General features: G+C 44.0%; 2 long non-coding RNA genes across 4 annotated transcripts; one reads left to right on the forward strand and one right to left on the reverse strand.

The window, feature by feature from the left end:
- Positions 1-12462: 12462 nt before the first annotated feature.
- Positions 12463-22198, reverse strand: LOC116634343. 3 transcript variants are annotated; one of them, XR_004299944.1, is made up of 3 exons: positions 22050-22198; positions 18992-20906; positions 12463-14989 (listed from the first exon to the last, which is right to left on the reverse strand). It is a non-coding gene; the product is annotated as an uncharacterized LOC116634343 (long non-coding RNA). The 3 variants fall into 3 exon arrangements; XR_004299943.1 differs by lacking the exon at positions 22050-22198 and adding an exon at positions 21580-21611; XR_004299945.1 differs by lacking the exon at positions 22050-22198 and having other exon boundaries at positions 18992-19109; positions 20775-21148.
- Positions 22199-25593: 3395 nt separating this feature from the next.
- Positions 25594-60270, forward strand: LOC116634344. Its single transcript, XR_004299946.1, has 3 exons — positions 25594-25678; positions 38025-38099; positions 60191-60270. It is a non-coding gene; the product is annotated as an uncharacterized LOC116634344 (long non-coding RNA).
- The last annotated feature ends 2512 nt before the right edge of the window (positions 60271-62782 follow it).

Raw genomic sequence — 62782 nt, forward strand, 5'->3', positions numbered from 1 at the left:
TGTTGTGGGCTAGGGTCATGGAAGGGGCGCCCAGCTGGTTCTGTCTGTGCAGCACGCGACTCTGGATTCGGGGTTGTGAGTTCAAGCCCCACGCTGGCTGTAGAAATTACTTAAAAATTTAAAAAAAGGGTCATGGAAGATGTAATAAGACAGAGTGGGGGGTCCCAAATCCAATATGACTGGTGGGTGTCCTAATAAACAGGGGAGGCTGGGACCCAGAGGCCGAGGCCCCGTGAAGACAGAGCAGAGGCTGAGAGACTCTGGACAAGGCAAGGCGGGAGCCTGCCCTGGAGCCTGGGGACAGAGCGTGGCCCCGACTTCAGGCCGTGGAGAGCGCGGTGCTGTGGTTCCAAGCTGCCCTTTGGGCTACTTTGTTTGGGCAGCGCCAGGAAACGAGCACATTCTCCAGCGGGTCGTGAGCCGACTGCCCTGGGTGTAGTTGTGGGTGTCTGTAAGGAAACCACGCAAACTCAGGTCGCCCTTGACAACCCTGCGGCCACGTGCAAACCTTGGGCTCTTCATGCACGTGCAACTCTATCGCCCTGGTCACCGTCCCTGCTGCCCCCGGGGCCAGGCCGCCACCGCCCTTCTCCCGGACAACAGTTCCTGGCCCGGCTCCACGCACCCCTGCGGTCCCCTCTCCCCACGGTGGCCACACTCCGACGGCTCCGGTCACTCCCTGGCCTCCCTGCCGCCTCCTGAGCACCCAGGTATGCCCCAGTTTTGCCCAGACAGCCGCCTGCTCCCTCCCTCCCCCATGCTGCCAGCCTTTTAGGGACAAGGAAAACATTAGAAGAGCAGTGTGGTCCTTGGGCCGGCAGCACGGTGCTCCTGGGAGCTCCCGGGGCTGCAGCGGCTGGGCCCCACCCGGCTGGGGGTCGCAGGGGCGGGCTCACCAAGTGCTCCAGGAAGCCCTCCGGGTGATGCGGAGGCCCACTCCGGTTTGGGAACCCCTGCTCTCCCGCTGGGGTTAAATAAATATAGGCACCTGAAGACTTTGAAGGAGAGGTTTGCACCTTTCCGAAGACTCCTTGATGTGGAGATAATTCTTCAATCGCTCTGCTCTCCACCCACCCAAGTCAAGCCAGGAATTCATTCCCAGGCCCTGGGATCGCCCACCTCCCCAGCACTGCCCTCCACCCCCCATAGGCACCTTGATGGGATTAAAAAATACACCAAAACCCTTTTTGTTGACAATCCTCAGTGTCAAATACCAGGATCCTTCCAGGAGGCTCATTAACATTCTGTTAATATGTGCATAAAATGTTGTCTGCGTCTGAGCCCAAATACACAGACTGGGAAATCAAAGAGAAACACTTCCCACCTTTTGCTGCCTTCCTCCTGAACAGTTATTTGTTTTAAAACAACTTCCTCAGGGAATTTCCTTTCTAAAAGAAACTCCTCTCCATTTTAAAGGAAAATGACCCCTTATTCCCCTCTCCTTAACCCATTTCTGACAGGGAGCCCTTAATGAGAGCGGGAGATTGCAACCCGCGTTTTTCCTGTCCTCTTTTTTAAGGCTGCAGGGCTAGAGGCTCTTTAGAAAACACCCTGAGGACATGTAGTGACTAAGAATGACTCACATTTTGTTTGGAATTTATACTAACGCGCAACTAACGCTTATTTTTTGTGTATGGCAAATAGTCACTGATGCACAATAGACTTACAGTAAATTATAAAAAAGACCTCTCACCAAAAGTTAACAGACATTAATGAAAGGACGTCCTCCCTGAAATAGCTTTATCACCAACGTGGGTTAAAGATGGACTGAGAGTAAAAACAGGAAAAACATCAACTCCTAATGCAAAGGTTTGTAATGTTTAATAATCTTCAGCAAATATTGTTGGTAAGTTTTTGATGCATCCAAGAAGTGAAAATAGGATTCTTTTGACAAAAAAAAAAGAAAGAAAGAAAGAAAGAAATCTGTGTCTGAGATTGATCTCTTGCTGGGTGAGCGGCAGCCAGGACGGGCAGGCAAACTTCTGTCCATCCTTGGCTCTCTGTCTGAACAAGATGCTGCAGAGATAATTCCTTCTGGTAACAATATTTAACAACTTTTAGCCCCTAGAGGAATCGTTCATTTTCTTACTGGTTGGAAGCGACTGGAATGCATATTGTTGCGTGGCCAATATTCACCCCAACGTGGGACGAGCCATGCCCCTCCTTACACTCGTGCAGTCAAGACTTAACTCCAGAGAAGTTCCTGCACTTTCTGCTATAGCCACCCTGAGACTTTAAAGATTGTATTTATTTATTTAAAGAGAGGGGCGGGAGGGCAGAGAGAGGGAGAGAGAGAAACTCTGAAGCAGACTTCCTGCTGAGCGCGGAGCCCCACTTGGGGCTTGATCTCATGACCCTGAGATCATGATGCTGAGCCAAAATCAAGAGTCTGATGCTCAACTGACTGAGCCACCCAGGCGCCCCGACCCCACAGACTTTAAAGTCCTCACTCACTGGACCACAGACAGGAGAGTTGAACTTCTGCATCCTTCCGTTTGGCTTCCTTGGCCTCTCCCCATTCCTGCCTCGGTTTCCTCCTCTGCAGAGGGAAGTTGTGGGGAGGGAGAGGCGGCCGGAGGGGTTGACCCCAGCGTCTCACTGGCTGTCCCTTCCCAAGGTTCTCGGCACACAACCTTCTTGGGGCACGACGCGTGTTGGGTCACATCATCCTCACACACAGAAGCTAAGGACTTCTGTCTGTGGCGGGCAAAGGCTCTGCTTTAAAGCGTGTTTTTGAAACTGGCTTTTGAGGGATTGAGCAGGTTTTAAACACTCATGTTTCCACGAGACAGAAGAGTGAATTTCCAACGTAGACCATGACTCTGCATTTCCTCGCTCACGCATTTGAGGTAGGATTGACATGGCCCTTCCCAGAGTGCGTCTCTCCTGTAGGACGGACCACTCCTACACTAAGAACCTACTCGAGAGGGGCGGGGCGTCATTTGCCAAAAGCAAAAGAATTGTTTCTGCTCTATTTTTTGTGGATAAGCGAAATATATTGCACAGAAATATAAAAAGGTATATTTCATAGCACGGTGAAGGTCCACATATGTCACACTGTATTTATTTATTTATTTATTTTTAATTTTTAAAATTTTATTATGTTAATCACCATACAATACATCATTGGTTTTTGATGTGGTGATCCACGATCTATTGTTTTCGTATAACAGCCAGTGCTCCATGTAGTACGTGCCCTCCTTAATACCCATCACTGGGCTAACCAATCCCCCCTCCCCCCTCCCCTCTAAAACCCTGCTTGTTTCTCAGGGTCCATAGTCTCTCATGGTTCATCTCTCCCTCCGATTTCCCTCCCTTCATTTTTCCCTTCCTTCTCCTAATGTCCTCCATGCTATTCCTTATGTTCCACAAATAAGTGAAACCATATGCTAATTGACTTTCTCTGCTTGACTTATTTCACTTAGCATCATCTCCTCCAGTCCCATCCATGTTGATGTAAAAGTTGCGTATTCATCCTTTCTGATGGCTGAGTAATATCCCATTGTATATATGGACCACATCTTCTTTATCCATTCATCTGTTGAAGGGCATCTCGGCTCTTTCCACAGTTTGGTTATTGCGGACATTGCTGCTATGAACATTGGGGTGCATATGGCCCTCCTTTTCACTACATCTGTGTCTTTGGGGTAAATACCCAGGAGTGCAATTGCTGGGTCATAGGGTAGCTCTATTAAATTTTTGAGGAACCTCCACACTGTTTTCCAAAGTGGCTGTACCAACTTGCATTCTCACCAACAGTGTAAGAGGGTTCCCCTTTCTCCACAACCTCTCCAACATTTGTTCTTTCTTTCCCTGTCCATTTTTGCCATTCTAACTGGTGTAAGATGGTATCTTAATGTGGTTTTGATTTGGATTTCCCTGATGGCTAATGCTGATGAACATTTTTTCATGTGTCTGTTAGCCATTTGTATGTCTTCTTCAGAGAAGTGTCTTTTCATGTCTTCTGCCCATTTTTTGCCTTGATTATTTGTTTTTTGGGTGTTGAGTTTGAGAAGTTCTTTATAGATCTTGGATACCAGCCCTTTATCTGTAGTGTCATTTGCAAATATCTTCTCCCATTCTGTGGCTTGCCTCTTTGTTTTGTTGACTGTTTCCTTTGCTGTGCAGAAGCTTTTCATCTTGATGAAGTCCCAAAAGTTCATTTTTGCTTTTGTTTCACTAGCTTTTGGAGATGTGTCTTGAAAGAAGTTGCTGTGGCTGATGTCAAAGAGGTTACTGCCTATGTTCTCCTCTAGGATTTTGATGAATTCCTGTCTCACATTGAGGTCTTTCATCCATTTTGAGTTTATCTTTGTGAATGGTGTTAGAGAATGGTCGAGTTTCATTCTTCTGCATGTGGCTGTCCAATTTTCCCAGCACCATTTATTGAAGAGACTGTCTTTTTTCCATTGCATATTTGTTGCTGCTTTGTCGAAGATTATTTGACCATAGAGTTGAGGGTCCATATCTGGGCTCTCTATTCTGTTCCATTGGTCTGTATGTCTGTTTCTGTGCCAGTACCATGCTGTCTTGGTGATCACAGCTTTGTAATATAGCTTGAAATCGGGCAACGTGATGCCCCCAGCTTTGTTTTTCTTTTTCAACATTTCCTTGGCGATTCAGGGTCTTTTCTGATTCCATACAAATTTTAGGATTGTTTGTTCCAGCACTTTGAAAAATGTCATTGGAATTTTGAACAGGATAGCATTGAAGGTATAGATTGCTCTGGGTAGCATAGACATTTTAACAATGTTTATTCTTCTGATCCATGAGCATGGAATGTTTTTCCATCTTTTTGTGTCTTCTTCAATTTCTTTCATGAGTGTTCTGTAGTTCCTAGAGTATAGATCCTTTACCTCTTTGGTTAGGTTTATTCCGAGGTATCTTATGGTTTTTGGTGCTATTGTAAATGGAATCGTTTCTCTAATTTCTCTTTCTACAGTTGCATTGTTTTCATCTTGTTAGTGTATAAGAATTCATATCTGTTTTAGTTTTGTTAGTGTATTGATTGTTAGTTAGTGTATTGTTAGTGTATAAGAAAGCAACTGATTTCTGTGCATTGATTTTGTATCCTGCCACATTACTGAATTGTATGAGTTCTAGTAATTTGGGGGTGGAGTCTTTTGGGTTTTCCACATAAAGTATCATGTCATCTGCAAAAAGAGAGAGTTTGACTTCTTTGCCAATTTGGATACCTTTTATATCTTTTTGTTGTCTGATTGCTGTTGCTAGGACTTCTAGTACTATGTTGAACAATAGTGGCGAGAGTGGGCATCCTTGACGTGTTCCTGATCTTAAGGGAAAGGCTCTCAGCTTTTCCCCATTGAGGATGATATTTGCTGTGGGTTTTTCATAGATGGATTTTATGAACTTGAGGAATATTCCCTCTATCCCTATACTCTGAAGAGTTTTAATCAGGAAAGGATGCTGTATTTTGTCAAATGTTTTTTCTGCATCAATTGAGAGGACCATATGGTTCTTCTCCTTCCTCTTATTAATGTGTTCTATCACATTGATTGATTTGCGAATGTTGAGCCACCCTTGCATCCCAGGGATAAATCCCACTTGGTCGTGGTGGATGATCCTTTTAATGTATTGTTGGATCCTATTAGCTAGGATTTTGTTGAGGATTTTGGAATCCATATTCATCAGGAATATCGGTCTGAAATTCTCCTTTTTGATGGGGTCTTGCCTGGTGTGGGGATTAAGGTAATGCTGGCCTCATAGAATGAGTTTGGAAGTTTTCCTTCTGTTTCTATTTTTTGAAACAGCTTCAGTAGAATAGGTATTATTTCTTCTTTGAATGTTTGGTAGAATTCCCCAGGGAATCCATCAGGCCCTGGACTCCTGTTTTTTGGGAGGTTTTTGATCACTGCTTCAATCTCGTTACTGGTTATTGGCCTATTCAGGTTGTCAATTTCTTCCTGTTTCAGTCTTGGCAGTTTATAGGTTTCCAGGAAGGCATCCATTTTATCCAGATTGCTCAGTTTATTGGCATATAGTTGTTGATAATAATTTCTAATAATTGTTTCTATTTCCTTGGTGTTAGTAGTGATCTCTCCCCTTTCATCATAATTTTATTAATTTGGGTCCTTTCTCTTTTCTTTTGGATAAGTCTGGCCAGTGGTTTATTGATCTTATTAATTCTTTCAAAGAACTAACTTCTAGTTTCGTTGATCTGATCTACTGTGTTTCTGGTTTCTAATTCATTGATTTCTGCTCTAATCTTAATGATTTCTCTTCTAATGCGTGGCTTAGGCATCGTTTGTTGCTTTTTCTCTAGTTCTTTAAGGTGTAGAGTTAGTTGGTGAATTCGGGATTTTTCTATTTTTTTGAGTATCACACTGTATTTAATGCTGGAGGAACATAAAGATGTAGGAGAAGGTAACCGATTCACGGGCTTTATAAGAAGTAGGATGAAGGAGGCAGTTTTCCATCAGTTCAGGAAAGGACTTGTATTTTCCAGTTAGAGGAATAACACTGAGAAAGTGGAGTGTTTTACTCAAGACAGTACCCTCTCCTCCTCGTGGGGAGTTTACACGATTTTCAAACAACAGCAAGCTTCGTGTTTGTTTTGTTGCTTACTTAATTGCAGTTATGAATGTATTTTAGGCTCTTAATAAATGTATGTTGATTTGAATTAGTTGGGCTTTAAAAATGGGTTATTACCTCAATAGTGCATTTTATTGATTTCCCATTCAGCATTTCCGTCATGAAGTTCCTGAGCCAGAGACTCAGCAGGCAGTCAGAATTTTAAAGGCTATGTGGTTTGGGGTTTACTGTGCTACATTCGCTCAATTGCTACACTTACATTGGGTTTTACTTTTTTATGGTTTCGATTTTTCCTTCATCTAGAAGCTCCAGACTTTTATATTTAAGAAAATTAACAGATATGAACGTCAAGCGGACTGTTGAACTAGCAGAGTAAACGAGGTGTGATTCAAAGAATTTGCATGCTGTGTGGGAGCTCGGGTGTACCTACCCACCCAGCACCTCCCCAGCCTCCCTCAAGCCTCCAAGGTGCAGATTTTCTTTCCTCGTGTTTCGAGACCAGGCCTCCAAGTGTGTTTTCTGGGCACCGCTGTCTTTGCCATGAAATTCAAAGCCCATTTTGTTTTCTTTCCAAGTGGCCATTAGCATGTATGCACTTATGTTTCTCATCCATAGGATACTGCGGATGGCGTTCATCATGAAGAGCAAGAAGTCTCTGGTTTAGAGGAAAGAGCTACAGAAGCACAGAGGAAAAGTGAGCACAGGCCCTGGCCCATGGATTCCCAAGGGCTGAGGTCAGGGTTCCTCTGAACGAGCTTGATGGTCATGCCATGAAGAACCTAGCATGGCTGGTACTCAGAAGCCCACATAAAGGATACTAACCCCAGCCTGACTCAGTCTACAGAATACTGCATTTTCCAACCTCCACCCCCAGAAAGGAACCTAATTTAGGATTTTAGGATCCCCTGTTTTAAGCCTAAAGAGGATAGTTATAATCTTTCCCATTTCTGAAATTATCAGCTCACCTTTGTTACAGAATTAGAGCTCTGTAAACTTGCTCTCTCAAGAGTTGGTTATTACCAAGATAAAAGTGTTAACTTAGAGAAGTTTAATATAAGAAATGTGAATATTTACTTTTTAAAATTTATTTTATTTTTTTTTCATCATAAGTATATCCTTTAATTCCCATCCCCTATTTCCCCCGTCCCCCCACCCACCTCCCATCTGGTAACCATCAATTTGTTCTCTATAATTGTCTGTTTCTTGGTTCCTTTCTTTTTTTCCTTTGCTCATTTCTTTTGTTTCTTAAATTCCACATATGAGTTAAATCATACGGTATTTGTCTTTCTCTGATTGACTTATTTCACTTAACATTATACTCTCTAGCTCTATCCATGTAGGTGCAAATGATGAGATGTCATTCTTTTTTATGGCTGAGTAATATTCCATTGTATATAGACCACATCTTCTTTATCCATTCATCTATCAATGGACACTTGGGCTGCTTCCATAGTTTGGCTATTGTTGATAATGCTGCTGTAAACATAGGGGTGCATGTATCCCTTCAAATTAATGTTTTTGTATTTTGGGGGTAAATACCCAGTAGTGGAATTACTGGATCATAGGGTAGCTCTATTTTTAACTTTCTGAGGAGCCTCCATATTGTTTTCCACAGTGGCTGCACCAGTTTGCATTCCCACCAAGGGCGCAGGAGGGATCCTTTTTCTCCACATCCTCTCCAACACCTGTTGTTTCTTGGGTTGTTGATTTTAGCCGTTCTGACAGGTGTGAGGTGATATCTCATTGTGGTTTTGATTTATAGTTCCCTGATGATGAGTGACGTTGAGCATCTTTTCATGTGTCTATTGTCCATCTGGATATCTTCTTTGAAGAAATGTCTGTTCATCCCTTCTGTCCATTTTTAATTTTTTTTAAGATTTATTTATTTATTTGAGTGAGAGAGAGAGAGAGTGTGCGCATGAGTAGGGGGAAGGGGCAGAGGGAGAGGGAGAAGCAGATCCCCTGCCGAGCAGGGAGCCTGATGAGGGACTCAATCCCAGGACCCTAGGATCATGACCTGAGCTGAAGGCAGTGCTTAACCAACTGAGTCACCCAGGCGCCCCTCTTATGCCCATTTTTTAATTGGATTATTTGTTTTTTGTACATTGAGTTGTATCAGTTCTTTATATAGTTTGAATATTCACCCTTTACTGGATATGTCACTTGCAAATATCTTCTCCCATTCAGTAGGTTGCCTTTTAGTTGTGTTTCCTTCGTTGTGCAGAGACTTTTTATTTTGTTGTAATCCCATTAGTTTATTTTTGCTTTTATTTCCCTAGCCTCAGGAGACATGTTTAGAAAAATGCTGCTACAGCCAATGTCAGAGACTTTACTGCCTGTGTTCTCTTCTAGGATTTTTATGGTTTCAGGTCTCACATTTAGGTCTTTAATCCATTTTGAGTTTATTTTTGTGTATGGTGTAAGAAAGTGGTCCAGTTTCATTCTTCTGCATGTGGCTGTCCAGTTTTCCCAACACCATTTGTTGAAAAGTCTGTCTTTTTCTCATTGGACATTCTTTCTTACTTTGTTGAAGATTAATTGACCATATATTTGTTGGTTTATTTCTGGGTTTTCCATTCTATTCCATTGATCTATGTGTCTATTCTGATGCTAGTATCAGACTGTTTTAATTACTACCATTCTTTAATATAACTTGAAATCTGTAATTGTGATACCTCCACCTTTTTTTTTTTTTTTTCTTTTCAAGATTGCTTTGGCTATTTGGAGTCTTTTATGGTTCTATACAAATTTTAGGATTGTTTGTTCTAGTCCTGTGAAAAATGCTTTTGGTATTTTGATAAGGATTGCATTAAATCTGTAGATTGCTTTGGGTAGTATAGACATTTTAACAATATTTGTTCTTTCAACCCATGAGCATGGAATGTCTTCCAATTTCTTTACATCATCTTGAATATTTTTCATCAGCGTTTTGTAGTTTTTGGAGTACAGTTCTTTCACCTCTTTGGTTAAGTTTATTCCTAGATATTTTATTGTTTTGGGGGCAATTGTAAATGGTATTATTTTCTTAATTTCACTTTCTGCTGCTTCATTATTAGTATATAGGAAAGCAACAGATTTCTGTACATTGATTTTGTATCCTGTGGCTTTACTGAATTCATTTATCCATTCTAGTAGTTTTTTGGTGGAGTCTTTAGGGTTTTCTATAGATAGTATCATGTCATCTGCAAAGAGTGAGAATTTTACTTCTTCATTACCAGTTTGGATGCCTTTCATTTCTTTTTGTTGTCTGATTGCTAAGACAAGGACTTCCAGTACTGTGTTGAATAGAAGTGGTGAGAGTGGACATCCTTGTCTTGTTCCTGACCTTAGAGGAAAAGCTCTCAGTTTTTCACCATTGAGTTAACGATGTTGGCTGTGGGTTTTTTCATCTCTGTCTTTATTATGTTGAATTATGGTCCCTCTAGGCCTACTTTGCTGAGGGTTTTTTGTCATGAATGGATGTTGTTAAATGTGAATAATTTAGTAGGAACTGAGACATAAGTAAAACCACTAGCATTTAGTAGATTTTGGTAGGTTTGGAAGATATCATTAATTATTTTCAGCAAACATTTTCTCCGGTGGGCATTGTTCTATTAATAATTATACTTCAGGAAATTTAAAAAGATAATCAATAAAAATATATATGTATTAGTAATAGAAAATAATTATAATTAAATAATTATTTCTGGTACCAGAAATCACTTAATAGTTTTCAAAATAATCAAAAATTATATTTCATTTGCTACTTTGCATACATACACTTTGCACAACAAATATTGGTTGTGTGGGCTTTGCTTACAAAGCACCAACAATAACTGATTATTTGATCAAAATGGTGCTTTGTGTCAAGGAATCTAGGGTACAATTTCCTGTGAACTCGAACCCAGTGGAGAAGACTATACCATGAAAAACTGCATTCTACCCACAACAGAGTAATCAGAATCAAACGAGATAATCCACTTCAGCATGCTAGCCTTATTATTTCCATTACTCACAGCACAGTGCTTTTTGCTCGTCATAGTGGCATTAAATCTACCTGTATGATTTTGCACAAATGAGTGCATGAGATGTAGCATATGCATGTATTTGTGTATATGTGTGTGTCTTTTAAAATCATACTACAAAGAAAGTTCTAGATCAACTCTGAGTGCATCACTGAGGCATGTGGTGACATCTCTTCTAAATACGGGTTAACGATCCAGCTCTTTCCACCATTTGGAACTTTGCTGACAACAGCAACTAAGCCAAATGACCTTAAAGAATCAAAATACATGTCACAGAGTGCATGTAGTGCATAAACATAATTACTGACGTATTGATAGAAAACACAGTAGTAGCAAGCACTTACAGAGGATTTACCACAACCAGCCCACCTCTCAGTACTTCGTCCGTATCAACGGCCTTGGCTCTGGAGGAAACCACAGAAGCGAGGCACTGCTGTTTTTAAGCCCAGTCCCCAGAGGAGGAAAACCGAGGGAGGACAGAGTGACTTTGTTAAAGTCATGTAGCTCGTATGTGGCGGAGCTGGAACTGAACCCAGACAGGTGCCTCTAGATTCCAGCTCCTAAACACTACTTCTTTCCACCTTGCAGCCTTTTGCATGGCCGTTGTGTAAAAGCATCCATGTAAGCTCAGGCATGTCCCTTGCAAGCAGGATAGACATTCATCTGGACTTTATGGAGAAGTTTAATTGTCGACATAGTTGGTCAATTATCTGATTCTTTTGTCGTGTTTCTTATAAAATATGGTCATTAGACACATTTTTTACACTCTTATTTCTGTCAAGCTCTAAGCCCACGGCAGGTTGGAATCCAAGAATTAAAATGGTCACGGTGGCCGTCTGAGGGCCAGCGAGCTGCGCTGTTTCCGTGTAGACCCTGGCGCTGTCACCCCAGTACGGGCAGGGGAGTCATTTGTGGTCCCGGACGCCTGGCTGCGCATCAAGAAATATTCCGCTGTGTTTGAATCCAGAAAGGTTCTGAGCAGGGTCGCCTGGGGCTACATCCACGTGCCCTCAGAGGCCTGAGCCCACGAGGCATGGGGGAGCCAAGACTCCGGTGGAAACTGTGATGGGAGCTCCAGTGCCAACCAGGACCCCAGGAGCACCCTAGAGATGCGCCCCAGGCTGAAGGATGGAGTCCCTGATGGACCTTTGGCAGGAAAGAATCTTGGTGTTTAATGTCATTAAAATGCATTCCACCTGAGATCCTTGGAACTTACAGGAACAGCCGTTAGGGGCCAGCAGAGCTGTGAGCCCCGAGGGCAGCACCCTTCCCTCCCACCTGACCCCAAGGGGCGGTCGGAGTTGACAAAGCAGGAAGCAGGGTGAGGCCAGCGCGCTCAGACCAGCTGTAGAGGCTGGACGATGGGCAGCACGTCCATCACCAAAGTGGGAGAGAGGCCACGGCAGCTGACCAGCTGCAGAAAACCAGTCAGCAGAGGCTGGAGAAGACCAGAGCAGCAGGGCTGTAGGGCCGACGCGGGAGATGCTCAGGGCTTGGTACAACGTGGAGTGGGTTCAAGGCCCTGGGTGTGCAGCGCCGCTGGACGGGTTCACGGCCTGGGCTGTCTCCTGTTCCTCGCCCTCTCCCCTCTCTGGTCTGGGTAAGAAGGCTCACCATTCTCTTAGTCAAGTGTGGGTTGGTAAGGTATTATACAATTATAATGATCCCCGTGGAATTGTTGTAGGTAGGACACAGGAATCAATTGCAGGAAGAAATCCAAATTACGGATGTTTATTTATTTATTTTTAAAGATTTATTTATTTATTTGAGAGAGAGAAAGTGTGTGGGGGGAAGGGGCAGAGGGAGAGGGAGAGAGAATCTCAAGCAGACTTTCCACTGAGCACGGAGTCCCATGCGGGGCTCGATCTCATGACCCTGAGATCATGACCTGAGCCGAAATCAAGAGTCAGCCGCTTAACCAACTGAGCCACCAGGCGCCCCAAGTTATGGAAGTTTAATATAGAACAAGCCTGGAAAAACAAACCAGTGGAGAAGAGATGTGCTACAGAATAAATGCCTAGCGCTTAAGCTTTACAGCCTCCCCCAGCTACACGTGGGCGAACAGTGAACGGTACACTGTTTCTTACCAGAGCCATTTGTTCATCTCGGTGATGGAGGAGAAGTTAATTTTTGCCTCTTGGGCAGAAATGATAAAATCAGAGACACAGCAGTTAGGTTTAACCCAGAAACACTGTAAAAGCCTTTATATACAATGAAATAAAACTTCATGTTATAAGACAATGAAATCCAAAAACAATAAATGTGGAAACATGATGAAAGTTTGCATCCAGAATGCATATGGATTGCTATTAATGAATACATAACCAATAATTTGCTAAACAAATACTCAACGGGTACTAACAGTTCCACACAACAGCCCTTATGTTTACAGATTATATTAAGCTTTTCAGAGGGCATATTTTACGTCCTCTTTCCAGATGGCACAGGGCAGAGCCGGGGCAAGAATCAGACAGGAGGGAACAGAAATAATGGATTTCTGCATAAAAACATTCAGCTCCACTAGTAAATTTAAATTATAGTCACTTGAGTTATTACTATTTTACTATCAAAGGAGCCAAACTAAAAATCCCTGACATGGGCTGGCACATAAACAATCAATGAAAATTTACTGAATGGAAATTAGTTGGATCAAGGTAGTTAATAAGATGTAATAATGTAACTTTAATAACTGTATAAAACTTTCATTACATAGAAAGGCACACACAACAGAATTACAAAATCAAAGTACCGAAGTCAGCAACAGGTGCATCCAGTACAGCTGTCCACGGTTCCTGTGGGAGACCGCCCCACGCAGCAGCAGTCCTGCGAGCCTCGGTGGGCTCCCCGCGACATCCGACCTCGTTTCTTAGCTGTGTGTCTGTCTTCTCCCCCAGAAAAAGAAATATCCACTTTGCAAGGTTCTAGTAAATTGGCCAGAGCACAGACCAGGGTTTGACTTAAAACATCTTCAATACATAGTTGCTGAATTAAGTAATGAAAGTAGAACCCGGCAGAGTGCCTTGTACTTGGTAGGTGTTCCCTTTAATTATTTTTAGAAATACAAGAGACAAAGAGCTAGGTAAAGAGTTAATAATTGAATCTTACCAGTTTATTTTTATAAAACTGACTATAATGATACACACTGAAAAAGCAAAAGGCATAGCAAGTAGCTGATGCATTCTTGGAAATATCAAATGAAAAATGAATGCAATGTTTTAAACTTTATTTTTAAATCCTGTTACCTAGGCAACCTGACTATCCAGCTTGTTTCATTCCCTTCAGCTTCTGGAAGCTGAAGATTTACTTCTTAGATTTCTAGAGTAGAAAAGGGCCTCATAAATTGTTGTTTTAAATTTATACCTATGATCTGAAGGAATGTGAAACACACACACACAAATTCATGGCTTTTTTTTTTTTTTTTTTGTAATACCAAACCTAAATGAGTGTTTAGGACATGGCATCAAATCATAACTCATTCAACATGTGTTTGTATCCGCGGCACCAGTAGTCAGGATACAATGTAACAACAATGAGCACCTGCCCCTGCAGATCACCCAGGGAGCAGCCCATGGGGCATGCACCTCTTCAGTTGTCCCTCACAGCTCGACCCTCACAGCTCAATCAGGTTGGTAGGCTCTGTTGTGGCCCTTCCCATCCACAGATGAGAAACATGAAACATGGAGAGGTCATGGAGCTTCCCAGAAACCCAACTAGAAAACACCAGGGCTGGGAGCTGAGCTCTGGAAGTTTGGTGACAGGAGCTCAGCCCAGGAAGGGGCAGAGGCACATAAGCATAATCTCTAAAATGTGAAGGGTAAGAAAACAGAGATATATACGTGATCTTTTAGTGGAAGTAAAGATGATCCCATAGTCAGCTGATGGAACCCCAGGTGCATGGCTCTGTGGGACTCTAGATTGTTAAACAGTGGAGTTCACACAACACTGGAGGGAGAAGCAATGCATGCATCCTATAGCTCACTGCATTGGCTCCGAGGCTCACAGTAAGTGACCACAAATGGAATGGTCGACAGAATTTATTCCCTCACAGCTCTGGAGTGCAGAAGTCTGAAATCAGAGTGTCAACCTCTCTAGAAGGCAAAAGATACAAAAATGAAGACATTATGGTCAAGAGAAGAAGCCGAAGACATGACTGCACAACCTTAAAAGATGCCTCACAAAGATCCCAAGGTCAGGGACTCCAGTCACACAAGGACCTTTTCAAAAGATTAAGGGTGAGGCTCAGATCCTGTCAATCAATTCTGGAGCCTCTAAGGAGTTTCAGGGCATTGGCCCAGGGTCATCTCGGCAGGATCCAGTGGTAGAGATCTCAAAAAGATCTGTGGGTGAGGTCTTTGTTTCGTGGAATGAGTCCCATCGAAATCCATGGGAGACACACAAAGTTGGAGAAAATTGCTTCTGCAGAAACCTGTCAGCTTGGGTAAAAAGGAACGAAGAAAGTACAAAATGAAAGGAGACCATCTGAACCCCTAAATTCTACTGTCAGGAAACAGGTTGAGAAAGCGGCTCAGCTGCAAACAAGCACCACCTTTTGTTTCAAACCAAGGAAGACTCAGAAAGCAGAACCAAGAGCCCAGAGGGTGAAGCTGTGAGAATTATTCCCAGGCCTTGAAACCTCATAGAGGAACTTCCAACCTTGCCCTTTTGGATTCAGAGACTCCTTTAGACTTTCCATTTCTCTCTTCTTTGGAGCAGAACTCTCTGTGGTTGTTGTCACCTGCCTGTCCCCCCAGTGCATGCTCAGTGTGTTGGGAGCAAGTAACTCTTCTCATTGGTTTCATAGGACCATAGATTGGCAGAAATTGTGTCCCAGGAACTGAACCTAGTGATTATACCAGGAACCTTCTCTGAACTTTGACCTGATTTTGATAATGACATTTTGAACTCTGAGCTGTTATGAAGAGAAGAGAATCTTGGGAACCTTGGGAGGGGCTGAGTGTCTGTTGCACGTGTTAGGCCCATGAACACAGGGGACAGAAGGCAATGGTGGCAGACAGACCCCAAGGTGGTCCCCACGATTCTTGCCTCCCAGTATTTATGCCTTTGTGTAATCCCCAACTCTGAATCACAAAGTAGGACCTGTGACTTGTTCCTAACCAATGGCATATGGCAACAGTGAAGGATGCCACTCTGGGGATCATGAACCATCATATAAGACTCCATCCTGCTCTCTCCCTTTGTTGACTCTGAAGAAGCTAGCCGCCATAAATCCTGTAACAAAAGGAATTGAGTGCTGCCAACATCCTCGTGAGTAGGGATGCTCATGCTTCCCCGGTCAGACCTCCAGCTGAGGATGCAGCCCGGCCAACACCTTGACTGCAACCTTGAGACTGTGAGCAGAATACCCAGCTAATCCATTTCTAGACTTCTGACTCACAGACACTGTGAGGTCATGAATGTGTGCTGTTTTAATCAGCTACTGCTGGGATAATGTGTTACACAGCAATAAATACTGAATGCATGCAATTTATTCCATTTATTCCATTAACACCAGTAAAAAGTGTGATGTCAGTACGTAGTAAAGACGTTAATGGCTAAGTGGTTATTGGTTTGCATCATTTTTATTAACCTGAGCAGCATATCTTTAGCATATTAATAGCCCAGTTCATTCATGAAATAGATAAAAGTTAAGATTTTTAAACTATTTTGCACATAGTGGTAGTTCCTCCATATAATTAGTTCTCAGTTGATACAACTAGCAGATAAAACTTCAAGACTCATGGGGTACAAAAGTATTATTTAATATGCATTGATTTCCTCCTGCGTGCCAGACTGCTCCAGGCTTATCACAGATAGCGGCCTGCCATCAGAACAAGCTTGGGAGGAAGCTATTTTCACTAAGTCTAGTTTCCGCTGGAAAAACTGAGGGTTTGAGGGGTTAAGCAACTTGCCCAAAGCTGTGTGCTGATCTGAGCCCAAGTTAGATGGACTCCAAAACTCATGTGCTTTTCATATACCATGGTGCTTATTTTTCAAGTGTTTAAACTGAAAGGTAGGAGATTCTTTTCCCCCAGTTTTATTCCTCTATTTACTTGTACCAGTACATTTTTTAAAAGATTTATTTATTTCTTTTAGAGAGATGGAGAGAACACACGTGTGAGTAGGGGGTGGGGCAGAGGGAAAGAATCTCAAGCAGACTCCCTGAGCATGGAGCCTGATGCTGGGCTCAGTCTAATGACCCTGGGATCCTGACCTGAGCCAAAACCAAGAGTCAGACACTTAACTGACTGAGTCACCCAGGCTCCCCTACCAGTACATTTTTTAAATAAGGATCTTTAAATATTTTTAAATTATCGTAATTATGTTGAACACATGAGAGAGTGGAAATGCAAGCACTTTCCTTATTCCCTCACTAAATATTTTTGAGTGTCTTTTATTAATATTACACAAATACAAAATAAGTAATTTTAATTTTTCTAGTTGTTAGCTACATTATTTCACTTTATTATTTCCATAAATATTTGCATCACAAAGAATACTGCAATCCATATTTATCTTGGATATGAATGAGCAGCAATTAATGTTTACTAAGCCCTTCAAGTATAATTTTCAAAAAGTTAAAAACATGGTTCTCGTACAAGTAAAAAATGAACATGTAGAAAAGATCAATGAAATGAAGAGCTGGTTCTTTGAAAAAGATAAAGTTGGCAAAAAATATAAATAAATTTATTTATTTGAGAGAGGACTCAAGTAAAATTAGAAATGAAAGAGAAGTTACAACTGAAACACAAAGCATCATAAGAGGCTACTATGAACAATTATACTCCAATAAATTGGTTAACCTAGAAGAAATGGATGAATTCCTAGAAATATACAAACTACTGAGACTGAATCATGATAAGACAGAAAATCTGAACAGACTGATTACTAGTAAGAAGATCGAATCATTACTCAAAAACCTCCCGGGGGTGCCTGGGTGGCTCCGTCGTTAAGCGTCTGCCTTCGGCTCAGGTCATGATCCCAGGGTCCTGGGATCAAGTCCCGCATCGGGCTCCCTGCTCGGCGGGAAGCCTGCTTCTCCCTCTCCCACTCCCCCTGCTTGTGTTCCTGCTCTTGCTGTGTCTCTCTCTGTCAAATAAATAAATAAAATCTTAAAAAACAAAACAAAACAAAAACCTCTCAACAAAATCCAGGACCAGATGGCTTCACTGGTGATTTCTATCAAATGTTCAAAGAAGAATTAATACCAACCCTTCTCAAACTCTTCTGAAAACTAGAAGGAGAAGGAACTCTTCCAAACTAATTTTCCCAGGCCAGCAGTACCTTGATATCAATACCAGACAAGGAGGCCACAAGGAAAGAAACTTACAGGCCAATATCTCTGATGAAAATATATGCAAAAATCCTCAATAAAATATTAGCAAATTAAATTCAACAATACATTAGAAGGATCATACCCTGTAATCAAGTGGGATTTCTCCCAGGGATGCAAGGATGGTTCAGCATCTGCACATCAATCAATGTGATACACCGCATTAACAAAGTAAAGGATAAAAATCACATGAGCGTCTCAAAAGATGCAAAAAAAGCATTTGACAAAAACTAAACATCCATTTATGATAAAAACTCCGAACAAGTGGGTATAGAAGGGACATTTCTCAATATAATAAAAGCTTTCTAGAACAAGCCACAGCCAAATCATACTCTATGAAGAGTTGAAGGCTTTCTCTCTAAGATCTGAACAAGACAAGGATGCCAACTCTTGCCATTTTTATTCAACACCATATTAGAAGTCCTAGACAGAGCAATGAGGCAAGAAAAAGAAATAAGAGGCATCCAAATTGGAAAGGAGGAAATAAAACTGTCACTATTTGGAGATGACATAATATTATATATATAAAACCTAAAAACTCCACCAAAAGACTCTTAGGACTAATAAAAGAATTCAGTAAAGTTGCAGGAGACAAAATCAATGCACAAAAATCTGTTGCATTCCTATACACTAATAACGAGTTCTCAGAGAAATTAAGAAAATAATCTCATTTCCAATTTCATCAAAAAGGATAAAAAACTTAGTAATAAATTTAACTAAGGTGGTGAAAGACATGTATATTGAAAACTATGAGGCATTAATGAAAGAAACTGAAGAAGACACAAATAAATGGGAAGCTATTCCATGCTCATGGATTGGAAGAATATTGCTAAAATGTCCACATAACCCAAAGCAATCTACAGATTCAATGCAGTCTCTATCAAAATTCCAAAGACATTTTTTGCAGAAATAGAACAATCCTAAAATGTGTATGGAACTACAAAAGACTCCAAATAGCCAAAGCAATCTTGGATAACTTTTCATGGTCTAAAAATATCTCTAAGACAATTTTATATTTATAGATTTCTGTTTTCATAAGGGAAATATTCCCCCAAAATATTGATTTGAAAGAAAGGGCCTAATTTGATGAACAAATCTGGCGTACCTGGTGTGTAGATATTACAATTCATGACTCCTGAAGTTTACAATTGCCCACAGCAATTAGATTCTCATTGCCACTATGGTTCCTTGACGTGAAGCTGCCTCTCAGTCAACCGTGAGCACTAGAAAAATAGTAAGGTGTAAAGTTAGGGGTCTTGGGGAGACCCCTGTGGGTCTGGTGCTGCACATTCTGGGAAATCAATGCAAGGGAGCTATGACTCAAGAAAAAGGTAAATCTTCTAGGAGACTCAAGGTTTGCATAAGGAAAATTCTCCCTGGATGCCTCCATTCTTCTGAGAGGTGTGACTCCCTCACAATGAAAGGGAAAGGAGAACCGTAAACACACTTTCTATACATCTAAAGAAAAAGAGAGAGAGAGAGAGAGCAGAAGGCTGCAAATCTTTTTCCGGGGTGGTGGCTATTCTATTTGTGACTAGGCTTATACAAACATAATTACTAACGGAAGTGGGTCAAGTTGAAATTTCTGGGAAGCTGGCTTGGGGTGCAGTAGGCTGAAACAGAAGTTAGTTGTTTTTATTTTAAACCCTTCTGAACAACGTGATTTTAAAAAAACATGGACATATATTAACATGATATTTTTTAAAAAATTATGAAGAAATTTAAAATTTTAGATTCAGAAGGGACTGAAGGTGCCATCTAATCCAACTCATTTTATGGAGACGTTGTAGTGTCAGGATCAGAAATGTTGGTTCAAAACTAAAAATAATGAATAGAATATATACATAAATATAGAACACATACATTCTATTCTGAATTCAAGTGTTCCTAGCTCAGTTAGAATCAATGGGATAGGGTGATACCATTATTAAAGCTTAATCAAGCTATTCTAACTTGATATTCAGGGCACAACACAAGAAATATAACAATGAGAATATATTTGAACTTTCACCAAGAAACAAAGTCACAGAGATGGCAAGGCACAAAGTAGAAGACAGGACCGCCTCAGTGGGGAGATGCCACGGTGCACTACAGTTTCTTTTGGGATTATTTAAGTGATTTGCTTGTCTCCTTAAACTTCATCAGTGTTTACACTGTCATATGTTATCTGTAAAGATATGTTATGATCATATATATTCTCTTTTTCTCCGAAAGGGAACACTGCATATAAAGAAATCATAAAGAAACAATTTCCAAGTCTTGGGTAATGCTTAGCAATACTTGTTCGCCCAAGCATCTAAAATAGGCTTACTGAAATGAAATTTACCCTAAACCACTTTCCCACTCACTTTCTCAAATGTTTAAGTGTGAACAAGTTTAAAAGGCAGATTCTGTTGGAAGTGCCTTTGCATGGCTCCCTTAAGTTTCTAAGCCCATCTCTGTGTGTGGTCTGGTACCTGTGGATCCGCCGGCCCGGGGTGGACGCGGCCGGGCCTCACCGCGTTGGCCGGGAGGGCCTCTGGCTGTCGCTGCCGCCGGGGCCTCGACCGAGGGGGTGGCCGCGGGCCGGGCGTCCGCGGAGGATGTTCCGGGACCGCGCGCGAACCGCACCACCTGCCCCAGGGTATTTGTGAAACCTCGATCCAGCCATCCGGAGAAAGAACTGTTTCTCCAAAAATGAGCGCCAGCTATGAGGATCTTAAATAGTCCAGACACCAAGTCACAGCGAGGCCGTGAGCCCTTGCTTGACAAACCACTGCTCCGTGAAAACAAATTTCTTAATAGTTTAAAATTTAAGGGAGCACAAAGGAACATTTGGTTATTCATTAGAGTTGATTTTTACGAGAAACTATCTCACAAGGCTCCTTGGGAAGTGGCTTGGTACTCACATCTTCGTGTTCACACGCGGCTAGTTAAGGGAAGACGTGACAATGTGCGAAATCACAGAATCCCAATTTTCTCTTTTTACCCCTGGAGTCTTCTTATTGGGATGCCAGTAATTGCGGCTTCGAATGACACAACTGGAGAGGGGGACAGAAGAGCACAGCAGGTTTACGGCCTGCCAGCGGGGCTCCGGGCGGGTCGGGGGCCCGCGGCGTTTCCTCGGCGGGTCCCCGCTGCGCGCTCATTAGCGCCCACTCTCCTTAATGGCTTCCTGTGGCTGGATGTTTACTTGTCATTTGTTGTCGCCTTTGTCTCCCCGCTACTGAACCACAGGCTGACCGCAACTTTTCTTTCCTGCCCTGCAGCTTGCTCCTGGGGGTGAACAGGCGCCCCCGCGACCCCCACCCCGCGCGCCCCGCCAGGCGCCCCGCGTGCACCCCCACCTCAGCGCCCCCCATGCTCCCCACGCGGCGCCACCCCGCGTACAGCCGCCCCCGCACCGCCCCCCCAGGCACCCCACGCACCTCAAACAAGCCCACCTCCCCTCCCCCTGCACGCACGCCACTCAGCGCCGCCTCGCGCACTGCCGCCCCCCCGCACCGCTCCCCTAGGCACCCCACGCAGCGCCCGCCCTGCAGCGCTTCCCCGCCTGCACCTACCCCTCCGCGCCCCTCCCCGCCCCGCCCTGCATCCACGCACCGCAAATACCCACATTTCACCGCACCCCTGCGTGCCCCCCACGCAGCGCCAGCCCTGCAGCGCTTCCCCGCCTGCACCTACCCCTCCGCGCCCCGCCCTGCATCCACGCACCGCAAATACCCACATTTCACCGCACCCCTGCGTGCCCCCCACGCGGCGCCGCCCTGCGCAGCGCTCCTGCGCCCGCACCACGCGCAGCGCCCCACGCCGCGCATCGCGCCCGGACGTGCCCCCGTCACACGCGCGTGCGCCCCGCTCCCTCCCCGAGTCCCCCCCCCCCCCGCGCGCCCTGGTGCTTCCCAGTAGGACCTCGGGCGAGTGGGAGCGGGCTGAGGAAGCCTGGGCAGGCGTTCCCGCCGCCGCGGTGGTCTGTGTCTCCTCTCAAACGTGCTTCATCGTCATAACGACCCAGGAATGGGGGGCCCGGGCCCCGCAGCCCCTCTGCCCTCGGTAGGTGGGAGCAGTGCCAGACCCTGGCAGCCCCTCAGGGACGTGTGAAACGCGGAAAGCCGGACAGGAGGGGACACCCCAACGTCATGCCCCCCACACCCCTGCACTTGCTGAGGGTCTGCTTTCCGTACCCTCGCAGGCGCTCGTGAAGACCGGCACGACACGACAGGCGTCCCTCTCGTTTCAGCGCCATTCTGTTGTGAGCACAGCCCCAGGCACAGCCGTGGGGGTGCAAGTTCTTCCTGCCCAGGGAGGGAGGGAACCTACCTGGGGGGGGCACCGCAGCCGCCCCCGAGAACGACCTCACATAGTGAGGAATTGCTTTAGAAATTGGAGACAAAACATTGTCTGATTTGTGCTGACGTCAGTTACATTTGCATCATCATCAAAAAAAAAAAAAAAAAATCCCCCATCTTTTTAGAGCCCTTTGCTTCCTGATTTTATTGTCCTTGAACTGAACACGGGAAATTCCACCCCCGAGTTAAAAATCCCTGGGTTAATTAGTTTTTCTGGGCTGTCGTCCTTTTAAAAAGCTGCTCCATATATCTAGTTATACTTACTAAAACATGCCTTATCAGTGTGCCATGTCCTCCCAATTTCTAAGAGATGAAATGATATTTAGAAGAGGTGAGAATCCTGATGCCATCATTTATTACCATAGCAGCATATTCCTAAGTGACAATTGGTTTATAGTGTATGGTAATTCTAAAGTCTCCCCGTCAAAGGGAGATAAAATTAGAAATTGAATTGTAAAAGACAGTTATCTCTATCTACTTCCTCTCACTGTCCTCAAGGCTACTCTTCCCCTCTTTCTCCTTTTTGTCCCTAATGCTCTCCTATGCTCCACCAGCATCTTCCAAAGAAGTGCCCTTACATTAACTCCTAGCTACTACTATTGAGGATAGAAGGAAGAGGAGAAAGAGGAGAAAGAAAAAAAAAAAAAGTCCAGTTTACTTCCCTTCAAATTGTTCCCTTTAATTTTTAAATACAAATGAACCCCTGGAATTTAAGGACAGAGACTTTCAAAGGTATTACTCTTTTGGGGTCAATTACTGTTGAAAATAACACTTTCCTAATCAGATACCTGTAAGGTATCCACATGTTATACTCTCGATGCTTAGAAATGGGATTTTAAATTCCTAATTATCTGCTGACTTATAATTTGTCACTAAAATATCATTGAAATACAATTATTGTTCTCTCTGAAAATAAGATTACAGAGTTGCCAAGGGAGTTGGCCAAATGTGGACCCTTGAAGAACGTGAGCCCCTTTGAATAGTTTTGGAAGCTGATTCAGGAAGAAGCTTGTGGAACAGAAATCCAACAAAAGCTCCAGAATATAAAATTTAAAAGTTTGTATTTTTCCTATTTGTTTCTTCTGGATTTTGATAAGTGTTTTCACTTTTTAACTGAGCCCTGGGAAGTAGTGATATAATCTGCCTTCCAGTTAGTTTAACGTTACAGGTGGGGTGTTTTTACGAGATTTTCGAAGTGTCTTTTTGAAACTATGTGGATTTCAATATAATTTTTTAAATAAATAGGCGCTGTAAAATCGTGCTTATATGGTTGATATTTCCTTTAGTGAACTAACGTCCGTGACAGCAATAATCAAGATCCAAATCTCAGGGTGAGAAAAAACTGCACACTTTTTCCCTCAGTACCTGGGCTGCCTCTCTCACCAGAGTGAAGAAATTCATTTCAATAAATGTTGGGCATTTCCTCCTTGCTAAGTACTGTGCACAAAGACATGCGATAAATAGCTGAGGGATGAAAATCTAGTGTTCCCAAAAAGTGTTTGAGGTTTGAGAACATGAGATTTTAAAGTAGGGCTGCAAGAAATTTTGTAAGTTAAATTTACTTTGTGGAGGCCTATAACACCGCTCGTATCCCACAGTGGGTTTCATCCCAACAGTATCATGGACGCTCATGGAAGCATAGCTGGTAAGCATGTAGGAGACGCCAGTGGTGGGAAAGTGAATGAAACTCTAACCAACACCACTGGGTGGCTTGCGATGCTTTCAGATGAATGCGTTGGATCGAGTAGCCCATGGAAGAGCTTCATAGGCTTGGGAGACGGATGCCACCTTCTCTGAGGTCTGTAGCGCTTCAGGGTGAGCGAAGCGCCCTCAGATTCTCGCATAAGTATTTATTAGATGTTCCCCGTGCCAGGTACCAGTGTAGGCCATGCCAGACAGTGAACATGACCGGCTGATAGTCACAGCTTTTCCTTTGGGCAAAATGCTAAGGCAAAGTATGTTTAGGTGAGCATCATCTTTTATTAGCTATGCATTCATGTTAATATCTTGCATGAATATTCTAGACTCTCTTCCCCAACCTATGTTCTGGGTTTTATAGAAAATGTCATCTTTCACATTACCCCAGATATTGTTATGTGCTGTTTCCATAAAAATGTCTAAAGACGTTTTGCTCAAACTTGCAGATTTCTTCCATAATTTGGGCACTTAATCCATTAACACAAAAAGTTGACTTCCAGAGAAGATTTAAACATTCTTAGTAAATTAACTTTTTGTTTTTTAGAACAGAAAAATTCAAGGGCAAATTGTGGTGAGGTGTGTTGGAGCAAAAGGGCCTGTCGCTTTTTCATGTGCACGCAGAGCTCCCAAAGGGCGAAGGGCGGGGTGGTGTGGGAAGCCTGCTGAGAAAGCTCCTCCAGCTGGGAATTTAGGGCAAGGGGCCAGTGCTCTCCAGTGTAAGGGAGCAAGGAGGGACAAAGGAGGGACAGTTTGGATCTGGTCATTGCGGAATGAATGGCTTATGGCTGTTCACTCTGACCTGCCCATTTATATATGTAAACGGGACTTAAATCCTGGGAACACACAGACTGTGGATCTTTTTGAGCAGACACAGACACTGGGACATCTGAATGAAGGTTTTAAATTAGAGATAGAAGGAACAAAAAAACTCCAAAACAATGGTTCTCACTCTTGAGAGCGCATAGGTGTGCAGGTGACATAGGGAGGTTCTGTGATGGGCTCGGAAGAGTATCTGTTGTCAAAACATTTCTTCCCGCCATTAGCAAGTGTTCTGTGTTTTCTAATAGATCAGTGTGAGGAGACGCCCCAACCACTGGAAATCTCCATCATCCATCTGGTCATCATGGATCTGTTGCAATCATGAGACCAGACCTCCGTATGTCATGCCAAGGAGTCTGAGCACCCAAGTTAGCAGCCTGTTCATAAACATTCACAAAAGAAAAATAGTAACATTTTCTAGAAAACACAGGACCTTGTTCCAAATACAAATGCTGTTTACTATAATTTTGGAATATTTAAATGCTACATATAAAATGTGCTTTTTGTCTCTACCAAAATAAGTTTAGTTTTTCTTGGAATTTTAAGAATTGAAACATATTGATATAATTTTTGATTTTTATACAGTGATAAAAAATCTACCAGCATTCATGTATGTAAATAATATTATTAAATATTGAAATCCCAGAATAAATTTTGAAAGAAAGGGCTGTAAATTTCCAGTTTTGTGGCAAAAGAATGCATTTATTGTTCAAATGTTAAAGTTGATCTTAAATATTAAGCAAAGTATCTCAGTGTGAATTCATATTCCTTTCTATTTATAGGGTAGTGAAAATTTATAATATCAGATGCTACGCTGTGTTACTACATGAGCAGATGCGTCCTTGATAACTTTAAAGCATTTCTTTCCAGTGTCTACTCCTAGACCCTGGGCTGCTCCTAAGACAAGAAAAACCAGGCTGATGGTCAACGCCAGTCAGAGGGAAGAGGTGAGATTTCTCATACTGATGAAAAATGTGTTTTCTAACACTCTATTTTAATTCCACTAGGGAATATTTTTTGTGTGTCTACTATGTTCCATGATTTTTAGTTACTTAGAATTAAAATATTCATCTCAGCAAAATGGTGAGTGTAATAAACATTTTTAAATTCTTATTTTATGCAAAGTAATGCTTTGCATCATCCAAATAGTTTTTATTTGGGTGATCTAAAAGAGGACAGTCATGGTCCCTGCTTCTGAGAGTGTATCTGGGGAGATAAAACCTACTAAAAATGGGACAGGGAGAGTAGCAAAATTACCAAGTAGAAATACAGGTTTGGAGAGGAAGAAAATAACTTAGGCTTGTTCCTTATTATATAAAATCAGGGTGAAAATGAACCAAGGAGTTTCTCTATACACAGCAGGTTTAGTACGGTCTGAAAGGGTTTGCTTTCCCAGAAAGGAGAGTGCTTGTCCCGGTGTGTGTCTGGTTTCCTGAGCTGGTTTTAACTGGTGTGGCTCTTGAAGTCACTGCTCCCTGGTCGCAGGGGTCGGGGATTCGGGGATGCTTTTCTTCTGACAGGTGCTGTGCTTCCATTGTTCTTCCTTCGCTATTCTGTGCATCTCCATTCCTTCTCAGAGTGGTGTTTTGCCTGTTATTCCAAAGCTAGATGGCACGATTTGGAAATTAAAGACTGAAGGATCTAGGATAGAATGTAGAGTATTATGAAGTGCATTTTTGTACCTGCACTTTGCTGGTTAGATTTCAAAACTAAAAGAAATTTTTTGCCTTGGTTCATAGTGTTGGATTTTTTTTTTTTTTTTTTTTTTTTTTTTGCATATTTGCACTTGGTGGCAGCAGTGAAGGGAAGGCTCTGTCTTGGAGTAAGAAAATCTGGGTCCATCTCCTTGTTTTTTTCCTTTTAAAGTGGTCTGAGCAGGTCGTCAGCCCCCCTGAGTTCATCTAGAAATGGTGATGATAATGCCTATTTTGTGAGCGGAACCCGACGTGAAAGTGCCTGGCATAATTCCTTTTAAAGATAAAAATGAAGAATGTATGCTGTTTAAAGCATGTTTTATTTTATTGTGAATGGTTTTATCATTTTCTTTTTCTGAACCACCTGGTAGGTTGTGTCTTGAACTTTTCCTTCACCAGCAAATCGTTGGGGCACAGATGATAGCCCCGGCCGTCAGGCAGGTGTTTGGGGTTTGTTCTGTTCGCCCGGTGGGGCCTGGGCCAGCATACGGTTTACTGTGCCCTCTTAGATGAGCTGAGGAGGGCTGGCCCTTCACACCCGGGTGCAAGAGCACATCACTCTCAGTCTGCTAGACAGGGCAGCATTTTTGGGGCCCCTTTGTCAGATGGTTGGAGATGGCTGAAAGTTTAATTTGCAGCAAATGTTTGTCTTATGTATGGCATTCGCTGCAGGAAAGACAACATGGTCTCATGACTCCAGACTCTGAAGTTCCATTTAACACCTTTCAATCAAGATAAGTCTTACATATGAAATTAGGAAAGGTGGTTTTCTCTAATAATGTTAGAAATGTGGAGCTTTTGAAAAAAAAAATCACTATCTGCCTGAAAGTAAGACTTCATTGTCTCTGGAGAAATTGAAGAAATTACAACTGTCTTTGATGTAAATGATTTCTGGTCACCCCCTCTATTCAGAGAAGCACTGAAAGCACTTTCTTTGTCCACACATCCATGCATGTGTATAGAAGCAGTTCTGCTGCAGCGGGGGAGATTTGGTAGACAACTTACAGGATTTCATGCACATTTCAAGGCAAGAATGAAAATATTGTCCCCTTTTCAAAAGAAAGCTGGACTGCATAGTAAAGCTCTAGAAACTTCCACACAGGAAGGACTCAAACAGGTTTACTGAGCCCAAAGACACGTGTAAGGGGAGCGTAAGGGTCCTCAGACACTTGGGGTTCTCATGTGGGTTTCATATTATTTCATATTCCAAAAAGCATATTTCAGATGTATTTCATATTTTTCCTAAGTAGCTTCAGAGACCAGACTAAGACCAAAGGGAAGGAATTACAAAGAAGTAAATTTCAGTTCAATATGAGATGGAATTTTTTTTAATGACTAAAGGTGTACCCTTGCTCCAGGCTAACTCTGGGTAGCTTGGAAGTGTGTAAGCCTAAACTGGACACCACCATCCACCTTTCCCCCGTTCTACCTCCCTCCCCGTACCCCACACCAGGGATTTTGGTTTTGAAAGAGAGGTTCACCTAGGCAGATGTTAATGTTTCTCCTGATTCAAAGTGTATAATCATCTAGATACAGAGAAAAAACAACTAGAAAAATAACACACGATGTGAAAAACAAATGTACTGTATAGAAAACTCCTATTCAGAAGACTGAGTATAGATGCTAGTTAATAAACCCAAAGCCACACTACACATGCAAGTGCTTATTAATGTGTAATGATTACAGTTTTCCATTTTACAGCTTTTTAGGAGATGTTAACATTACTTTATATATGAAAAATAATCACCACTAAATTTAAGTAAGACTTATTTTGCAGGCATCAATCTGCAATATCACAGTGCCATGGGAAAAGGCTCCAGAGAATAGACTAAAAATTAAAAATGCCCTACATAAAATATTATAATAAGGAAAAAAGAGTTTTAAGCTCATATTTTTTTTAAAGGTTTATTTATTTGAGAGAGAGAGCAAGTATGAGTGGGGGGAGGGGCGGGGGAAAGGGAGAGAGAGAATCTCTCTGAGCACAGAGCATGATGTGGGTCTTGATCTCATGACCCTGAGATCATGACCTGAGCTGAAACCAAGACTCAGACGCTCAACTGACTGAGCCACCCAGGTGCCCTGGGTTTTTAGCTCATATTAAAGCAATAAGATGTAGGCTAGGCAAATAACAAAAATAATAACACTACGTATTTAATATGATATTTCAAGCATTGTACCTGGATTATACTAATTAATCTTCATACAAACCCTGTGAGATGGTGTACTATTTTTTAGTAAATCCATTTTGCAGATGAGGAAATGGAAACTTGAGACAATTGACAACTCACTCACACAGGGTACCCAGTTAGCATGACATGAACCCTGAATCCAAATCCAGCTTGTCTCCAAAGCCTGTTAACCTAGCCATACCTATCTAGGGTAGAGCACAAAATTATCAGAGAACATGCAACAAATGTACAGAGAAGCCTTTCCTTGTGACCAGTGAACATTAGTCCACCAATTTCATTAGTAATGTTTATTAGTAAAGTGATATAAATTACATTACAAGAAAAGACAACTACAGACCAATATCTCTCTTGAACATAAATGCAAAAATTCTCAACAAAACAGTAGCAAATCAAATCCCCCAAACATAAAAATAATTATATACTATAATCCGTTGGGCTCTATCCCAGGTATGTAAGGCTGGTTCAACGTTTGAAAATCAATTGATGTAATTCAGTACATAAACAGACTGAAAAAGAAAAATCACACAATCATATCAGTAGATGCAGAAAAAAACATTTGACAAAATCCAACACTCATTCATGATAAAAAAAAAAAGCCCTCTCAGTAAACTAGAAATAGAAGGGAATTTCCTCAACTTGATAAATATCTGCAAAAACATACAGTTAAGATCACACTTAATGGTGAGAAACTCAAGGCTTTCTCACTAAGATCAAGTACAAGGCAAGTGTCTCTTCCCATCATTACTGTTCAACATTGTACTGGAAGTCCTTATTTTTGCAATTAGATAAGAAAAGGAAATAAAAAGTATACAGATTGACAAGAAAGACTTAAAACTATCTTTGCTCACAGACGACATGATTATCTATGTAGAAAATTGAAAGAATGGACAAAAAAACTCCTGGAACTAATCAGTAATTATAGTGTAATTGTAGGATACAAGGCTAATACACAAAAGTAAGTTGTTTTACCATAGGCCAGCAATGAACAAGTGAAATTTGAAATTAAAAACACAATACCTTTACATTAGCATCCCTGCACCCCTCCCCCCCCAAAAAAAGAAATAAAGAAATACTTAGGTATTAGAGTTAGGTATAACTCTAACAAAATATGGACAAGTTCTATATGAGGAAAACTACCAAGTTCTGACAAACAAAATCAAAAGAACTAAATAAATGGAGAAAGATTCCATGTTCATGGATAGGAAGACTCAGTAGTGTCAAGATATTAGTTCTTCCCATTGATCTATAGATTCGGTGCAATCCAATCAAAATCCCAGCAAATATTTTTTCAATATTAACAAACTGTTTCTAAAGTTTATATAGAAAGCAGAAGACCCAGAATAGTCAATACAATATTGAAGGAGAAGAACAAACTTGGAAGACTGACACTACCCTACATCAATACTTACTATAAACTACAGTAATGAAGACAGTGAGGTAGTGGAGAAAGAACAGATAAATCGATCAGTGGAACAGAGTAGAGAGCCCAGAAATAGACCGACAGAAATTAGTCAACTGGAGCAAAAGCAATACAATGGAGCAAAGATAGTCTTTGCAACAAGTGGTGCTGGAACAACTGGAGATTTGCATGCAAAAAAGGAATCTAGACACAGACCTTACACCCTTCATAAAAGTTAACTCAGATGCATTATGTACTTAAATCTAAATGCAAAACTGTAAAACTCCTAGAAGAAAACAGAGGAGTAAACCTATATGCTCTGGCATGGTGATGACATTTTAGGTACAATACCAAAGGCATTGTCCACTAAAGAACTAATTGATAAGCTGGTCTTTATTAAAATTAAAAACTTCTATTCTATGGGCACCAAGGTGGCTCAGTCAGTTAAGCATCCGACTCCTGATTTTGGCTCAGGTCATGATCTCAGGATCATGAGATGGAGCCCTGCACTGGGCTCCGTGATGCACATGGAGCCTCCTTGAGATTCTCTCTCTGTCTCTCCCTCTGTCCTTCCCTACTTGTGTTCTCTCTTTCTTAAAACAGATAAACAAAACAAAACAAAAAAAGGCTTCTACTCTGAAAGACAATGCCAAGAGAATTTAGAAGACAATCCACAAGATGGGAAGAATGTATTTGCAAAAGACACATCTGATAAAGGACTATAATCTCAAATATACAAAGAACTCATAAGACTCAACAATAAGAAAACAACCCAATTTAAAAATGGACCAAAGACTGTAAGAGATCCCTCACCAGAGAAGATATGCAGATAGCAAATAAACTATGAAAAGATGGTCTGGAACATATGGCATTAGGGAAATGCAAATTCAAACAATGAGATACCACTACACACTGATTAGAGTGGCCAAAATCTGAACGCTGACAGCACTAAATGCTGACAAGGACTTGGAGCAAGAAATCTCATTCACTGCTGGTGGGAAAGCAAAATGGTGCAGCCACTGTGCAAGACAATTTGGCAGTTTCTTACAAAACTACACATGCTCTTGTTGTACAATCCAGCAATCACGCTTCTCATTATTTACCCAAAGGAGTTGAAAACTTATGTCCACAAAAGCCTGCACACAGATGTTTATAGCAGCTTCATTCATAATTGCCTAAACTTGGAAGCAACCAAGATGTCCTTTGGTAGGTGAATGGATAAATAAACTGTGGTCCATTCAGGCAATGGAAATGCTAGAAAGAAATGCGCTATCAAGCCATGAAAGACACACAGGAACCTTAGATGCACATTATTAAGTGAAAGAAGTTAGTCGGTAAAGGCTACATATTGTATGATTCAACTATATGACATTCTGGAAAAGGCAAAACTATAGAGACAGTGAAAAGATCAGTGGTTGATGGGGATGGGGGTACAGGGACAAATAGGCAGAGGACAGAGGAGTTTTAAGGCCGTGAAACTATTCTGTTTGATATTGTTGACTGTATGTTATGACACATTTGTCTAACCCATCGAATGTACACCCTCAAGGGTGCCAAGGCAAGCTGTGGACCTTGTGTCAATGTAGGCTCATCCTCGGTAACAAATGTACCTCTTTGGTGAGCGTTGTTGATTATGAGGGAGGCTCTGGGAAATCTCTGTACCTTCCTCTCAATTTTGTTGTGAACCTAAAACTGCTCTAAAAACAAAGTCTTCATTAAATACAAAACAAGACTGTAAGCCATAGAACACAACATTTATATGTATGCTGAGAATAAAATGACGTCTTTCTAAACTTTCCAATTAAAAAAATGTTATAATATGACTCTGAAGTCTGCAAAGTCCCTTCCTAATCATTGCTTTTTGCTAGATGTAAGTATTTTCACCAGAAACCTTTCTGCAGGAGGACCCTTCAGGTGAATTTGGAACTCGGTGGGTGCAGCTCGCACCTAGCTGTGAGAAAGCCTCTTGGCCTTTTATCTGGCCCTTGGGTCTCTGTTGGCCATGGAGCTCCTGTTTGGTTTGCCTGCATTAGGGCAAACATATCTTTGACTCAACATCGTTACTCAATAGCTGGCCAAGGAGGAATTGTTCACAGAAAGGCGAGAAAAAAATAAAACTGAAATGAGGCAAGACCGTTTTTAACAGGAGAAGGAAAAGTGCCACTTGAAATGACATCCAAAATGAATTTAAGGTGATTGCTCTAACAATTTGTCAACAGAGAAGACAAATAAGTGTAGACAAGCCATGCTTTAGGGGAAAGACGATGGAGAAAATTAAAGTGGGAGAAAAGGGTGGAACATATCTGTGGAATCCAGTGTGTCCAGATTTACAGTTTTTTCCTACCTAGTTTCACGTTTTCTTTCTAAAACCATGTGGCACGGGGTTGTGGTTTTTATCGGCAATGTGATCCAAGAGGGCGTGTGACTGTGGTCGCGGGTGTGGGGGCTGCGTGAAATGTAACCACTCGGCCTTGATTACTTGAACTTCAAAAATCCTGGAAAGAATGTCCTCGAAATACTGAAGCCAGGTCACGTGGTTCGGGGGCAGCTCAGGCTCATGTGGCCATAGGTCCCATCTGAGATGCCACGAGTCACCTCGCAGAAACTCAGTAGCGCTTTCAGCAGAGTAGGCTTGGGATTTGATTGGCCACAAAATATAAATGTCCGGCTGCGGTGGGAGCTGCCCCCTTCAAAGTCAAAGGTTGGGCTGCTGGTTGAACTATGTTGGGAGTTCACTTTCCATTGATCGCCAAATACTATATTTTATTATCACTGCTTGACTTTTCTTTATTACCGAATGGTTATGCGCACAGACCTTGCCTCTCAGAGATGGGGCAGCTTGGCTTTCCGCTGCTTGGGAGCCACTCTGGAGGTCTAGGACAAGCTTGTCCATAGTGTTGCTATAAATCAGCCTCTCTGTCAGCTCCTTGGCCTCTTAACACTGCACCCGGGACCAGAGCGCCACGCTCGCTTGACGAGGGGTTGATATAATGCACGGACGTGGGAGTATTAGCAAATCTGGGCATTCTTAGATGTGTTGGGACAGATTCGCCCCATTATCAGACACCACACACCCAGTCGCTTACAAGACACTGAGTCAGTGAGAGTGGCCCTGACCAGCCCAGCACCCACTGGGAGCTTCTTAGAAATGCAAATTCCCCGTGAAACTCTGGGGTGGGGCCCAGGAGTCTGTTTTTAACAAGCCCCCTGGGATTCTGATGCAGCTGGAGTGTGAGGAAAAGGGCCCTCAGCAGTAGCCCCCGCTTGGGGTTTTGCTGTCCCGATTTAATTGTTCCGCTCTTGGGTCTTGTAAGGAGGGACTGCCTGACCGTAAGTAATGACCCCAGGGCTTGTGTCTGAAGGTGATTCTTCTCTGTTTTGCGCTGGGACCGGAGGGTGGGGTTAGGGATGGGGACCCTGCCTGTGCCTTGCTGCAGCTCACCTGCATCCTAACGAGCTGTCAGGTGGCCTGGGCTCTGAGCCCTTTCTTCCCTGGCGGGCATGGATTTGCCCTGGCTAGGCACCTGGTGACCAGCGGCACATATTTGTGAGAAATTCATTTGCGATTAAGCTGTTTTACTCTGTGCTAAGGCTAACCATGACTTTGTTAGCCCCGACTCTAAGCCCCAGGGCTCCAAAGGTGAACCTGCTAAGGTGCATCTCCTACTGGCCCAGCTCAGGGAAGACAGGGGAGGAGACTTATCTTTGCGGTGTGAACAAGCGTTTGTGTGAATCAGCTGTTTAGCACTTCCTAGAATTCAGGGCCCAGGCCCACAGAACACAGGGCAGGGACCGAAACTGGTTCCCGGAGGAGTTCCAGAGTGCTTCAGCATCGGATGAATGGCACCCAACTTGCATGCTCAGTAGGTCTTCTACTTAGTCTCGATCCCGTGTTAGCAAGAACAGCTGGGATGTGCAGAGCACCTGTGCTACGGAGGAATTCCAGCGAACTTTCAGAGCACGTGGTTGGCTTTGTAGTTGCGCCCAGACGTTTGTTGTGCTGTCCAGGTAACTGCGACCCGTGGATGCATCTCCACACCCTCTGCAGCGTGAGATTTAGAACTGGTGCTCATCAGGCTCCAGACACATGTCACTGGTGCAGGTGAGTGGGGAATTAGGCAGAGAGGAAGCAAGGGGAGGGGAGGAGAGCAAAACACGGGAAATGAGGAGCCTCTGTGTCCTCTTGTTGAGCTGGTTAGAGAGAGATTTCCTAAAACGGAGATCGGGGAGGCCCAGGGCCATCTAAGAGAATTTACAAACTGCTGGTCTTCAAAGGGCCAGATTTGAACCTCTGTTTTCCGACTCTGAATAAAGACCGTCTTCAAAGCAACATGTTCGTGGGCATAGAGTAGGTGCCAGGTAAAAGATTCCCTGACTGAGTGAAGGACTCCTAGGGAAAACCAAAGGAATCATGGACCTAATTCCCCAGTGAGGCAGGCGGAGCACCAGCTGGGTCCCCTGGAAATGAGCACCGTGGTTCTGGGCCCACAGCTGTCGGGAGCCACCAGGAAGGGGTCTGGAGCAGCGGTGATGACCCGCTGGAGGAGCCTGTCCTCTGCCCACCTTTGTAGACATCAGTAACCTGGCTGCCCGAGCGGGCAAAGGCCCTTCTCCCTGGGGGAGTGTCCAGGGAGACGTGAACTGGGGTTGGTGGCTGTTCACGGTTGGAGTCCCTGTGACGCTGCCCTCATAATTCTCCCTGATGGTTGCTCTCCTGTTCACGGTTGGGTCCCCTTTGTGAGCCAATAAATAGAACCTGCTTCTTGGGAATGAGAAGGGCCGGATCTGTTGTTCAGCTCTCCGAAAGAAACCACCATCAGCGCTCACCTCCAAGAACTGCTTGATGACTCTGGAACAGCCTTTGGTACTGAGCTTTCCTTGTGGCTGCCTCATGGTCTCCGCACCTGTATGTGGGGTTGTAAAGAACCTAATTCCCTGTGCGTCCTAAGGGGACAGGTGACTCCTGACAGCTCTGTTCACTCCCAGCACTGGCACACTTCTGAGTGTGGGAACCTCCGTTCAGGCAGTCTCGGGGACACCTGCCTTGTCCGCTCAGATTGTGCGCCTGCTGATGGAGAATTTGGACGATATTTGTGCTGCTTTGGGGAAGAATGAGCTGCTGAGTGTGAAGTCAACTTTGTCCTTGACTTGTCTCTCTTGTCCCAGCTCACACATGATTGTGGGGGCCTTCAGCATATATCCAGAGGAAGCCGCAGGTAAGTTCTGCCTGTACCAGAGCTCTGTGTAAATGGAGTCATAGTCCAGACTCTGAGCACTTCTAACCACATCCACAAGGGTATGACTACCCATGTCCAAGCCGGGCTCACCTCTTGTCAAAATCACTGCCCTTAACTTCCAGCACACACACACGCACACGCGCACACACACACACACACGAAGTCTAGTGTTAACACAGGAGCCAGACTAATCCCGCGCAGGGTTTAGTAATCTGTTGCTGTGTCGCAAGTGCCCCGAAGCTTAGTGCCTCCAAACAACATTTTAGTTGTAAGGATTGACTGGGGCCCGGGGGGAGGATTCTTTTGTTGATCTCCCCAAGGTTCAGTCATGTGGCTGCATTGAGCTGTGAGCTGGGCTGACTCTTGTCCACCCAAGATGGCTGTAGACCTCCTCTCTCTCTCTCTCTCTGTGTCTTTCTGTGTCTTTTTCTCTCTCCCTCTTGCTCTGTCTCTCTTTACCTCCATTTCTGTCTCTATCTCTGTTTCTGTGTCTGTCTCTGTTGCTCCGTCTCTCTCTGCTTTTCTCTCTCTGTTTTCTCTCTCCCTTTCTCTCTTTCTGTATCTCTCTCTTTCTCTCTCCCTCTTGCTCTCTGTCTCTCTTTACCTCCATTTTTGTCTCTGTCTATCTCTGTTTCTGTGTCTCTGTTGCTCTCTCTGTCTCTCTCTCTCTCTCTCTGGCAGGGCCGCTGTGTTTACTGAATGGTGACTGTCTTCTAAGAAAAAGGGAGCAGAAACAGGTCATGCTCTTAAAGTCTGGGTTGGAAGTCCCAGAATTTCACTCTGTCACATTCTGTGAGTCAAAGCAAGTCATAGGGATGCCCAGGTGCAAGGGGAGGGAATAGCCTCCTCCTGGGAATAGCCACATGTCTGAACAAAGATGGAGGACTTGGGCTGCCTTCCGAGACTAGCTCCCAGAGACATAGCCTGCTCCTGCGAGCTCCCTCAAAAGGCTCCATGGGCTGGAAGAGCCTATGAGACCCATTTGTTTGTGTGTTTGTCTGTCTGTCTGCCTCCCTTTGCTTGGCCGAGTTCCTCGTGGGCAGGCATTTCTATATTTTTTTTCCCCCTGCTGTCCTCAATGCCCAGAGCAGTGCCCATGAGGAAGAAGAGCTCAACAAACATTTGTTGAGTGAGTAGAGGAGGAGATATACATGCATATTTAGGTAAAGCCGTACGTATGTTTTCATCTAACTGCCCGATTGTGTTTAGAAGCGTGCAGAAGGGTGGTGCATGAGACAGCGCCACAGGATGGATAAGAGTATGTGAGACCAAAAATACTGCCCTGAATCCGACTTGAGGTTTTGTGTTTGCAGCAAACATGTTGTCTGAAGAAGACATGCTCCCCCCATGTGGCCAGCCACTCCGAACAAGGGACACACTGTGACGGGCCTGTGCTTGCTGAGGGACAGTACTGGGGGAGCCCAGATTGGGCCTGATCAGTCACAGGACTTCCCAGAGAAGTTCCTCTACTCCTAACGAACTAGTCCTCAACCCGTCGTCTTCCCTGGTATCTTGTTAATCTGTGAATTCCTATCAAGTGAGTCTTCTGGTTGGCAAACCAAGACAAGCCAGTTTTAAGATTTAAAATATATTAAAATAATATGGCAATAAAACTTTTTTTAACTTTGAAGGATGTCCAGTGCTGAATTTTTTCCTTTAATTGCTTTTGTTTGTGGGGGGAGTGGTAGATTAGCCCCTGACAACATGAGCTTGTCTATTCACAGAGTATCGTAGACGACAACACCGAGTTCTAATTCTAGAAGCTTAGTTTATGGCACTTTGTTCAACAACAGGGTCCTCAAGTCTGGGAGGGGTTCCTTAATTGTCATACCATCAGAGAGATATCTGCTAATGTTTTCAGTAAGATGGATGAAAAAATATGTCACGATAACATTGCATCTAGGGTCATGGTGAGGAGGAATTCATGTGTCTAAACATCAAGGATACATCAGGAAAGTGGGAATGTTCTTTAGGAAGACCATTACCTGGCCGTTCTTCCCTTGTATTTCTCTCTCCCAGCACTGAAGCCTTCACAGTTTAGCTGCGAACGGTCAGCCCGCCCATGTATCACAGACTCTGTTTTAGTAGATGCTCAATGTTGAAATCTTCACGTTACTTAAACCTAAATGGAAGCAATATTTGTTATTGATTTATGGGGAATAATAAAACTTTTCAAACTTCAAAAATGAAAAGGTAAAATAATTACCATTATATCAACTATAGACTAATTTGACTTTACCCACTTTTATTGAATCTGAAATTGAAAAAATATGAGTTCAAATTTTCTAATTATAAGTTATTTTTCTTGACAACCTGTCTGCCCATTCTTATTTTGAACAGAATGCTGTGCTGAAAGCATATTTAGATATCTTGAGAAGCAATAAATAATACAGCTTTTGGATACTTAGTGCTATGTTTTACAAATCTTGCCAATCACTGATATTGACATAAAAGGACATTTTCAAGAACCAAAAATAATCTTCCTCTAAAAATGATACAAAATCATAGTACATTTTGGGCACCTTATATGCAGGCATTGTTATATGTTGAGAATCTAGACAGATAGAGGGACTGCATTTATTCGAGTGGGGAAAGTTATTTGAATTACCAAATATACATGTAAAAGTATGTCTTTCATTCCAGAAATATTGAAATACATAATAACGTCTCCAAATAAGAGGTGTTTTATTTTTGTGAAATGCTTTTGTACAATGAGGCATCTCTTTACTGGAGCTTACTGTTCACTGGAATTAAACATTTAATGTTCTTTACAGACCAGAGTCTCTTCCCTGGAATCAACTGTTTGTCCACCTCAAACGCAGGAGGGATCTCAGCAGCCCTTTCCCAGGGTAAGTGACTCTTTGGTGTGGCCTTGAAATCTCAAGGTTATTTATCAACTTGATAATTAAACCAGGACTCAGTGTGGTGGGAAATGTTATCCCTTCTGCAGACATCAACTGTAGAATCTGTGTGCACACACGTGTGTCTCTCTGTATGCACGTGTGTGTGCATGTGTGTGCTTGCGTGTGCATGTGCGGGTGCGTGTATCTCTGTGTGTGTGTGCATGCGTGTGCATGCTGAGATTGTGTACGTGAAAGTCTCTTCTCTGTGAAGGTAAAACTGGAAGTGTATTATCACTGTCCTTCCCATGAGCATATTGTCCTACACGTGAGGGTGTGTGTCTCTAAAGATACAGTGCTTACTTCTAAACTTAATCAAATAACATTATCCGTCTGCCCCATCCATATATTGATCTATTGAAACCACTTATTTGAGAATGCACCAAAGTAGATTCTGTGAGAGATGAAGAGATGAACCAACTCCTCAGATGGCTAACATTTTGGTAAATTTTTTAGCATTTATTGTACTGCAACTGGATTTGGGCTTTAGAAGTAGTGGTAGACTGATTTTTCATTGTGATAATGTATGTGCAATTTGATTTTTTTTTCCTTAAAAATAATTCCAGCATCGGGGTTCCTGGGTGGCTCAGTCGGTTAAGCATCAGACTCTTGATTTCGGTTCAGGTCATGATCTCAGGGTCGTGAGATCAAGCCCCACATTAGGCCCCATGCTCAGTGTGGAGCCTGCTTGGGATTCTCTCTCTCCCTCCCCCTCTATCCCTCTCCAACCCCCACCACCCCCTGCTCATGCGCACTCTCTTTCTCAAGAAAAAAAAAAAGATTCCAGTATAAGAAAGTATCTAAAGGGATGAGAAATAATATCTAATAAGAAAATTTCAATGAAAATACATGTTGTCCCCTTATTTTCTCTCTGATCGACTTTGAGCAATTCAGTGTTTCCATGTCCCTTCCCTCTACTAGGGGCACACTCCCACCTGTGCTCACACTCACCCCACACAATCTGCATGGGACGGGGAGGGAGGGGTTAAAGTTATGTTTGCAAAGATGATCCTAAAAGGTAAAAAATACAGTACTCTTTCTGGATCTCCTATAATGGGACCTTTAAAGACATGTTTGTATGTCCGCAATCCCTAAGGGTTTGGATAATCCCTGGAAGCAAACAGTGTGACAGGGGTGGCCCTTTTTTTCTACTTTTTTTTTTTTTTAAGATTTTTATTTATTTAACAGAGATAGAGAGCACGAGTAGGTAGAGCGGCAGACAGAGGGAGAGGGAGAAGCAGGCTCTCCACCGAGCAGGGAGCCTGATGCAGGGCTCGATCCCAGGACCCTGGGATCATGACCTGAGCCGAAGGCAGCCGCTTAACCGACTGAGCCACCCAGGCGCCCCTTTTTCCACTTTTCCTGATGCTGAGCATCAGCTGCAAACAGTTCCCTCCACTTTCATGTTGTAAAACAAAGCAGAAAGAATCTAACTGGCATTTATAAGATAGAGGTGATGTTTCATGAAAAAGGAAATCTCCTGAGGAGGGGTGTGCATATGGTCCTGTCCGGGACGCAGTGTGGACGCCCAAAGACAGCTTACCAGAGCCCGGAGCCGAGGGGCTGATTCCTGGGTGCTCAGACCATAAACAGCCTTCAAGGCACTTAAAAAATCTGCATTTTGTGGGTGTTGGCAAAGCCACTCTCCCCCCCCCCCCCCCCATCTGTTCTTTGTGTTTGAGCCCTCCCTTTGAACATTTGCCTTGGCTTGTAAATACTGCAATTTACTTCACTTCAGGCTTCAAGTTGATGCCATTTTGCCAAATGCACTTGTGGTGGGTCCGTTCTCTAAGAAACCTTCATGTTTGTTAACCAGACTCAGCTTTTCTTGGTGAAAGCTGTGGTGCGGGTTTTAGGGAGTGTAAGGGCACCCCTGGGACCTGGCCGTCTGTCCTGTTGATGGTGATGGTGAGGACAGAGGCCGCCTTTCCCAGCCCTTTTTATGACCCACGCCAGACCGTGGCACTTTAGAGCACACGTGCAAATCCCTGGCAGGCCCACGTATGAGACACGTCCTCACATCCAGTGTGCCCCTCGTCATCTCGGGGCTGTCCGGGCACAGGACCCAGACGGGGGTGTCCGGCCCCCGCTGTCATTTACAGGCACACGACATCTGAGGAAACGCTTTGTCTCAGGGACTGTTCTTAAGAGAAACCACCTCCCTAAGGCGGGCTCGAGTGCGCCCAGCGGACAGGGCTGCTCCCTGGGACCCTGGGGTCTCACCGTCAGCACGATGGACGGGCTCCCTGTTTCACCGATTTTCTAAAGGAGGCTTCCTCAGGCCTCAGGAGGACCGAAGAGGACTTTGTTACATTTGGGACATGCTAAATCCCTTCATGATGTGTGGAAGGAACCAGGATTTGTGAATGGACTTCTTGGTTGTGAGATCAATCTAATGATGATGCCATGGATGTCATGGATAGCCAGGTTCTCTCCCTGTGGGTTTGATGACATTCTGGTGACTCTGTCTGGGGTCTCAGCTGCCTGTTTCCAGGCCTCCAACTTTCTCCCCATTAGCTGTCTGCCCCTTGCTCTTTCTGTCCCAGCCACCCTGCCTCCTGGTGCCCCGAAGCCACTGGGCGTCCGTCCTCCCACCCCAGGGCCTTTGTACGTGTAGTTCCCTTTTCCAGGAATGCCCTTCCTACAGGGATCCCCACCACTAAGCCCCCTCACTTCCTTATTCAAAAGGCTTACCCTGAGGAACCCCTGGTTTTCTCTCTTAGCATGAGTCACCATCTAACATAATACATACTTTATTCTCTTCGTTAGTGTTTCTCTCTCCCTTCTACTCCAGAGCACTTTTCTCACTCTGTATTGTGTTTTCTGTACGTCCCCAGTGTCTAAAAAAAGTGCCTGGCATTCAATTAATACTTGATCAATTAATGAAAAGAGTAGGAGATTTTCTACGAAGTGTTATTTTCCTTGGCAATACTTTTCATTTGATTTCGTTACGTACAGTTTCTGAGCCAGGAGCACAAGGGAGAGGCAGGCTGTGTAACCTGCAGATATGGTCAGCCTGGTGTTCGCAGCCTTCTGTAATCTGGGTGTCAGCTCCCGGGGACCCGTGGGTCCTCTGATCACCCCCCAGGCTCCCGCACATTAGCTCACCCCTCTGGCCTCTGCCGCCCACCACCCCCTTCTCCACCTGTTCAGCCCTTGGCTGGGCTTGTGCTTTCTGTCCTCTGCACACCTTCCCTGGTGGATGCACTGGGGATGCTCCTTCTTCTCTGGGGATTGCGTCAACGCCATACTGTCCTTGAGGAGGCTGTGGGTTCCTAGTGGCATGGGCCGCTCCTTCTAATTCAACATCCGCGTGGGGCTGGTCCACAAGCAGTGCTGGTGCATCCTGGTGGGCTCAGCCTGACCCCTAGAACTCCTCTGCCAGGGAGCCCAGTGTTCTTTATGCCTGGCTCCGTTAATGCTCATCTCATCTGGTTAGTTGGCCTCATTTCATACTCTGCTTTCCCTAAGCAGTGTTCTGCCTCAGTCTCTCTCATGTGCACCTTCCATTGGCAGCCCTATCATCCGCCTCTGGGTTCACAACTCCGTAGGGACAGAGGAGCCTTCAGACGGGCCCCATTCCTGCCAGCGTCACATTGATCATTTGGTTAGAAGTGGGGTTCCTGAGGCCATCGCCACTGGTTCCCTCCGGGGGAAGGATCCACTCCAAGAACTAGAAGACTTCCTTCCATGGCGTCAGCTGCTCCTTTCAGTCACACACACGTGCTTACTGAGCTGGGAACAGTGTGCCCATACTCTGTGCTGGAAAGAGCCCATGTGTTCTTGAGTTTTGCACCATCAAGATGAGACTCAGCATGGTACCAGTCTGTTTGTGATAATGCTTAATGCTCAAAGACAATTGCTGAGTTCTCTTCCTTTTGTAAAAAAAAATTTTTTTGGTCAAAAGTTCCATTTCAGGAAATCTCTTCTTCCTTTGCCATGAAAAACATGCTCATGACCTGAGAGAGATGATTAAACTCTATCAACTATACTTTTTTCATGAGACCCTGTATTAGACTAATTAATTATAGGATTTTAAAATGGAAGGAATAAAGGGTATGTCCAAGGAAGAAAAAATAAGTGGTTATGACCATGTCTCACAGCTGGTGACCTCTGCCTTTAAAATATTTTATTTCCCTATGAGAACACTAATTCTGATTGGGTTATGTACACTCAATTTGGAGAGTGTTTGCACTCATCTTGTTTTCTCATTCACTCTGTGTATAAAACTGAGTGTCTTCAGGCCAGAACGAGAGCTTTGTATGTGTCAAGGGGGTAGCACATAATTAGTAGGAACACAATTAACATGTAAGGTACAAGGAATGAATGAATGAATGAATGGATGGATGAATGAAGTCCTCACCCACCATACTGGGTTATGAGAATGACCCGTGATAACATGTGTGGGGCTGTCTCAGAGGTGGTGAAGTTGTTACGAGGACTGATGACCTTGTGTAGACCTTCCGTGGAAACTGCAGTTCACGCCACAGAGAGACGATCAGCTCACCAGGTGGCCTCCCCCATTGGGAATGGTCAAAATACAGATCCTACCCAATCAGATGCACATAGAGAAGTAGGAAAAGTGTACTTTTAAAGCTTATTTACTACCCACATATAGGATATTCTCAATTTTGCCTCAAAGCACTTTACTTTTTTATCTTTATTGGAAAATGTTTTAAACTGTGACAGGCAATGTTGTTGAGTTATTCTGAGTGACCCAGACCTGGGCTTTGATCCTGGTTTTTCCAGTTGTCTGTTGGTGACCTTGCTTAAGTCCCTTATGTTTACCACATGTCAGCTTCCATTTTTCTTTAGCTTTTATTTTAATTCCAGGTAACATACAGTGTTATGTTAGTGTCATGTGTACAGTGTAGTGATTCAACCCTTCCATACAGCACCCAGGGCTCATCACAACAAGTGCTCTCCTTAATCCCCATCCCTCAGTTCCGCCATCCCCCCACAACCCCCCTCTGTAACCATCAGTATGTTCTCTCTAGTTAAGAGTCTGTTTCTTGGTTTGTTTCTCTCTCTTTTTGTTTCTTAAATTACACATATGAGTGAAATTATATGGTATTTGTCTTTCTCTGACTTATTTTGCTTAGCATAATACTCTCTAAGTCCATCCATGTTGTTGTAATGGCAAGCTTTCATTCTTTTTTATGGCTGAGTAATATTCCAGTATATAGAAATAGATAGATATTATATATATGTAACACACACACACACACAAACCACATCTTTCTATCCATTCATCAGTTGATGGACACTTGGACTATTTCCATAATTTGGCTCTTGTAGATAATGCTGCTGTAAACATCGGGGTGCATGTATTCCTTTGAATCAAGAGTGTAACTGCTGGGTTGTAGGGTGGTTCTATTTTTAACTTTTTGAGGAACCTCCATACTGTCTTCTTCTTTTTTTTTTTTTTTAAGATTTTACCCATTTATTTGACGGAGGGAGAGAGAGCACAAGCAGGGAGAGTGGCAGGCAGAGGGAGAAGGAGAGGCTGATGCGGGGCTCGATCCTAGGATCCCGGGATCACGACCTGAGCCAAAGGCAGACGCCCAAAGACTGAGTCACCCAGGCACCCCCTCCATACTGTTTTCCAGAGCGGCTGCCCCAGTTTGCATTCCCACCAACAGTGTAAGAGGGTTCCCCTTTCTCCGCATCCTCACCAACACCTGTTGTTTCTTGTGTTGTTGATTTTAGTCATTCTGACAGGTGTGAGGTGCATGTGTCAGTCTTCTTATCTCTAAAATGGGAGCAGTAATTCTAACCTGATAGGGTTACTGAAGAATTTAATGAAACAGGTTATACAAAGTTCTTCCCACAAATTTACCACTCATTAAATGTGCTTTCTTCTTTCTTTTATTTTTCCAGATGAGTTCAATTTAAAAAATAATAGCCATGTAAATTAAAATTTTTGATAGAAATGTGAAGTAAAGAATTGAAAATAATGGAAAAATAACTTATACTGTACTGTATCTCTGCTTATAATTTTGTCCTTATTTAGAATAAGTTCAATAATGCAGGCAATGCGAAGCTAGTCTCTCTAATTGTTTTATAAATTTAGGGGGCGCCTCTGTGGCTCAGTGGGTTGAGCATTGAACTCTGGGTTTCCACTGAGGTCGTGATCTCATGGGTGGTGGGATCCAGCCCCGCCTCAGCCTCGGTGCTCAGCAGGGAGTCTGCTTGAAGATTCTCTCCCTCTGCCCCTCCCTCCACGGGTGCTCTCAGGCTCGCTCTCTAAAATAAATAAATAAATAATTTAAAAAATAAATTTAAGAAGTAGTTTCATATCAGATCAATCCAATGTGCAGTTTTATTCTTTTATATGAGTAGGGGGGCGGGAAGGTTTGGTTGCTGGCCAGTAGACCGAGGCTGTCAAGACATGTTTGAAACAGGATTGCGCATTTCCATGATTTTCTGTGCCAGGCTCTCCTCCCCATGTGCGCTGTGTGGCCCCCGTTGCACTGGTGGGGTGCTGCTCCCCAGGAGGGTTGTGTGGTCAGGACTGCACCGGCTGGGCGCTCCGCTGGAGATGAGTTGGCTGCTTGGCAGTCAGATGCAGACCGCATCATTCTCAGGAAAGTGGCTTTGTTTAAAAAGCAAGTTACGTTCATGCTCATCATCAATATGTCTTTTCTCCAAAGTTCTTGGAACTTTGTAGTCTGCCTCTTTTGTCCTCAAATGTACTCTGATAATCTTTCCTAAATAATTGTGTCTATTTTGTAACATATCTCCCCAAAACCTTGCAGCTTGACAGAATCCACTGGACCACAAAGAGGTGTCTTACTTATTATGTTCTATGTGAAGTGTTTGAAAACCAGACTTTGGGACAATATTCAGCTGCAGCTGACAGAAGTGCTTGCCATTATGCAGATTTAGAAACAACTTCTTGTTGTCCTTAGTGCAGAGCGTGGTTTGGGCATTGTACACGCAGTGCCATAATTGTGGCCGGCAGCGTGCACGCGGTCAGACCCCGCCCGTCCTGCAGGGGGTCGTGGTATGTCCAGTGCCTGGCCCCGTTGGGTCCCGCTGGCCGTGAAGTGTGACTACAGCTCTGGCTAGTATGAAGGGCTTTAGTTACCTCAAATGGGCACACACCAAATGGAGTCATTGGTTTTAGGAACTAACCATATCCTCCACTTGGATCAAGGATCAAACTTTATTTTGCCTGGTTCCAGAAAAACATGTTTTGTCACGTCTCTATTAAGCAACCATATAATCAATAAAACGAAGACAGGCCAAAATACATTTTCTTCTTACCTGATTGGCTTTCTTTTTAGATACTCTCCATATGAATAGATAAATCCAGGCTGATCTGTTTTGCCTTAATTGTTCAAAATGTATAAATTTCCTTTCACTACCAAATACGCTTAAAATGAATATAAAATACATAATGTAAAAATTCCAACTTCAGCATATGAGTGGCTGGCCATGCCCACATGAGAAGGGGGAGCATGTAGATTTATCAGCAGAAGTGGGTATGGCTTCCTTGTTCTTAAACCATGTAGTTGGTAGCACAGGAGTAACTGAGTGATTAAATAGTCTGGTCTTCAGTTACACCTGAAAAGTAGTTTTGTCCCCAGGTGAAACAATCTTTGTGCTTTAACTGCAAATAGAAACCATGGTTCTTAAACATGCAGATTATTATACACACACATACATGCACATATTTTAACCACATAAAATGTCTGAGTTAGAAGAGGTAGCAGGATGGAGTGGCCCAAAAGACTTTTCAGAAATCAACAACGTTAAAATATTATTAAAATGTTCAATGTACTGATTTCTTCATTAAGAAAAATGTTGCACAATCAATGTGAAAGCAGGAATTCAGAAAACTTTAAAATTAATTTAATTTATATGTAGAGCCCTCGAACATCTAAAACCCTGAAAACTCTAAGAACAGGAAGGGAATGATGTGTTATAAGTATGGCTTTTTTCTAGCTCTTCTTAGATGTAGGCAAACATTTTCTGGAAAGGACTAGATGCCAGTCATTTTGCAGGTCACATTTGATTTGGTCGCTGTGACAGACCCCTTTCTTTCCTCCCTCCCTCCCTCCCTCCCTCCCTCCCTCCCTCCCTCCCTTCCTTCCTTCCTTCCTTCCTTCCTTCCTTCCTTCCTTCCTTCCTTCCTTCCTTCTTTGTTAATAACCATTTAAAAATGTAAAAACCACATACTGGGCCCACAAGCTAGAGTTTGCAGACCTCTGATCTAAGATGTTAACTTGGTCATTCTCCTTTCTGGACTTCGATGGTCTTTATGATCCTGTATGCTTCTGTTTACACCATATGCCTTATTGTGTTTAATCCTTATGCGCCAAGACCCTAGTCCAATGCCTGACATACGATAGGTTCTCAGAAAATGTTTGCCACATAATACCATTCCTCATTTCCTCTAATTCTACAGGATTGAAAGGGCGGCTTCATTTCCAAGCGATGGTTATTTTACCATCAGCCTTAATAAGTGATGTTCCCAGGGCCACCCCTCCCCCACCCTTCTCTCTAGAAGTTAGTGTGGAACCCAACAGACGCAATTTATCAAAACTTCTACCTCGATGAGCAGCATGATGTACTGCAAACACAATATTAAAGAGTAAAAGTAATTTAAGGGTGTAAGATATATTCCAGGCTGCCGATTTTTAAAATGTGTTTAAGTCCAGTTTGTGTTTATTTGTCGGGTATCCTCAAGTATAATGTCTTATAACATTGTATGTCAACTATATTTCAATTAAAAAAAATAAAATGTCCTTGAGGGCAAAACCAAAACTTTTAATTTTTCTTTCATGCTTCTATTCCCTTCATTCTTACCTACCCCTGCCCCCACCCTAGTGGTGAAGTGGTCACTACTGAACACACGGGTAGGGCTTAATAAATACCTCAGGCACTGCATTTGCTTTGCAAACCATCTCTAAGATGGATCTTCCCCCTTCCGTTTTCTTTTCTTTTGCAAAATGCCACATCCATTTTTTCCATTTCTTCAAAGAAATGTGTGCATTTTTCAGTGTGCCAAACAAAAACAGTATAAGCAATTTAAGATTTCTTTAAATAAGTTTTCTGGCTTTTTACCCCCTTCTGTTTCAAAATATGGGGTCAAGGAGTACCCGGCTGGCTCAGCTGGGAGAACATGCGTCTCTTGATCTCGGGGTTGTGCATTCAAGCCCCACGTTGGGTACGGAGATTACTGAAAAATAAAACCTTAAAAAACAAACAAACCAAAAAACCCACAAAAATGTGGGATCAAAACCATAAGGCATAATGAGCTAGTGGTTTGCAAAATTTCATTACAATTGACTAACAGATAGTCTATAATTATTAATTTCTTCTATCACTGAAAGAAAAAAAGTGCAAAATGTATTCAATTCTTCCTATTAAGTACCAACAGAAATCTGACATCTTTGAAAACGTGTGTGGTGTTTATTTATCTCTCCCAGTTTGAGGAGGAAACAGAACCTGGTCTTGCAGATTTTACAGCAATTTGCTATAGTACTTGATGTGGTTTGATGTCTTTCTAACTTGGGTTATCAAATGTTGGAGTTGATTTGGCTTCTCTCTGCTTCCCTCCTTCAGTGGTCTGAGTTTCGGTGGATTTGTGCAGGGGACACAAGTCTCTGTGGGGCTTCACCCAAGCCCCAGCACATGTAGCAACAGTAATTTCAGGAACAGTTTTCGGGGCTGAAAGCCACCGCCTGGCCCTGGAAGGGAGAGCCAACCTGACACAGACTCCCAAACAGCGAGAGCGCACATCGCACATGTCGTTCAGCCCCTCTCCCTCCAGCAGCTCAGCATGGGGTGTCAGAGAAATCATTAAGGGGGCATCCTGGCCTCTCCCTCCCACACCTGCGGGTCCTGGTTCCCTGCTGTAGTTTTATGGGCCGTGAGGAGGCAGGTTTGACGCCGTGGAGCACCGTCTCTGCCAACAGCTGCAGACAAGTCAGCTCCCCAGACAGTAAAATGGAAAGCGGGGGGAGGGAGAGATAACCTTTGAAGTTTACAAAAAAGCATGACTTTGACCACTTCCTTTTTCCTTCTTAAATTGGTGTCCCAGGTATGTTGAGAGGAACCATCAGCTAACTTTACAAGGAAAGACCCACTTCCTCCCAACACTTAAGGGCTGCATGATTCCCAGCATTTGAATACCGGTGGTGATCGGTGGCCTCCTTCATTCAGGGGAGGCATCTGCGCCCAGCAGTTGAGAAGCAGTATTTTAGCCAAAGGAGTGAATGCATATAAAGTACAAAGATGGCATGATGTGTATCTGGAAATACACACTCACATATATACAGAGAGCTGCTGGATTCAAGTTTAAGGTTAAAGGTGTAAGGACCCCCCACCCCCCCAGTCACCTTTCCCATGTGTTTACTCCGCTTTGGACCTTCTTGCTTTTGTCCTGAGAGGAAGTGACGTGAAGCTGAGCCCTTATGTTTTCCCCTGATTTTCATCTCAATTTTAATCTCCAATTAATGCTTTTCCTTTCCACTTTGTTTTCAGGATTTTTCTTTTTGTTTAAAAAAATAACTCCAGGATTTTAGTTGTTCTGTCAGTTTTATACAGCTTAGCATGAAATGTCCTGGAGGGGTGTGCACACGTGTGCATGCCTATGTGCGTGTGTGCATGTGTGTGCTCTTGTGCATACGTGTGTGCACGCGTGTGCTTGTGTGCATGTGTGTGTGTGCATGTGGTCCTGTGCATGCGTGTGCTCATGTGCGAGGGAACATGCATGCACACATATGGATTCAATAGTATCGCTCTTCTGGAGACCTGCAGGTTGTAGGGTTTGAGTCTCCAGTTTGAAAGTGTTTGTGAAAGAAGCATGAAAGTCTTTTTTTTTTTTTAAAGATTTTATTTATTTATTTGAGAGAGAGAGAGGAGAGGGGCGGCGGGGGGGGGGGGGGAGAGAATCTGAAGCAGACTCCGCCCTGAGTGCGCAGCCTGGTGCGGGGCTCGATGTTGTGACCGCAAGATCATGACCTGAGCTGAAACCAAGAGCTGGACTCTTCACCGACTGCGACACCCAGGCGCCCCAGAAGTCTTTTCAAATTACACAACACACTTCATATCGACAGCTTTGTGATTTCCGGATGGGACTTCCTTCATTTTAACTCTAGTCTTTATTAAATGAAACATGGACAAAATGGATCAGATTTAGACTCTTTGATGTTACATTCTAAAATAAGAATTAAGATCATCACAAAAAGCTGTTTGAGACCAGGAGAGAATTTAGAGAGAACAAAGAATCTCGTAATTCTCTCACTTTTTCTTCAAAAGTATTCAAAGGAATATGAATCCTTGCACCCTTTCGTGTAGGGTAGAATTAACCTGGAAATGAGTCCATAGGTCTGTATGATACCATTGTTGATTTGCGTGGTCTCTCCCTACTTAGTTGTAAGACTTCAAACCAGTCATTCACTTCCTGGGATTCAGGTTCCCTATTTGGAAAAACAAGGCAGTCTAGATCTCTTCTGTCCAGTACGATAGCCACTAGTCATGTCTGACTGTTTAAACTTAATACAGTTAAGTCACATTAAATTCAGTCCCCTGGTTGCACCAGCCACATTTCAAGTGCTCAGTTTCTTTCTTTCTTTCTTTCTTTTTTTTTAAATTTTATTTATTTATTTGACACAGAGAGAGAGAGCACAAGCAAGGGGAGTGTCAGGTAGAGTGAGAAGGAGAAGCAGCTCCCCACTGAGCAGGGAGCCCGATGTGGGGTTCAGTCCCAGGACCCTGGGATCATGACCTGAGCCGAAGGCAGATGCTCAACCGACTGAGCCACCCAGGCGCCCCATCAAGTGCTCAGTTTGTGTGCGTGGCTACTGGCAAGTGCACTGGACAGAGAGACGAGGACAGATCCCCAGCACAGCACGGCAGAAAGTTCTGTAACACAACTGAAATGTTATACTTTGCAGCCAGAGAAGCAGAACACGGGGATCTCCAGGCATGTGTGCTCCAACCGCAGCTTACTTACTGTTGAAAGTTTATTGAGTCATTGTTACGGTTTTTTGTTGTTGTTCTTTTTTTTTTTTTTTTTAAGAGAAAGAGAGAGGAGTGGGAGTGGGAGAGGGAGAGAGAGAATCTTCAGCAGACTCCACACCCAGCACGGAGCCTGACGTGGGCTCGATCTCACCACCCTGAGATCATGACCTGAGCCGAAATCATTTTCTACCAATATTATAAATAAAAGTGGTTAGTTTTGCATCTTTTATTCCTAGTGAGCTCGAACATAGCTTCACTATTTCATTGCTGTGTATCTCACACATCAATTTCGTGAGCAGCTGTGTGTGTGTGCGTGAGTGTGTGCATTCTGATGGTCCAATTCCTTTTTGATTTGTACGATCTCATCATTGGAATATTAACTTTGTGCCTGTCATAGAGTTGCAAAAAGTTACAAGTTTGTTATTTACCTTTTAATGCCTTATTTTTTAATTTATGGACTCAACCGATAGTTTTAATTCTGAGGTCACTGAAATGCTTCAATCTTTTCCTTTATGCTGTTTATCTTCCCAAAGCAAATATTATATAAATATTGATCTGTATTGTGGATCTTTACTTTGGTTGCACACTGGAGCCCTCTGAGGAACTGGAAAACATAAGGATGCCTAGGACCTACCCCTCAGCCGAGCTTGGAAACCTCCCATTTATCCTGCGCGCTACTCTCATAATTTCATTTTCGACATCTATTTGATGATGAGGTTGGGATCTGACATTATCTTTCCAAAACATTCAGCCATTTGTCTTAAAGCCATTTGTTAGAGAATTCATTCTCCATCACATGCTACCTTTTCAAAGATAGTTGGGTCTTTTTCTGTATTTCGATTCTGTCCAACTGATTTCTGTGACAGTACTTTACAGTATCACACAGGATGAATCCCCCCTTGTTACTTTTCTACATGTGGGACTCACATTTTAGATAGCACTCCTAAGGTGTAGTTGATTAAGTAGAGGGAACCTAGAGATTCGTGGCCCAGATAATAATAATAATTTATAGAGCCATCTGGATCGGTTGGCAGTCAGTTAATATTAAAAGTTGGTTTGTTCTTGAATCACTTAATGTAAATATGTTTAAAGGAAATACACAATCATATATTCATGCCATGATTTTTGGGTGGGGGGCAAGGTTTGTCCTTGGAGGCTGGTTCTGCTGATTGGTTTGGTGCGGTTTTGCTTGCGTCCTCCACAACTAGATGCATTGTTTGCATCCTAGACTTCCCGGTGCGTGATGATTTCAGTGCCCGGGCAGCCAACCCAAGTGCAGAAGCCATTCAAACTCTCCGCTTCTCTGACCTGCACCAGTTGGCTGGCAGTTTCTTCAGTGACATACCTTTATCATGTTTTCCCCAAAGTGGTCAGCATGGTGGTTTTGGTTTTCAGCAATCACTCCCTCTAATAGTCATATCTTATGAGATATTGTGAAAGGTTCACTAATTTATAAAAGTCGGATTGTGACTGCACTTGGCTTCAGTGGGGAGCAAGCACAGAGGGCTGATGGTGGATTGAGCCACACGGCTGCCCACCAAGGGGCCTGCCACTAGCTCAGCCTGACCTGGGACCTGTTGGTGTATTTAGAGAGGATCCTGGGCTCACCAGTGGGGTTCCAGGGAGATTCTGGGGTGCCCATGCTGGGGAGGCAGCATGGTGGTAGAAGCAGCGGGCCTCGTGGGAACCAACCCCCCCCCTTATTCCAACATCTGATGTACCCCCAAACTTGTTCTCATACCCCAAACTCCCAACACCTCTCAGGTCCTCACGCTGGGCCACGCCCCTGTGACCTGCCGCCTGGACCAGTGGCCTCCCTGTGTCCACTCTCGCGCTCCTTACGTCAATTCTCAATTGGATAGTGATTTTAAAACATCTAGGAATGTCAGCCTCCTCTTCAAAACATCTCAGTGTCTCCCCGTGCTCTTAAGATAAAGATGGAAACTCTGATGTGATCCACAGGGCTCTGTCCCCATCTCCCGCCTCCCTAGCCTTTGGGTCCCTGCAGTGCTCAGAGCCCCTCTTCTCGGGGACTACACGTGCTTCTCCTCCTGCCCCCCTCCTCCTTCCCGTGCTGGCCTGGCCTCACTCTGGGGGGCATGTCCTCTTCTTACACTAGGTTCTCGGGGCTGGGGTCCCCGTCCTTGGGGGCACTCACTCACTCAGAGCTGCGGGCATGGTTCTGTCTCCCCTGGTGAACCATGGGCTCCCTGGAGACAGGAATCCTGCCATTGTAGCTCCCATCGGGCCCACTATGGTGGCCCCAGGGTCCGACCAACTCAATAAATCATTTATGGAGTGAATAAGTGAGTGAAAGAATAAATGTAATAAAGCCATCCAATAGCGTCTGACGCGTAAAATGCACTCTTACATATTTATTTCTTTTTTCCTGTTATTTTAGTCAATGGGATCATGTTTAATAAAATGAAAATACTTCTGTTCTGGGCCGACTGCATGTGTTGTAGGAGGAAAATGCAGTGGCGTCCACCTTGGAAATGGTTTCTATACATGGAATGAGGGGATCTGGGAAAATGTCTTAGCAGACACAAAGAGAGTGAATTCTCTACAGAAAAGGTTCACGTTTCAGGAGAATTCTAAATTGGTCCTCAGTCAGCTGCTCTCCATAAATCTTAATCCTTGGTAACAAACTGTCAGTTTCAGATCATACCAAATTGCAGCTTATTTTTAATTATATTAGACTTTTTTCTCCCCTGTTGAGAGCACGCAGGGAAGGCGAGGCTCTCTTTGATCCGGGGAGCAGGTATGTTAATGCTGGAACAACAGGAAGCCCCGGGCCCGGATTGCCGCCTGCCCCGCCCGCCCGGGCCCTCCACACCATTTATCTGCCTGATTAAGGAAACCAACTTGAAAGGCCCAGGCACTTGGTCGTATTTACATCAGCTGTACCCATTAGAAGGAAAAAAAATACTTGACGGGAAAAAAAAAGTTTAAGGGATTCACAGGTTAGTTAGAACCAGTGGTTAGTAGAAGGTTTGGGGCTTATTATTTATAATTTCAGGGGGGTCTGCTTGCTTTCTCTGTAAAGGGCCCAGGATGGGGGTGGGGGCGGGGCTGGAGTTCACTGTTCTTTATGGGAGCAGCTCAGCCTGACTCGGCCCCCATTGTAGGATCTGCTAGAACCACCCCCCTCGTCCCCTTTCCTCCCACACCCCTCCCACATCAGGGCAGATGAGTCTTCCTAATATGATTACGTGATGGTCTACCGTCCCAAAGCCCCCTCTCCCTACGCTGCTCCCCCCCTTCCCTGAACGCCTACAGCCCCAGCTGCCTGCTGACACTCAGCTCGCCGTTGCTCGGAGTCACCTTGCTCTTCTCTCCCCAGCTGCTCACAAACCCTACGGGGCAGGACACTTGTATTCCTTTCGTATCTCCTCAAAACGTGGCAGGTTCGTGGAAACACTTACTGAGCCGAATACATCACTGCTCGATGGCACTTGACTTGCGGACCGGCTCCGCGTGCGGTGGCGCCCAGGGTGCGGGCCGCCCTGCCCGAGTGCTCGCGGCTTCGGCGAGAACTCCCTCCCCTCCAAAGGAGACAGAATCCTGCAATTCAAGCATGTGAGTCCGTGTGCTCCAAAGTAGGGCGCTCACCATTGCCCATGTAGGGGAGGAAGAGAACTGCCATGCACACTGTTCTAAAAACACAAAAGTGTTAAGTGTCACTAATATTTAGTACACGGGCGGACTCTGGCGGCCTCTCAGCCTGGTGTGTCTTCAGTCACTGGGTGCCCACGATTTGTGGGGTCTGGAGCTTATACACTTTCCAGAACAAAACTGGTATTTGGGGGATTCTTTAACAAAATATCTCCTACTGTAAGTGCACGATCCTGAGGCCACCCGGTGGGACAGACAGTGCCCCCGTCCTGGGGACGCACCACTGTTTCCGTGTTTGGTTAAGTGGGCTTACAGATTATGCTTCTCCACACATTGCTGGTGGTCCCAATGCAGCAAGAAGCCACAGAAAATGGCAAAAAGGACAGCCTTTGGGGCCTAGGATGAGCTCCTGGGGTCAGCTTTATAAAGAAGGCGGTGGGGGGGGGGGGCAACATGACAATGTAATCAGAGGCTAAGTCAGGAAAACAATGACTGAAACCCTGCTGAAAACGTACATTCATATCCCCCTCTCCCACGCAGGTAAACCTCCCCTCAGTGCACGCTGCGCTTCTGGGGAGACTGGCTAATGACCCCGTGAGGCCTTCGAGACTTAGCAAGATATTTAAAAGGAAGCATTGGGGACTTTCTACTTAACTGCTCTAGTTCCCCGGGACTTTGGAAATCATGCGCTCTTGTGAATGATACTTCACAGAGTTTTACTGAAACTTGGTGAGGATCATTGAGAAGCCTCTTCCTGAGGCTTCTTCCTTAGAGAAGGATGAAAAAGTCTTGTATCATTCGTGAAAACTTTGTCCTTCGACTGAGATAAAATAGCGGAAATAATACACAGAACACAGTGGGTTGGCCCATGAGAATGCATGTGCTGTTGGATGGCACGCGGGAAACCCTGCTGCAGATCTGAGGAAACGAGCATTGCAGCGGATTTCCATCGTGCGAGTTTTATGTTACGCAGGAAGCCAGCCCTCTGCAAGAGTCTCATGTCATGCATCCACCAGCACCTGTTTCTACGATGAATTCTACGCTTACCTGCGGGCGGCCATCGGTCCGCCCGTGTGGGTATAAGCTATCTGAGTTGCCGATGCACTGAAATATTTCTGCGCAGGTGGGTGAGCAGCCCCCGCCCCGAGGGAGCTGTTCTCAGGTCCACCGCCCGGCCACTCCGCCATCCAGCAGCCCAAGCTCAGGATGTGGGGCTTGCTCTCATGGCGTGGCCATGGCATGGGCTGTGTCCACAGCATCGCGTGCCACACGGAGGTTACTGGCTGCTTCTAAGAGGGGCACTTGGAAGATTTCAATGTCGGATGAATTACATGCCGTTATTCTAGGCAGAGAAAGTGACCTAAATTTGCAGACGTTTCTGTTGTGACAAATGGCCAGTGGGCTGCCACCTTGCAGAGAGTTAAAAAGAAAAGCCTAATCCAGATCCTCCAAGGCGAAGAGAAAATGATCACATTTGTTACTATTCACTGAAGTCCACAGTTGACATGAGGGTTCACTCTTGGTGCTCGCTCATTCTATGGGTTTTGACAAATGTGTGATGTCCTGTATCCGTCATTTTAATATCCTACAGTCATTTTCACTGCCCTCGAAATCCTCTGTGCTCCACCTATTCGTCCTCCCACCCTCAGCCCCCAGCACACATCCATCATCTTACTGTCTCCATAGTTTGCCTCTTCCAGAATGTCTCATTGCTGGCATCGTACAGCAGGTAGCCTGTTCAGACTGGCCCCTTTCACTTAGTAATATTATTTAAGGGTCCTTCATGTCTTTTCGTGGCTTGATAGTTCATTTATCCATTTACTTACTGAAGAACATCGTGGTTGCTTCCAAGTTCTGGCAATGATAAATAAAGCTGCTATAAACATCTGTGTGCAGGCTTTTGCATGGACATGAATTTCAGCTCCTCTGGGTAAATACCAAGGGGCACAATGGCTAAATCTTATGGTAAGAGCATGTGTAGTTGTGTAAGAAACTGCCAAACGGTCTTCCAAGTGGCCGCACTATTCTGCGTTCCCGCCAGCAGTGAGTGAGACTTCTTGCGGTGCCACGTCCCGTCAGCCGGTGTCCGTGTTCCAGATTTTGGCCATTCCATCGCGTGTGTAGTAGTAATTAATTTGTATTTCCCTGATGACATGATGTGCAGCGTTTTCTCATATGATTATTTGCCGATGTTCATCTTCTTTGGTGAGGTATCTGTTAAGATCTTTGGCCCATTTTTTAATTGTATTGTTTTCTCGTTAAGTTTTAAGAGTTCTTTGTGTATTTTCTTTTCTTCTTTTAAAAAAGATATTTATTTATTTATTTATTTGAGAAAGGGAAAGAGAGAGAAAGAGACAGTGCCCATGAGCAGGGGGAGGGGCAGAGGGGGAGGGAGAGGGGGAGAATCCCAAACAGACTCCATGCTGAGAACGGAGCCCTACGTGGGGCTTGATCCCACGACCCTGAGATCATGACCTGAGCTGAAACCAAGAGTCAGACGCCTAGCCGACTGTGCTCTCCAGGCGCCCCGCTTTGTGTATTTTCAATGCAAGTCCTCAGGTATATTTTTGCAAATTTTTCCTCCCCATCTGTGTTTGTCTCTTCAGTCTGTCCGTTTCTTTCACAGAGCAGGTGCTTTAATTTTAATGAAATCCAACTTACCAACTTCTTTCATGGACTGTGTTGTGTTTAGTGTAGTACCTTAAAAACATGTCGCCAACCAAGGTCACTTAGGTTTCTCTTGTGGTCTCCTAGAGGTTTAGAAGCTTGCATTTTATGCGTGGGTCTGTGATCCATTCTGAGTTTGGGTTTGTGCTCCTTATCTAGATTCTTTTTGCTTTCACGTGGATGTTCTGTTGTTCTATTTCTTGAGAAGACTTTGTCAATGATCAGTTGCTGTGTTTGTGTAGATCTGTGTCTTGGAATAGACTATCCCTCCTCCCCTGAATTGCTTTTGCGTCTTTATCAAAACTCAGTTGGGCGTATCTGCTAAGTCTTAAGGAAGTTCCTCTCTATTCCTAGTTTGCTGCTGAGAGATTTTCTATGAGTGGGTGTAGGATTCAGTCAAATGCTTTTCTGCATCAGTTGATATCTTAGCCTATTGATAAGGTGGTTTACACTGACTAATTTTTGAATATTGAACCAGCTCTGCATATCTGGAAATTCTACTTGGCCTTTCTGCAGATTACCTTGGCATTTTTAGAATTCCATTTCTATGTACTTACAATGTTTTTTGATCATCTCATTTTGTATTGTTTTCTGTGTGGTTGTTCTAGATATTACAATATAGAAGTGACTTACCTCCAACTCCTCGTATCAAAGTCTTACCTCTTCGAGTGAAGCTTTGAATGTTTACCTCCATTTAGGTCCCTATACCCTTTCCACTTTTTAAAGAAATTGTATTTCCTCTGCATACCCTGAGCATTGCACCAGGTGGGTGTTATACTGTTTGGTGTTATAATGAACTCTGATTTAAGAAACTCACGAGAATGGTACTCTATTATTTCACTCCAGACCACAGCCTGGGGGATTAAACCATAGGAATGCATTTCTCACAGTCCTGGAGGCTGCAAGTCCAACATCAGGGTGCCGGCCCGGTGGGTTCCTGGCGAGGCTCTCCTCCTGGCCTGCAGACTACCGCCTCCCCCGCCCCACCACCGTGTCCTCACATGGCCTGTCCTCCGTGTGAGTGCACACCTCGTGTCCCCCCCCATAAGGACACCAGTCCTATTGGATTAGGGCCCCACCCTTGTGACCTCATTTAATCTTAATTACTTTTTAAAAGACTCTGTCTCGATATATGTCACATTGAAGGTTAGGACCTCAATATGTGAATTTGGGGGGAATCACAATTTGGTTCATAATACTTGCAACCATTTCTTCCCATCCTGAAAACAGTATCGAACACCTCAAGAATTCACGTGTCATCCTTGCAGTGAATCTCTGCGTTGTTTTGTTTTTGCCATGTGTAGCTGAAGTGATCACCCCAATAGCTGTTTGAATACTTAAGTAATCCCTCTTGATTGAGTCTGTTTCTCATCCTAGAAAGAGGCATTTTTTATCTTCATGATATAAATTCATTCTCAAAGGTAACATCCCTGAATCTTAGTTGTCTGGATCTCAGTATAACCTTAAAAAACATGATCTTCCCTGGAGTATTGGAGCCATTGTAAAAATCTGAATTTAGTTTGTAAATTAGAGAAGAAGCACTATAGCAAAATTCAATTCCTAAATTTGGTCGTTTTACTAAGATAATATAAGAGCATCACCTTTTTACTGGGAAATTATATGATGAAATATTTAGAGGTAAAGGGTCATTGTGTCTGTAACACAAGGGAGTGCTGCTTATCATACTGAAGACTTCATCTTAGCTGCATTTGATGTTCTCTTGCCAAATTTCTTCTCACTTATAACTGAAAGTAGATTTCTCCTTCACATATTGAAATTATATTTCTGAGATATTGCAATTCAGTTGAATTTTGAACTTCTTGTTCAAAGTTCAATGGTATTCTTGCTTTTTATGGTAATGACTTAAAAAAAGAATTTGAAATGTTGAATTGCTTTTTTATGTAATAGATCAATGCACCTTTAATTTAACTAGGTACATGTCCTGAGATTGACTTCCCATTTTACTCGGAGCTAGTCTTTACTGTAATATCTTAACTAATAATAAGTATGCTCCAGTATACCTAGTACTAAAAGCACAGAAAATTCTTCATGTGTGGGTGAAGAACCTGTTGTGTTCTAAGTATTTGGTAGTGATGTGTACTATTTGGAGAATGGAGGTAGATGGAGTGATGGTTGATGTGGGGGGCTGCATTTTCCCTCCCCCCCAGCCCTGCCCCCCCCCGGCAGCCCTTGGAGGCGTTTGCTGGTGTACCCGTGTGCACGCTCTGTCTCTCCTCTGTGCTGATATTACTCACTCAGTCCACCCATCTTTCTATGTTGTTAAAAAAACAAAATTCAACTGAGTAAATTTTAAAGGTCTTATTGGCTTTATTCAGTGATTCATGAATTGGGCAGCATCCCATCTAGCAGACAGGGAGGAGTTCTGAGGAGCTGTACAAAATGGAAAACTTACAGGCAGATGGGAGGGCGGACAAGAAATGGATAAGGCAAAAAAAATGTAGGTTGCTTATTGCACTTTCCTTTGGGGCTGGCAGGGGTCTATCAGGCAGAGTACCTCATAGTGCTGGTCAGGTGATTCCTGATTGGCTGGTTTAAGACTCCATTTCTGGGAAAACCCAAATAGTACTTAAGTTTCAGTTTGGTGACGTGGAGCTTAGCACAAGTGACTCCATTTTGAGCCGTTTTGATTGAGCAATGTCTGTATCTCATCTCACGCTTCTAATAGCTGCACAATATTCTGTGGCAAGCTTTCCACCCCATTTTTCTTACCCACTCTCACTGGGTGGCTCAGATCTGCAGAGATGACACTAGGGTGATGAGTGAGTGACCCAGAGAAGCCAGCATGGTGGCATCAGATGGAAGAGCGCCAGGCTGGGGAGCAGCAGAGACCCTGCACGGGCCAAGCCTGGTGTGTGCGGAGAACAGAAATAGGGTGGGGTGATGTGTGGTCATGGGAAGCTGGAGGAGGGGTCCTGGGGGCAAGAAGGGGCCAGATCAGACTGTCAGCTTTCCGGAAAAGGGTCCCATGGGAGCTGAAAGGCAGAAATGGCCGATTATCCTTATCAGCCAGTGTGATTAAATGTCACTATGTGCCAGGGTTCTATATTTCTTGACGTTTAGTTAGGAGCCATGGCCTGCCTTTACCAGGTCGATGAGACAAATGGGGCGCTGAATTAGGTCATCACCCAGAGTGACAAGACAGAAGGGCCAGAGCTGAATGTCAACCCGGAAAGACCGAGTTCTGGATCCACACGCCTCCACGCCCCTGCGCAGTTGCCTGCAAGGCCCAGAAGAAGTCTGTGGAAGAAGTGGAACCCCTGCACGGATTTTGCCTGGTTTTCCTCCGGAGATGATTCGAGAGAAAAGAATAGATAGACAAATCTGAATCCAGCAAGGAGGGGAACAGAAGCAAGCGTGGGGAAAATGCTCCGTGTTGTTCTATATCTGATACATTCCGTTTACACTTAACCGGAGAGGGAGACACACACGCCTCAGGTGGCGTAGTGCGTAAGGCACAGAGCAGCCCCACGCAAACACAGCCGCCGGCACCAGCAAACCAGAGATCCTAAACAGCGGGGTGCGACCTGTATGCACCCTAACGTCAGGGATGAGGTTTGGGTGTGGGCAACACCGTACTGTGCTGGGGATCTTAGCCTGAGATCATAGTGGGGACCCTGTCCCTGTCTGGGTGCAAACAACGGGGCAGGTTTCCCACTTTTTAAGTTATGGTGGAGGTGGAGTGTTACCATGAGGCTGAGAGTGTCAATAAACTGCAGCACCGAGGGGTGTTTGCAAAAGCCCGTGTCATGTTCTCCTCTCAGGGTCTTCTTCCTCGGCTCACCGAATGGAGGGGAACGTGGGAGCAGCAAGACGCCACGGAGAGGGGAGCCCGAGGCCAGGACAAGGTGAGCTGCCTGGGCCTCCCTGACCCCTCTCCCTGCCTCTCCCACCTCTCTCTGCCTGCCTCCCGGGTTAAGTCGGGCTGTCTTACCTGAGAGAAGCCCCAAGGTGGGGGGTTCACAGTGGAATCTAGGAGAATTGATAGTGAGGTAGAAAAAATGAAAAGATTCTTTCAGTAGGGGCGCCTGGGTAGCTCAGTCAGTTAAGAGTGTGCTTTCAGCTCAGGTCATGATCTCAGGGTCCTGGGATCGAGTCCTACACTGGGCTCCCTGCTCATCAGGGAGTCTGCTTTTCCCTCTCCCTCTGCTCCTTACCCCACTTGTGCTCTCTCTTTCTTTCTCAAATAAGGATTCGGACAGATGCTTTCTTTAACATGAGCATATTCATAAATGCCAGCTATAAAACAAATCTTGTCCTATTACTAATATAGTCCAGCTTTACATCTGACTCTTTAGGTGAAGAATACAGTGGTAAGTTCTTTGCATATGTTTGGGGCTGTTCGAGAAGACCAGCCTCTTGACTACCAGTTTCTCTTCCTGAGCTGTGCTCCGCTCTAGGAGCGATCCCCAAATGTGCCGGATCACAGCAGTCCCCTGGGGCTCTTGGTAAAAACTTGCACTTCCAGGCCTTTCTCCGAAGATGCGGATTTAGCTGGTCTGGGTTGGTCAAGCTCCTCAGATAATTCCTGGGATTCCAACCATCAGACAAGTCTGGGAAATCCTGAATTGATCAGCGTGCTGTGACTACTGATGCTCGGTTCTGTCTGGCCGACGTGAAGTTCAAGGATGGGTCATGATCATGGCTGGCTCTTCTCCTTTGGAGCACTCACTGAGGATGTGTTCTTATTCCCGTGTAATAATTTCCTCACGAAGACCTCAGGGGCCTGAAAATGTCCCCGCTATGCATCTTTCCACACCCATCCTTATAATTCCTACTTGTTTCTTGTTTTTTGTTTTTCCCTCTCTTTGAAATTATCTCAAACCTAATATTCTTTCCATTGGGATTCAATTGGGTTTTACTTTGACTTTCCAGCTACTTCCATCATCTTCAAAAAAATAAGTTCTCCTTATTTTCTAAATTTAGAGTGCTGTAATTTATGTGACTGTTTTTGGACTTTTAAAATATTATCTCAAATACTGTACTTGAGGGCGCCTGGGTGGCTCAGTCGTTAAGCGTCTGCCTTTGGCTCAGGTCATGATCCCAGGGTCCTGGGATCGAGTCCCGCATCGGGCTCCCCGCTCAGCGGGAGGCCTGCTTCTCCCTCTTCCACAACCCCCTGCTTGTGTTCCCTCTCTCACTGTGTCTCTCTCTGTCAAATAAATGGAATCTTAAAAAAAAAAAAAAAAAAAAATACTGTACTTGATAACACCCTTAATTATGTTACATTTAATACTATCTATCTATCATCTATCTATCTGTCTATCTATCTATCTATCTATCTATCTATCTATCTATCTATATTTTTTAACCATTTTGAGCCTGGGGAACCTAGCTCTCTGTCAGATGGTACTGCTTTTCAGAGACATTTTCGGTCTCTTATCAACTAATTTATCCTGGACGACCAAGGCCGAGGAGTCTAAGTATTTATAGTATGCCCAGAATATTTTGACACGCATCTGAAGCATAAGAAGTGTAAACTCAGTTGAATAAGTGCTAGATTTGCTCGTCTGAAGGAACAGTACAAGGCTCCGCTACCATGTGTCATAGTACTGTGCCCTAAGGGTGTAAAGAGGGATGGGTACCCATCCTTGACAGTCTTGCGTTTTAGCTCTGGAGGTAGGACATGAACGTAAAATACAAGTAAAACATTTCTTTCAGAACAAGATTATTTGTAAACCAGATGAGAAGGATCCCCAAAGTAAAGCATACCTTCGCCGCTTGCATCAGATGTATTCTGCTTCCCTTACTAACATGGACTTCTCCAGGAGGTGAGCTCCTTTCTAAAACACATGGGGATGCCAATTTTTTTTAAGATTTTATTTATTTATTTGAGAGATTGAGCACGGGTGGGGGGAGGGGCAGAGGGAGAAGCAGGCCCTCCGCAGAGGAGGGAGCCTGATGCTGGGCTCGGTCCCAGGGCTCCCAGGACTCCAGGATCATGACCTGAGCTGAAGGCAGACGCTTAACCCACTGAGCCACCCAGGCACCCCTGGGGATGCCTATTTTAAATATGTCTTTCCACACTTGTGTTCACAGCCTTTTCACAGGTCCACGAAAGAACTGTCACTCTCCAATGTGTTGCAGATGATTTCCCAGTAAAAGAAGCATCATAAAGGCTAATCAGTAAGAAAGAAACCGACATAGTGTAGATCTACACAGTAAACCACAGTAACTCCTGTCCTTTGAGATTGTCAGGGACTGTAGGGAGTAGCCATGGAGGAGAGGGATCATTATCTTTGAGGGTTATGTAATAATTCCCTTGGGACTGGAACTTGTTCAAACGTCTTATTCACACAAACTTAAAATCCGTGTTGCTCCTGCCAAGCCCGAGTACGTCAGCAGAGCGGAGCTAA

The sequence above is a fragment of the Phoca vitulina genome, unplaced genomic scaffold (assembly GCF_004348235.1).
Source record: "Phoca vitulina isolate PV1807 unplaced genomic scaffold, GSC_HSeal_1.0 scaffold9, whole genome shotgun sequence".
NCBI lineage: Eukaryota > Metazoa > Chordata > Mammalia > Carnivora > Phocidae > Phoca > Phoca vitulina.